This window comes from Mobula birostris, chromosome 12, assembly GCF_030028105.1.
Source record: "Mobula birostris isolate sMobBir1 chromosome 12, sMobBir1.hap1, whole genome shotgun sequence".
Taxonomy (NCBI): Eukaryota; Metazoa; Chordata; class Chondrichthyes; order Myliobatiformes; family Myliobatidae; genus Mobula; species Mobula birostris.
Window position 1 is genome coordinate 82936948 of NC_092381.1, and position 61832 is coordinate 82998779.

At 40.6% G+C, this 61832-nt stretch overlaps 1 protein-coding gene across 1 annotated transcript; it reads right to left on the reverse strand.

Moving 5' to 3' along the window:
* Nucleotides 1-47794: 47794 nt before the first annotated feature.
* On the reverse strand, nt 47795-59874 carry fam78bb (family with sequence similarity 78 member Bb). The gene is made up of 2 exons (XM_072274745.1): nt 58923-59874; nt 47795-48698 (listed from the first exon to the last, which is right to left on the reverse strand). The coding sequence occupies exons 1-2, from the start codon at nt 59183-59185 to the stop codon at nt 48176-48178; spliced, it is 786 nt and encodes a 261-aa protein (XP_072130846.1). The 5' UTR covers nt 59186-59874; the 3' UTR covers nt 47795-48175.
* Between the last annotated feature and the right edge of the window lie 1958 nt (nt 59875-61832).

A 61832-nucleotide genomic window follows, 5' to 3' on the forward strand; every position in this document is an offset into this window, starting at 1 on the left:
AAAACTTTTGCCTGTCCATCCCTGATGAGGGTTTCTAAAGAGAAAAAGTTTGAAGACTAGCTTTACTTATCACCTGTACATCAAAACATACAGAGAAATGCATTATTTAGATTAGATCAATGCATTGATTAGATCAGCGAGGACTGTACTGGGTGCAGCCACAAGTGTCGCCGCACTTTCAGCACCAACATTAGCATGCTCACAATATACAATTTACTAACCCGAACTGTCTGTCTTTGGAAAGTGTTAGGAAGCTGGACCACCTGGAGGAAATCCATGCAATCACGGGGAGAATGAACAAGCTCTTTACAGACAGCAGTGGGAATTGAATCCAAGTGCTGGTTGTGCTAACTGCTATACCACTGCGCCATTCCGTACATCACCATGCTGCCCCATTCAGGATCCCATTCCCAATTAAGCCAAAGCTAGATAAAGCATTGGCCTTGTGTGGTACACTTACGTGTTATGGTCCTTAAAAGAGCCACTGCGGAATGACAATGGCAGGGTATCTTTGTTGAAACATGGAAGTGAATCGAGAAGGAGAGGGTGTACAAAGCCCAGATGGCCACTGCACGGCTCGCTGATTTTCAGGAGCCGAGGCAACACAGCTCTTTTGGCAGCTGCTCTTCGGCTAACCTCTTCAGGAGTACCCCAGGAGTGATGCCTGGTTTCTAGCGCCAAGTAAATATCTTGGCCAGTAGGTTAACCTGACAAAATGAGAGAGGGAGTTCAGAAAGAAAAAATGAAATGACCTTGGCTTTCTCAATCCTTTTCATTTTATTGTTTATTGATTTGTTGAGCACAACTCATGCTGTGTGTAAATTCTTAGGCTGTGCAATCACAGCAAAGAGCTGGTAACCTTGATTTGTTCCTAAGATCTATTATAATGGTCAAGTGGCTCCATATATCACAAGTGTCTTTGAATGCATGCTTGTAAAAGGGCATTCCTTACTTACTGGATGAGCACGATAGCGCTGCAGAATTGGCTGTCTGATTTAATATTGAAAATGACATGCCATTCTCCAAAACGCCTTTTTAAATGCTTAGGTACAAGAGTTCCCTTATTCTGTTTAAAATGAACAATTCATAAGTTGTCAGATTTAAATGGAAAAATACTTACCATCAAATGATTTGAAATGGAAAATCTCTGCGCTTAAGCAGATTCTTCGCCATCATCCTTCCTCGGAAATATGTCAACAGTGCTTCTTCCTCACTGGAAGTCCTGGAACTCCCTATCCACCAGCATTATAGGAACACTTACACTAGTAGAACTGCAATGGTGAAGATGGTGGCTTATCACCACCTTCTCAAGGGTGGTTACAGACTACCAATGAATGCTGGCTTAGGGGTGCACGGGTGCCAGGCAATAAACAAATAAATCATTGTTCTCCGGTGATCCTGCTGTATAAAAAGATATTTTGAGCTCAGTAGAATGGATGCTTCTACAAGGATGAACTTGGACCAGTAGAGACTTAAAAGGAAAAATTGGTAGACTCTCTGTTGTGCTAATCATACAGCAGGCTGCAGTAAACCCATAATCCTTTTATGGGATAGACATGGTCAATTGAATTTCTGTTTGTAAGGTACAGTAACCGAAAAATGGATGCAAAACAGTCAGAGGATTTTACACAGAGAGTGATAAGTATGTGGAACGTACTGCCAGGCTTGCTGATAGAGGTGCTTACATTAGGAAGATTTAAGAGACTTTTAGATAGGTACATGGATGAAAGAAAAATAGAGGTTTACGAGGGAGGGAAGCATTAGGTTTATCTTGGAGTAGGTTAAGAAGTCAGCACAATATTGTGGCCGAGGAGCCTGTATTGCGCTATACTGTTGCTCTATGTTTATTTATTATTTATTATTATGTATCAGTTTTTGAAGCTGAATTTTTGCATAAATGAAAGAGCACATTTCAATCCACTTGGAAACTTGCTTTGTACACAATGTATTTAATATTAAAAATTTCAATCAGAAAACATTCCCCTTCACCCCACTCCCCCTTTGTCTTAGCAAGAAAATTTTTTTCCCCTTCATTTCCTGAGAGAATTGACATGCTGGGGTCAGTTCATCATCTCTTGCATCTCACCCATGAAACAGCCTTTGTAGCTCGGGCACTCTATTACAACTAAAATTTCTCTCGTCCTCACTACCTGGTTAAAACTGCAAATCTTGCTGTTTTATTTCTTCTTATCCTATTGTCATTGAATCTATTTGTGGTACTCCACCTGAGTTCACTTAGGCAAATGACCAAATTTAGACCAGAGAGATCTCCTACCATATTACAACCTACATCCACTCAAGGTTAGGACTACGTCATTGCTGTGCTTGGGCTGAGGACAAGGATAACTACTGGCTGTCATGTGCACTGGTTGTGTATTTGTCTCACTTCTCTCTGGACCATAGTGCTGTCTGTGTGGTGTTTGCAAATTCTCTCTGTAACTTGTGTGTTTCCTTTGGATATTCAGATTTCCTCCCACATACCAAAGATTCCTGTTAATTATTGAGAAAGTAAGGAGGCATGGGATCCAAGGGGACATTGCTTTGTGGATCCAGAATTGGCCTGCCCACAGAAGGCAAAGAGTGGTTGTAGACGGGTCATATTCTGCATGGTGGTCAGTCACCAGTGGTGTGCCTCAGGGATCTGTTCTGGGATCCCTACTCTTTGTGATTTTTATAAATGACCTGGATGAAGAAGTAGAGGGATGGGTTAGTAAATTTGCTGATGACACAAAGGTTGGGGGTGTAGTGGATAGTGTGGAGGGCTGCCAGAGGTTACAGAGGGGCATTGATAGGATGCAAAACTGGGCTGAAAGTGGCAGATGGCATCCAACCCAGATAAGTGTGATGTGGTTCATTTTGGTAGGGCAAATATGATAGCAGAATATAGCATTAATAGCAAGACTCTTGGCAGTGTGGAGGATCAGAGGGATCTTGGAGGCTGAGTCCATAGGACACTCAAAGCTGCTACGCAGGTTGACTCTGTGGTTAAGAAAGCATACGGTGCATTGGCCTTCATCAATTGTGGGATTGAGTTTAGGAGTCGAGAGGTAACATTACAGCTATATGGGACCCTGGTCAGACCCCACTTGGGGTACTGTGCTCAGTTCTAGTCATCTCACTGCAGGAAGGATGTGGAAACCATAGAAAAGGTGCAGAGGAGACTTACAAGGATGTTGCCTGGATTGGGGAGCATGCCTTATGAGAATAGGTTAAGTGAACTCGGCCTTTTCTCCTTGGAGTGATGGAGGATGAGAGGTGACCTGATAGAGGTGTACAAGGTAATGAGAGGCATTGATCATGTGGATAGTCAGAGGCTTTTTCCCAGGGCTGAAATGGCTAACACGAGAGGGCATTGTTTTAAGGTGCTTGGAAGTTGGTACAGAGGAGATGTCAGGGGTAAGTTCTTTAAGCAGAGAGTGGTGAGTGCGTGGAAAGGGCTGCCGGCGACGGTGGTGGAGGCAGATACAATAGGGTCTTTTAAGAGACTCCTGGACAGGTACATGGAGTTTAGAAAAATAGAGGGTTATGGGTAACCCTAGGAAATTTCTAAGATAAGGACATGTTCGGCACAACTTTGTGAACTGAAAGGCCTGTATTGTGCTGTAGGTTTTCTATGTTTCTAATTATAAATTTCCCCAAATGTAACTAATCAGTGAGGTGTTAATAGACATATTTGAGATCATAAGGCACAGTGATATGTAGAGAGATGGGATTATTGAGTTTGCTCTGGGAGTCAGCATGGATACAATGAGCCAACTGGTCTCCGAAATCAAAAACAAACATAAAAATATGAATTACTACATTAAGATTAGATCAGGAGCAGATACTGCATAACACTCTAGTCATCAAGTTCGTATGTCAGTTGTGCTAAATGGTCAGTGAGCCAGTCTCCAAAACATTACTGTACTCAGCAGAAATTTCATGGTATCAGTTTACATATCAGCTTTTGAAAATCATTGTCATATCACATGGTCTCAGAAGTTACAATACTTAATTTAATGTAGAACTGAACCATTTTAGTTTTGGGAAGGGTCTTGTATGGTCAGAGGTGAAGCATTGGTCTGAGTGGAACTTTTGATTTTGTGTATGTTCTTGCACCTACATCCCATTGCTGGGGTCTGAGGATGTAACTGGCATGCACACTTCAGCGCAGTAGCATCAGAACCTCTTCCTTTTGGGTCTGATGTTGAATCGAGGCCCATCCTGCCTTTCTAGTCGTATGCAAAGTGTTCCATTCCACTATCTGAGCGGAACTCTAGTTTCAGTCCGTGAATCGGAATGATTTCCTCCTGCACTCAGTCCGATTAACAGATTGATAGAGCCTACAGACTGTAATGTCAATAGGCTGCATAGTGCTGATGGGGCAAAAGCAAATTACGGAGGTGCAGCTGACAACAGAACTACCCTTTTTTGAAAGCAGTTCTCTCTCAGCCAACAGCAGCGTCCAAGGCAACAATATATTAAATCACATCACATGACACACCCAGTCCTTATGCTTAATTTAGAGGAAAAATTCAATATTTTGTTCTCTTGCTACTTGTCATGCCTCCATACGCCTTCCATCCATCTACCTGTCCAAATTTCTCTTAAATCTTGAAACCAAGCCCACATCCACCACTTCAACTGGAAGCTCGTTCCACACTCTCACCATCCTCTGACTCGCTGAGTGGAGAAACTCCCTCTCATGTTCCCCGTAAACATCGAAACATAGAAACATAGGAAATAGGTGCAGGAGTAGTCCATTCGGCCCTTCGAGCCTGCACCGCCATTCAGTATGATCATGGCTGATCATCCAACTCAGAACCCTGTACCTGCCTTCTCTCCATACCCCCTGATCCCTTTAGCCACAAGGGCCATATCTAACTCCCTCTTAAATATAGCCAATGAACTGGCCTGAACTGTTTCCTGTGGCAGAGAATTCCACAGATTCACCACTCTCTGTGTGAAGAAGTTTTTCCTAATCTCAGTCCTAAAAGGCTTCCCCTTTATCCTCAAACTGTGATCCCTCGTTCTGGACTTCCCCAACATCGGAAACAATCTTCCTGCATCTAGCCTGTCCATCCCTTTAGGATTTTATACGTTTCAATCAGATCCCCCCTCAATCTTCTAAATTCCAACGAGTATAAGCCTAGTTCATCCAGTCTTTCATCATATGAAAGTCCTGCCATCCCAGGAATCAATCTGGTGAACCTTCTTTGTACTCCCTCTATGGCAGGGGTGACTTTCCTCAGATTAGGGGACCAAAACTGCACACAATACTCTAGGTGTGGTCTCACCAAGGCCTTGTACAACTGCAGTAGTACCTCCCTGCTCCTGTACTCAAATCCTCTTGCTATAAATGCCAGCATACCATTCGCCTTTTTCACCGCCTGCTGTACCTGCATGCCCACTTTCAATGACTGGTGTATAATGACACCCAGGTCTCGTTGCACCTCCCCTTTTCCTAATTGGTCACCATTCAGATAATAATCTGTTTTCCTGTTTTTGCCACCAAAGTAGATAACTTCACATTTATCCACATTAAATTGCATCTGCCATGAATTTGCCCACTCACCTAACCTATCCAAGTCACCCTGCATCCTCTTAGCATCCTCCTCACAGCTAACACTGCCGCCCAGCTTCGTGTCATCCACAAACTTGGAGATGCTGCATTTAATTCCCTCATCCAAGTCATTAATATATATTGTAAACAACTGGGATCCCAGCACTGAGCCTTGCAGTACCCCACTAGTCACTGCCTGCCATTCTGAAAAGGTCCCGTTTATTCCCACTCTTTGCTTCCTGTCTGCTAACCAATTCTCTATCCACATCAATACCTTACCCCCAATACCGTGTGCTTTAAGTTTGCACACTAATCTCCTGTGTGGGACTTTGTCAAAAGTCTTTTGAAAATCCAAATATACCACGTCCACTGGTTCTCCCCTATCCACTCTACTAGTTACATCCTCAAATAATTCTATGAGATTCGTCAAACATGATTTTCCTTTCACAAATCCATGCTGACTTTGTCCGATGATTTCACCGCTTTCCAAATGTGCTGTTATCACATCTTTGATAACTGACTCTAGCAGTTTCCCCACCACCGATGTTAGGCTAACCGATCTATAATTCCCTGGTTTCTCTCTCCCTCCTTTTTTAAAAAGTGGGGTTACATTAACCACCCTCCAATCCTCAGAAATTAGTCCAGAATCTAAAGAGTTTTGAAAAATTATCACTAATGTATCCACTATTTCTTGGGCTACTTCCTTAAGCACTCTGGGATGCAGACCATCTGGCCCTGGGGATTTATCTGCCTTCAATCCCTTCAATTTACCTAACACCACTTCCCTACTAACATGTATTTCGCTCAGTTCCTCCATCTCACTGGACCCTCTGTCCCCTACTATTTCCAGAAGATTATTTATGTTCTCCTTAGTGAAGACAGAACCAAAGTAATTATTCAATTGGTCTGCCATGTCCTTGCTCCCCATAATCAATTCACCTGTTTCTGTCTGTAGGGGACCTACATTTGTCTTAACCAATCTTTTTCTTTTCACATATCTATAAAAGCTTTTACAGTCAGTTTTTATGTTCCCTGCCAATTTTCTCTCATAATCTTTTTTCCCCTTCCTAACTAAGCCCTTTGTCCTCCTCTGCTGAACTCTGAATTTCTCCCAGTCCTCAGGTGAGCCACTTTTTCTGGCTAATTTGTATGCTTCTTCTTTGGAATTGATACTATCCCTAATTTCCCTTGTCAGCCACAGGTGCACTACCTTCCTTGATTTATTCATTTGCCAAACTGGGATGAACAATTGTTGTAGTTCATCCATGCGATCTTTAAATGCTTGCCATTGCATATCCACTGTCAACCCTTTAAGTGTCATTTGCCAGTCTATCTTAGCTAATTCATGTCTCATACCTTCAAAGTTACCCTTCTTTAAATTCAGAACCTTTGTTTCTGAATTAACTATGTCACTCTCCATCTTAATGAAGAATTCCACCATATTATGATCACTCTTGCCCAAGGGGCCTCTCACGACAAGATTGCTAATGAACCCTTCCTCATTGCTCAAAACCCAGTCCAGAATAGCCCGCTCTCTAGTTGGTTCCTCGACATGTTGGTTCAAAAAACCATCCCACATACATTCCAAGAAATTCTCTTCCTCAGCACCCTTACCAATTTGGTTCACCCAATCTACATGTAGATTGAAGTCACCCATTATAACTGCTGTTACTTTATTGCACACATTTCTAATTTCCTGTTTAATACCATCCCCAACCTCACTACTACTGTTAGGTGGCCTGTACACAACTCCCACCAGTGTTTTCTGTCCCTTAGTGTTATGCAGCTCTACCCATATCGATTCCACATCCTCCCGGCTTATGTCCTTCCTTTCTATTGCGTTAATCTCCTCTCTAACCAGCAACGCCACCCCACTTCCTTTTCTTTCATGTCTATCCCTCCTGAATATTGAATATCCCTGAATGTTGAGCTCCCATCTTTGGTCACCCTGGAGCCATGTCTCTGTGATCCCAACTATATCACATTCATTAATAACAATCTGCACTTTTAATTCATCCACCTTGTTGCAAAAGCTCCTTGCATTGACACTCAAAGCCTTCAGGGGCCCTTTTTGATGCTTGCCCTGGATTTGTTGGCCTGCCACTTTTACTTTTCACCTTACTACTTTTTGCTTCTACCCTCATTTTACACCCCTCTGTCTCTCTGCACTGGTTCCCATCCCCCTGTTGTGAACTAACCTCCTCTCGCCTAGCCTCTTTAATTTGATTCCCACCCCCAACCATTCTAGTTTAAAGTCACCTCAGTAGCCCTCGCTAATCATTTCACCCTCCACCCTTAACCCACGACCTCTAGTCTAGTATCTCCCAACATCAGTGGAAAAAAGTCTGCTTGCATACCCTTCTATTGACACCCCTCATAATTTTATATATCTCTATCAAATCTCCCCTCAATCTTCTACACTCTAGGGAATAAAGTCATAATCTACTCAATCTTTCCATACAACTTAGGTGCTCAAGTCCTGGCAACATGCTTGTAAAATTTCTCTGCACTCTTTCAATCTTATTGACATCTTTGCTGTAGGTAGGTGACCAAAGCTGTACACAGTACACCAACTTAGGCCTCACCAACATCTTATACAACTTCACCATCCCAACTCCTGTACTTGATACTTTGATTAATGAAGGCCAATGTGCCAAAAGCTCTCTTTAAAAACTATCTATCTGTGATGCCACTTTCAAGAAATTATGGATCTGCATTCTCAGATCCCTATGTTCTATCTCACTCCTCAGTGCCCCACTATGTAAATCCTACCCTGGTTGGTCCTGACAGAGTGCAACATCTCATAGTTGTCTGCATTAAATTCCATCTGCCATTTTTAAGCCCATTTTTCCAGCTGGTCCAGATCTCGTTACAAGCATTTGTAGTCTTCCTCACTGTCCACTATGCCCCCAATCTTGGCGTCACCTGAAAATTTGCTGATCCCGTTTACCACATTCTCAGCCATTGATATAGATGACAAACAACAATGGACCCAGCATTGATCCCGACTCACTAATAGTCACAGGCCTCCAGTCAGAGAGGCAACCCTCTACAACTACTCTCTGGCTTCTCCCATGAAGCCGATGTCTAATCTAATTTACTACTCCATCCTGAATGCCTAGTGACTGAATGTTCTTGACCAACCTCCCATGCGGGACCTTGTCAAAGTCCTTGCTTAAGTCCATGTAGACAACATCCACTGCATTGCCTTCATCAATTTTCCTGGTAGCTTCTTCAAAAAAACTCCATAAGATTGGTTAGACACAACCTATCATGCACAAAGCCATGTTGACTATTTCTAATCAGTCCCTGTCTATCCAAATGCTTATATATCTGATTGCTTGGAATATTTTCCAATAACTTATCCACTATTGATGTCAGACTCACCAGCCTATAATCTCCTGGCTTATTCTTATAAATTTCCTAAACAATGGAACAACATTAGCCATCCACTAATCCTTCAGCACCTCACTCATGGCTAAGGACATTTTAAATATCTCTGCTAGAACCCCTGCAATCTGTGAACACCTTGTCAGGCCCTGGGAATTTGTCCACCCTAATTTGCTTGAAGACATCCTCCTCTGTAATCTGTAGATGGTCCATGTCCTCACTGATGCTTTGCCTCATTTCTATAGACCCTGTGTCCATACCCCCAGTAAATACAGATGCAAAAAATCCAGTTAAGATCTCCCCCATCTCTTTTGGCTCCATGCATAGATGACCACTGACCTTCCAGAGGATGTTGTCCCTTGCTATCCTTTCATTCTTATTACTGTATATGTGTGTAAACCCTTGAGATTATACTTTATCTTTTCTGCCAGAGTAAACTTATGCCTTCTTTTCACCCTCCCAATTTCCTTCTTACATTTCACTTGCATTTCTTAAACTCCTCAAGTACCTGAACACATTTGACAAATTCTAGCCCCGTTACGGTATTGGGGTCCTACTCAATATGTGGAAAGTTAAAATCACCTACTATGTTTCTTGCAACAGTCTGCAATCTCTCTTCAAATTTGTTCCTTTAAATTCTACGGACTGTTAGGTAATGTATAATATAATTACATTAAGATAGTCATCCCTTTCTTATTCCTCAGTTCTCTCCTTATAGCTCAGTAGACGAGCTCTCCAGTCTGTCCTCTCTGAGCACTGCCATGACATTTTCCCTGACTAGTAATGTCAGCCCCTCCCCTTTCAGTCCCTCTGGCTCTATCATGTGTAAAACATCAGAACCCTGGAGCATTGAGCTGCCAGTCCTGCCCCTTCTGCAACTAAGTCTCACTAATGGCTACAATATCATAATTCCATGTGTTGATCCATGCCCTGAGCTCATCTGCCTTTCCTACAATACTCCTTGAATTGAAATATACGTAACTCAGATCATTAATCCCACCATGTTCAACCGTTCGTTTCCTGACTTTGTATGTAGGCTTAACAACATCTTTCCCCACAACTACTCCACTATCTGATCCAGCACTCTGGTTCCCATCACCCTGCAACTCTAGTTTAAACCCCACTTCATGCAGCACCAGCAAACCTTCCCTCTAGGATATTGGTCCACCTCTAGTTCAAGTGCAAACCATCCCTTCTGTACAGGTCCCACCTTCCCTGGAAGAGAGCCCAATGATTCAAAAGTCTAAAGCCTTCTCTCCTGTACCACCTCCTTAGCCATGTGTTAAACTGTATGATCTTCCTATTTGAGGCCTCACTAGCATGTGACACAGGTAGCAATCCTTAGATCACAGCCCTGGAGGTTCTGTCCTTTAACTTGACAGCAAATTCCCTGAACTCACTTTTCAGGATCTTATCACCCTTCCTACCCATGTCATTGGTACTGACATGGACCATGACCTCTAGCTCCTCACCCTCCCATTTAAGGATGCTGTGGACTCGATCTGAGATGTCCCTGACCCTGGCACACAAGACGCAACAAACTATCCTGGAATCTTGTTCTCTTCCACAGAACCTCCTGTCTGTTCTCCTAACCTTTGAATCCCCATTGCTACAGCTCACCTCTTCCCACCCCCCTCCCCTCTGAGCCGTAGAGTCAGACTCAGTGCCAGAGAACTGACAACTGCGTCTGTCCTCTGCTAGGTCATTTTCACACACCCCCAACAGTATCCAAAGCATTACCAAAACCTGTTGTTGAGGGGAACATCGACAGGTATGCTCTGCGCTGGCTGCCTACCCCCTTTTCCCCTCCTGTCAGCCTCCCAGTTATCTGTGTCCTGCTCCCTGGGTGTAACTACCTCCCTGTATGTCCTGCCGATCAGCTCCTCAGCTTCCCAAATGATCCGGAGTTCATCCAATCCCAGCTCCAATTCCTTAACACCTGAATCTCTCAAGTTGAGAGTCAAGGTAATAATGCTAATGCAAATTCAATAAGTATACTTAATTAACTGTGAAACATTTTGCAACACTTCAGAAAGAACCAAATAAATTGCAAGTTGTTTATTTGTTTCCAAGCAGGTTGCACGTTCACTTTGACATCTGTGTTGATGTGAGACAGGATTGCTAGATTTGTAAAGCAAGTGAAGCCCTGAAGTTTTGAATTATACAAGAACACTCTGACACTTCAATTACTGACAATCATTAAAAATAAATACATTTTATTTTGTACAAAATAAAATGGAATTACGGTCACCTTAATTTTCTGAAGCAGGCAGATGGTGTACCATTAAAAAAATCCACTGCTTCCAATATTCTCTATTAAACTCAATCACTTGATAAAGATTTAAAATAGACAGAGATCCAGACATCAATAAGGCAGACAGCCATTACATCAGTGTGGTTACAAGTGCTGAGTGCGCTTATTTACTGTAGATGTCAGCAGTTAGTTAACCAGGGGACTGGTTATTGTTCTAAAATCAAAACTTTATAAAGCTGCGAAGGTGCATTGATTTGGATTTTTTTTTGTTTGAGAGAAAACAGAAACGTTCTCTGGTTTGAGCTACATTTCAAGATATCTTCTCTGCAATTTCTAAAAATGCACAAAACCCACAGTATCTTGAAAGTTGGCCCTTCTCCAAATACAACATATTGTCATTGTTGACTGCTATTATGGGCAGTTGTCATTGTGAATGTGAAATGAAGAAATAACCTTCATAAAGAAAATGGACACATCATTTGCAGAATTTTGAAGCTGAACTATGCAGATCATGCTACATGTACAAAATGGTTGTATGGCTTGTCAGGATAGACATGGAGTTGCTATTTCCCCTGGATGTCGTGTCTAGAAACAGAAACCACAATCTTAAGATAAGAGGTCAACCAGTTACGAGAAGGAATATGAGAGGAAGTTTCTTTATCCAGGGGTTGGTGAGTCGTGCAGGTAGATCGAATGCTATAGAGGCCAGAGATCAACGGCTTCTGAATAACTATGGAATTAGGCATACAAATATTAGTCCATGAAAGTGATGCTGAGGTAAAAGATATGCCTTGATCTTACCTAATGGCAGAGCCAAATGGTCTTTTTCTGCTTCTATTTGTTATGGTTTTATATATTCGTTTGCTATTGAACTGAAATGCTAAATGGGCAACATGGTTCTACATGAAACCTATTGGACCATTTGAGAGAGTCAAAGTATTTCTGAAATTCTTAGTCACTTGAAGTTCTTGAACTTAAGTTATTCTGCTGATTTCCAATTAGACAGACTCATAGAGTAGCGCAGCATAGAATCAGGCCCTTTGGCCCAACTCATCCATGTCAAGCACAGCAACCTCCTTGCTAGTCCCAATTGCCCACTTTCAACCCATAACGCTCCAAACCTCTCACATCCATGTACCCATCCAAATGCTTCTTAAATGTTGCAATTGCACCCACCCAGATAACTTTCTCTGGCAGTTCATTCCTCTGTGTAAAGAACTTACCTCTCAGGTCCCTTTTAATCTCTCCCCTCTTACCTTGTATCGGTGCCATCCTGTTTTGAACTTCTCAACACCAGGGAAAAGACTGCAACCACTCACTTTATCCATACCCCTCATGATTTCATAAACTTCAATGAAGTCCATAAGACCATAAGGTATAGGAGCAGAAGTAGGCCATTCAGCCCATCGAGTCTGCTCTGCCATTCAATCATGGGCTGATCCAATTCTTCCAGTCATCCCCACTCCTCTGCTTTCATCCCATACACTTTGATGCCCTGGCTAATCAAGAACCTATCTATCTTTGCCTTAAATACACCCAATGACTTGGCCCCCACAGCTGCTCCAACAAATTCCACAGATTTACCACCCTCTGACTAAAGTAATTTCTCTGCATCTTAGTTCTACATGGACGTCCTTCAATCCTGAAGTCATGCCCTCTTGTCCTAGAATCCCCTACCATTCTCCTGCATTCCAGCGAATAAAGATCCTATATGGTCAACTTCTCCCTAGAAGTCGGGCCTTCTAATCCAGGCAGCATCCTCCTTTGTAACCCCCTCCAGCATGACAATGTATTTCCTACAAAAGGGTGACCAACATTGTACACAGTAATCCAAGTATGGCCTCACCAAAAACTGCAACATAATGTCTCTACTCCTAAACTCAGTGAACTGACCAATGGAGAACAGTATACTAAACGACTTATTCACCACCATGTCTAAATTTGTGACTGCTTTCAGAGAAATGTGCACTTAAACCCCAGGATCGTTTGCTTCAAAATAGTTATCAATGTCCTGACATGCAATGTTTTTGCATCAGTCTTCACTGTGGAAGACACTAGCAGTATGCTGGAAGTTACAAAGTCAGGGGTCATGAAGTGTGTGAAGTTACCACAACTAGAAAGAAGTTCTTGGGAAACTGAAAGGTCACCTGGATCAGATGGTGTACACCCCAGAGTTCTTAAAGAGGTAGCTGAAGAGACTGTGGAGGCATCTTTCAAGAAGCACTAGATTCTGGAATGGTTCTGGAAGACTGGAAAATTGCAAAAGTCACTCCACTCTTCAAGAAGAGATAGAGGCAAAAGAAAGGAAATTATAGGCCAGTTAGTCTGACCTCAGTGGTTGGGAAGATGCTGGAGTCAATTATTAAAGATGAGGTCTCTGGGTATTTGGAGGCACCTGATAAAACAGGCCATAGTCTGCATAGTCTTCTCAAGGGAAAATCTTGCCTGACAAGTCTGTTGGAATTCTTTGAAGAAATAACAAACAGGACAAAGGAGAATTGGTTGATGTTGTGTACTTGGATTTTCAGAGGTACCACACATGAGGCTGCATAACAAGCTACGAGCCCATGGTATTCCAGGAAAGTCTCTAGAATGGATAAAGCAGTGACTGATTGGCAGGAGGCAAAGAGTGGGAATAAAGGGAGCCTCTTCTGGCTGGCTGCCGGAGACTAGTGGTGTTCCATAGGGGTCTGTGTTGGGACCGATTCATTTCATGTTATATATGTCAATGATTTCGATGATGGATTTGATGGCTTTGTTGCAAAGTTTGAAGACAATATGAAGATAGGTGGAGGGGCAGGTAGTCTTGAGGAAATAGAGAGGCTACAGAAGGACTTAGACAGATTAGGAGAATTGCCAATGAAATGGCAGGTGGAATACAGTATTGGGAAGTGTATGTCATGCACTTTGGTAAAAGAAATGAAAAAGCTGACTATTTTCTAAATGGAGAGAAAATACGAAAAACTGAGGTGCAAAGGGACTGGGGAGTCCTTGTACAGGATTCCCTAAAGGTTAACTTGCAGGATGAGTCTGTGGTGAGGAAGGCAAATGCAATGTTAGCATTCATTTCAAGAGGACTAGAATATAAAAGTAAGGATATAATGTTGAGACATTCTAAAGCACTGGTGAGCAGTTCTGGGACCCTTATCTTAGAAAGGATGAGTTGAAACTGGAGAGAGCTCAAAGGAGGTTTCTGAAAATGATTCCAGGATTGGATGGCCCGTCATATGGAGCTTTTGATGGCTCTGGGGCTGTATTCACTGGAATTCAAAAGAACGAGGAGTGAAAGGTCTTGATGGAGTAGATGTGGAGTGGACGTTTCCTATGGTAGGAGAGTCTAGGACCAGAAGACACGGCCTCAGAATGGAGGGACGTCCTTTCAGAACAGAGATGTGGAAGAATTTCTTTAGCCAGAGCATGGTGAATCGCAAAGGGGTTCAACATGTGCAAAGGATTTAACAACAACTTCAGGCATAAATCTATCACTTTTACATTGGTATTGGTCGTCTTCTTCTTAAGTCCATCACCCCTTCTAGGACGTAGGCCACCAACAGCAGCTTGCCAGTCGTCTGTTCTGGGCCTGTCTTTCAGTCTTCCAAAGTGTAACCCATCAAAGATCCTTCCTCCCCCAGGGATGTGATCGTTGGACTTCTGTTGCTGTTTTTATAGCTTTGAGTTTTGACAGAATGGGGTTACTAGCCCAATGCCCAACCCTCCTCCTTTCGCAGCCAGGCTAGGGACCATCCATGGCAGAGTTATCGATATTGGTATGATATATTATTATCACATATACAAAGATACAGTGGAACATGTCTTGCATACTGTTTATACAGGTCAAATCATTATACAGTGCATTGAGCTAGAATATGGTAAAACAATAACAATGAAAAATAAAGTGTAAAAGCTACCAAAAAAGTGCAATAAAGGTAAACAATAAAGTACAATATTATAATAATGTAGGTTGTAAGTACAAAAGCTGTTTTTCAGAGATTGATAAGAGTGGGGTAGGAGCTGTCCATGAGCTTGGTGGTACGTGCTTTCAGGATTTTGTATCTTCTACCCAGTGGGAGAGGGGTGAAGAAAAAGTGTTGATGGTGGGTAGGGTCTTTTACTGGGGGAGTGAGGAGTACAGAGTCCATGGAGGGGAGGCTGGTTTGGTTCCTGTGACATGCTGAGGCAAATCCACAACCATCTGCACTTCCTTGTGATTGTGTGCAGGGCAGTTGCCATACCAAGCCGTTATGCATCCAGACAAAATGTTTTCTATGGCGCATCGATAAAAATTGGTAAGTGTCAACTGGGACATGTTAAATTTATTTGGCCTCTTCAGAAAGTTGAGATACTTCTTGGTCTTTCTTGGTCATGACATCAACATGTTTGGACCAAGACAGGCTAACGGTGATGTTCAGTCCCAGGAACAGGAGAGGGTGAGATGAGTACTGTACACCGTTAACATGTATGAACGGGATTTCTGCATAATTCCAGTAAAGTCCCAACAGGGCAGCAGAGTCAGTGCTGATAAATCCCTAGGCCGTATAGAAACCTGCATTTAATCCTCAAAACAAAAGCAATAATTGCAAAATATCATTACAGGGCCCAGGTGTGACAATTGTCATTCTACCAACTGAACAGAGTGTGATAGAAATGAAATGACGAGCTGGTTCTAAGATAAATGTTGGAACGTGGGAAACAGAAAAATGCAATAAAGTCACAGACACAGAGAGTTAGCCTGGAAACAGTCAGTTGTGTTTACTGACATGGACAAATACTTGTATGCACAGGTGCAATGAAAAACCTATTTGTTGCAACATCATAGGCACATAACATCTGATACACACCATTCACAAGTCAAACATAAGTTGTAATAATAATAAATGCTTTATTGATCCCGAGTGAGAAATTCTTTTGTTACTGCAGCAACAGTTAAAAACACACTTAGCTGTGTGCAGACTTAACTAATATAAAGTACAGAATATTAATATACACTATAATAATAATGATCAAATGTGCAATAATTTGCAATAATAATTTACAAAATAATAAAACAGAGACTATTGTACTATGATGTGAGTTCTCCTGTCACGGTTGAACTGTTGGATATGTTTATTGCATTATATTACATAAATTATACAAGAAAGAACACAATTAGAATTGAAAACACAACAAAGTGCTCAAAGTAGTCAAAATGTTGCTGTACTGGGGCAGTGAGCAGGTTTAGTTCAAAAACCAAATGGCTGAAGAGAAGGAGCTGTCGTTGAACCAGGCTGTGTGGAACCTCATCCTGCCCAAAGGTAGCTCAGAGAAGATGACATGGCCCAGTGGGGCCAGTCCACCACATATACACTGACCATCATGCCTATTTGTACTAGTCCTACTTGGCGGCATTAGTTCTATATCTCACTATGCCCTTCTCATTAAAGTGTCTAGACAGATGCCTTTTAAATATTGTCGCTGTTTCTGTCTCCAACTCTGCCTCTAGCAGATCATTCAAAATACCAATTACTCTTCATGTGTAAAATTTACCCCTCAGATCTCTTTAAACTTCCTCCCTCTCACCTCAAACCTATGCCCTTTAGTTTCAGACACCCTTACCGTGGAAAATACACTGACTCTTTATTGTTTCTCTGCCTATATACACATATTTTATGTAGCTCTATAATTTCATCTCTCAACCTTCTTTAAAGGAAAACTGTCACAGCCTATCCAATCTCTCCTTATAATTCAAGTCCTCCAAACAGGGCAACATTCCTTGGAATCTTTTCTGCGCCCTCTCCATCTTAATCACGTCTTTCCTGTGGTGTGGCAGCCAGAAATGCACACAATACTCCAAATGTAGCTTTTCATGGCTTTTCAAAGATGCAAGGCATCCTTGGACATTGTTAATCTGGAACGCTGCGTTCAATTTGCTGATTTATTGGATGAGAGCAGAGCGAATGGAGGGGGAGCTACTGGCCTTGCTTGTAGTGAAGACTAGGCCTGAAGCCCTATTGCTGCCTGAAGTGAGGGGACGAAGCCATTGGCACTTCATTGGGACAATGGGGAGCAGCGTCACTGCTCTTCCAGGGTTTCGCTCAGCAGAAGACAAGCTCTGTTGTGGCCGACTGAAGATTTTTTTCTTGGCTGCACTCTATGACCTCGGGGCCTCAAGCTTGCTTTTCAGCCACCGGGGGAAGAGACATCCGAGCAGACGCGCTCTACCAGGGGCAACGTACCACAGTTTTGGTGACTGCAGATTTCAAATGGACTGAGGGGTCTGGACTATGTACATATATAATTGTCTGGTTGTATTTTTACTAACATTCTATATGTGTGAGGACTGGGCCTCAACGCCATGATATCGCCTAGCGGGCATTGGGTCCAGTTGACAGTGGGCTGGAGGGTCTGAACTAAATACATGCATATTTTGCATTGTTGTATTTTACTGATACTCCATATGGGTTTGTTGACTTGTATGTGTGAGGGCTGGGTATCAAGACACGATGTCGCGGGGGAGATGTGTGCGCTTACTATGTGTGACTGTTGGTAATGTGTCTTTGCACCTTGACCCCGTAGTAATGTTGTCTGTGTTTGGCTGTATTCACGAGTATTTGTATATGATTAAGACCATAAACCATAAGACAAAGGAGCAGAAGTCGGCCATTCGGCCCATCGAGTCTGCTCCGCCATTTTATCATGAGCTGATCCATTCTCCCATTTAGTCCCACTCCCCCGCCTTCTCACCATAACCCTTGATGCCCTGGCTACTCAGATACCTGACAATCTCTGCCTTAAATACACCCAATGACTTGGCCTCCACTGCTGCCCATGGCAACAAATTCCACAGATTCACTGCCCTCTGGCTAAAAAATTTCTTCGCATCTCTGTTCTGAATGGGCAGCCTTCAGTCCTTAAGTCATGCCCTCTCGTACTAAACTCCCCCACCATGGGAAACAAGTTTGCCACATCCACTCTGTCCATGCCTTTTAACATTCGAAATGTTTCTATGACAATTGAATTGAATTAATCAATGTTTTGAATAAATACAACGTGACGTCCTAACCACTGTACTCAGTGCCTCGGTCATTGAAAACAAGTTTACCATACACCTTCTTCACTGTCCTGTTTACCTGTGTTGCTACTTTCAAGGAAATACGTAGTGAAAGTCCTTGCGATGAACTTTGGTTTTAACAGAGCATCGTTACTGGTCTGAATGTGAAGGGGAAAGATCCTGTTTCAGCAAGCTGCACCATCAATGTTTCAATCAATCTTTGTCAGCTGAGTGTGCAGGTCAGAGGGGAATGCTATTAAAGAAGTTTCATGCATCTGAACTCATGAATGGATGTATTTCAAAAAAAACGGTATTAAACATTTGCTGCTACATTACATGTGACTGTATTGTAAATTCTCACAAAAGCAATCACAGCTTCTCCAGTGGTTGGTTTGTTAAAATAGTTGTCTAAAAATCAGTGATTTAACATCACTATTTTGCTTATCATACCTTCAATTTCAATGAAAACTGAAACATAATAAGGACGCATAATAAATTTCACAAAGATTGTGATTTTCCATCTGGGTCTTCCTCTAGGGACTGTTTCTTTTTATGCTGTATATCAATGGTTTAGAAGATGGAATAGATGGCTTTGTTGCCAAGTTTGCAGATGATACAAAGATTAGTGGAGAGGCAGCTAGTGTTGAAGAAACAGGAAGGCTACAGAAGGACTTAGACAGATTAGGAGAATGGGCAAGAAAATGGCAAATGAAATACAATGTTGGAAAATCCATGGTCATGCGCTTTTGTAAAAGAAATAAATGTGCAGACTATTTTCTAAAGGGGGAGAAAATCCAAAAATATGAGATGCAAAGGGACTTGAGAGTCCTTGTGCAGAACACCCCGAAAGTTAACTTGCAGGTTGAGTGGGTGGTGAGGAAGGCAAATTCATTTCAAGTTGTCTAGAATACAAGAGCAAGGATGTGATGCTGAGGCTGTATAAGGCACTGGTGAGGCCTCACCTTGACTATTGTGACAGTTTTGGGCTCCTCAACTAAGAAAAGATGAGCTGGCATTGGAGAATATCCAGAGGAGGTTCACAAGGATGGTTCTGGGAATGAAAGGGTTATCATACAAGGAATGTTTAATAGTTTTGGGTCTGTACTCGCTGGAATGGGAGAGGGGGGGATCTCGCTGGAACCTTTTGAATATTGAAAGGCCTAGACAGAGTAGATGTGGAAAAGATGTTTCCCATGTTGGGAGAGTCTTGAACAAGAGGGCTCAGCTCCAGGATAAAGGGGCATCCATTTAAAACCGAGATGCAGAGAAAATTTCTTTAGTCAGAGGGTGATGATCTTGTGGAATTTATTACCACAGGCAGCTGAGAGGGGAAAAAGGTGGAGCTTGATAGGTTCTTGATTGGACACGGCATCAAAGGTTACAGGGAGAAGGCAGGGGAGTGAGGTTGAGGAGAGGAAAAAATAATCAGCTATGATTGAATGGTAGAAAAGACTCAATGGGCCAAATAGCCTAATTCTACTCCTATGTCTTCTGGTCTTCTGTTGTCTGACTCATGGTTTTGCAGAGCAACCTGGGCATGTACCGTAGTGCCAAAAGCCTGCCGGAGTGCTGTCATCATAGGTGTGGGCCTTTTGGCTTTGGACCATTCATGCACAAGCAGGCTTTTGTGGCACTTATCATGATCAAAAGAACTCTGCCCGTTCTGTAAGCACCTGTCTTATCATTGATCCCTGTCAACCAAGCATTGCCTTCATTTTCTAAGCAGCCCTCACCCTGACTCCTCTATCAATCCTAGCCTCAATCCCTCTGCCTACAGAAAGTTTCAACCACCCCAATTTCCAATTAGCTCCAACTCCTATATATAAACCATATAACCATATAACAATTACAGCACGGAAACAGGCCATCTCAGCCCTTCTAGTCCATGCCGAGCACTTACTCTCACCTAGTCCCATCTACCTGCACTCAGCCCATAACCCTCCATTCCTTTCCTGTCCATATACCTATACAATTTTTTTAAAATGACAAAATCAAACCTGCCTCTACCACTTCTACTGGAAGCTCGTTCCACACAGCGACCACTCTCTGAGTAAAGAAGTTCCCTCTCGTGTTACCCCTAAACTTTTGCTCCTTAACTCTCAACTCATGTCCTCTTGTTTGAATCTCCCCTACTCTCAATGGAAAAGCCTATCCACGTCAACTCTATCTATCCCCCTCATAATTTTAAATACCTCTATCAAGTCCCCTCTCAACCTTCTGCGCTCCAAGGAATAAAGACCTAACTTGTTCGACCTTTCTCTGTAACTTAGGTGCTGAAACCCAGGTAATATTCTAGTAAATCTCCTCTGTACTCTCTCTATTTTGTTGATATCTTTCCTATAGTTCAGTGACCAAAACTGTACACAATACTCCAAATTTGGCCTCACCAATGCCTTGTACAATTTCAACATTACATCCCAACTCCTATACTCAATGCTCAGATTTATAAAGGCCAGCATACCAAAAGCTTTCTTCACCACCCTATCCACATCAGATTCCACCTTCAGGGAACTACGCACCATTATTCCTAGATCACTCCGTTCTACTGCATTCCTCAATGCCTTACCATTTACCATGTATGTCCTATTTTGATTAGCCCTAACAAAATGTAGCACCTCGATCTCTCTATCTTTCATTCCTCACAATCCCACTATTCCTATATTAGCTTACCCTCTCTACATACCAATCGGCTTTCTGATCCACCAACACTTCTCCAGTCCCTAGATCAAGCCACCACCTCTTCATGTGACAAGCTGCAGCCTAAATAGCTCCTCCAACGCTTAGTCCATGAATGTTGAACTCATGAAAGAAGAGCCTTCTTTCATGCAAGCCTACATATTAGAGTCAACTTTTTGGGAATTATGTCCAATTGAATTTCTGAATGGCTAGCCAGCAAACAAAACTTTTGCTGGTCCACTGTGAAGTTAATCACCCAAATCAAACACCTTCCATTTTCTAAGTAATTATATTTTAGCACATGTATGGGACATAAAATCGAATTTGGTAATGATTTCTATATGTTACAGACTCTAATATATTAGGAGTGGTATTGAAAATCTATAAAAGAATAAACAATCTGCCAGAGGAACTCAACGGGTCAAGCAGTATCTGTGAGAGGAAAGGAACTGTCGTGGTTTCAGGTCAAGATCCTACAACATAGATGCTGCTTGATGTATGGAATTGTTCCAGAGATTAGATGAGAAAATCTGCAGATGCTGGAAATCCAAGCAGAACTCAGCAGGCCAGGCAGCATCTATGGAAAAGAGTAAACGGTCGATGTTTCGGGCTGAGAACCTTCATTAGGTCTGGAAAAAAATTATGAGGTTAGAGCAAAAAGGTGGGGGGAAGGGAGGAAGGTGTTAGGTGATAGGTGAGACTGGAAAAGGGAGAGGGTTGAAGTAAAGAGCTGGGAAGCTCATAGATGAAAGAGATAAAGGGTTGGAGAAGGGGGAATCTGATAGGAGAGGGTAGAAGACTATGGAAGAAAGGGAAGGAGGAGGAGCACCAGAGGGAGGTGATGAGCAGGTGAGGAGATGAGGTGAGGGAGGGAAAGGGGAATAGGAATGGTGAGGGTGGGTGAGGCAATTATGGAAGTTTGAGAAATCAATGTTCATGCCATCAGTTTGGTGACTACCCAGGCGGAATATAACGCGTTGCACCTCCCATCTGAATGTGGCTTCGTCGCGACAGTAGAGGGGGCCATGGACTGGCATGGCAGAATGGGAATAGGAAGTAGAGATCTCACCTTTTCTGCCAGACAGAGTGTAGATGTTCGGCGAAGCGGTCTCCCAATCTGTGTAGGGTCTCACCGATATACAGGAAGCCACAATGGGAGCACTGGACACAGTATATGACCCCAACGAACTCACAGGTGAAGTATCGCTTCACCTTGAAGGACTGATTGGGGCCCTGAATGGTAGTGAGGGAAGAGCTGTAGGGGCAGGTGTAGCACTTGTTCCACTTGCTAGGTTAAGCGGCAGGAGGGAGATCAGTGGGGAGGGATGGATGGACAAGGGATTCATGTAGGAAGTGATCCCTGCGGAAAGCAGAAAGTGGGGGTGAGGGGAAAAAATCACTTGGCGGTGGGTTCCCATTGAAAATGGCAGAAGTTATGGAGATTTATGTGCTAAATGCAGAGCCTACTGGGTAGAAGGTGAGGACAAGCGGAGCCCTATCCCTGGTAGGGTGGCGGCAGGATAGTGTGAAGGCAGGCATGCACAAAGTGGAAGAGATGAGGGTGAGGGCAGCATTGATGCTGGAGGAAGGAAAGCCCCTTTCTTTGAAGAAGGAGGACATCTCATTAGTACTGGAATGAAAAGCTTCATCCTGAGAGTAGATGCAGTGAAAATGGAGGAACTGAGAGACGGGGGTGGCATTTTTACAAACAACAGTCTGTTGCTCCAGATTATAGATTGCATTGAATTTTAAAATCTCATTATTGTTGTACAAAGAATGCATTGTGTTTAACTATTGGCCATTAGTGTGGACTTCTTACTGCCCACTACACAGCTCACGTCTAGGACAGCAATGAAGGTTCTCTATCTCTGGAGGTGTTCAGGGCTTCCTTCATTGTGTCAAAGGCTTCCATTAGGTTTTCACTACTGTCAGTCATGCAAGTCCTGCACGGAGACTCAGGGGTACCGTCGCACTCAGATGTAGAAGGATTCTTCATTGCTGTTTCTGTAACAATTTTTTTTACCAGTCAGGCTTGTTAGCCCTAAGCTGAACCCTCAAACCTAGAGGACTGGTGGATCACTCTTAGTCTGTCCTCTGCCCTTTGACCTCACATAAAGCCCTGACTTCTGCCAACGTAGCTCTCTGGGTCATTGAGGCATGCAACCTTCCAAACCACGACGAGGTTTTAGTCCTTTTGGAGGGTTAGTGTGGCCTACTTGCCTTTATTTGATATCCATTGGTAAATTACAGCTTGCTGCCCATGTTATAATCCTATACATGGTTATTGTTGAAGACCATTTTCCTGTGCAGATGCCAGTGTGTGAAGCAACATGTTGAATACCTGGGTAGACTGCAGCGAAATGTACGAAGCATGAGCTCTGCAGGAAGCAATGTTCCAAAAGCTGCTAAAATGTCAAGCTGAATAGCAGGGGAAGAAACGAATAAAATCATTTCTGCCCCATGTATCTGGAGGTAACGTGCCTTGCTCTTACACAGCATTAGTCATTTGCTGTGCATGCAATGAATTAGTTGTAATCTCGGTGGAAGGGATAATTAGTATCTCAATTTACTGCCAAACCCAAATTAAGCTATTTCTGTAACTTTCTCGACAAGAACATAATAAATAACCAGTTAGAGCACCATTCTTATCGGCTGATTTTAATTCAATCCACCTATCAAACTCTACACTGCTATGCATTTTAGAAACTAAGAGAGATAAAAAAAAGCTCCGGTCAACACATTGTATGGCGGATGTGATAGCAGTAGAGGGGGTGTAGAGGGCATTCAATTGGATATTACCTGGGATGGAGTGTTTTGGTCATAAGGAGAGATTGGATGGGCTGAGTTGATTTCCTCTTGAGTGGAGGAAGCTGGTGAGGTAATATTATAGAGATGTACAAAATTATGAGGCGAATCCAGAGGGTAGATCATAAGAATTGTGTTTTCATCCAGGTGTTTCTAAAATAATAGGGCATATATGTTGTTATATTTTGTCACTTCAAAGCATTAAACTTATTCAAAGAAAGACAGCGGAGTCTGAGAATGTGGGCGTAATTTCCCCTTTACTTTAAGTGAGGCAGGCATGCATCACGTGGTAACGTGATGACATATGCAATTCATGTAGCTTTACATATAACCCAATTAATTATTTAAATGAACAAGAATGATTAATTAACATATATATATATACATACAAGATTACTCAAATATTATTGAAATATTAAATACACAACACTCCTCCCTGCTTAGCTATAACCTCCAGCTCAATGTAAAATGTATCTCAACTATGTACACAGTATATTATATAATACAACTACTATATACAGACATGCAAACAGTCTCAATCAGGCCTAAAGATTTAATCGCTGTGGAGGATTTCTTACTCCTGCTGGATAATGTCTTTCCTGATGAGGGAGGTCACTCTGCTTGGCAGGTGAGACTTGTGGTTGTGAAACAAACTGAGGTTCTGGGGCCTCCTCCATGGTGGTTTGAGGAGTTGACTCTGAGACTGTAGGAATTGGCTCTGACATCAGTAGCCACCTTCCTTCTCCTTCCATTTACTTCTAGTTTGTGCATTTTGATTGTAGGAAGGTCCATTTAGTTCACTGGAATATTCTCTTATTAATCTTTCTGTTGCTCCCTTTATGAATTGATTTCTCCTCATTGTTTCTACATCCACAACATCATCTGTCAAATCCTTTGTTTTCGTTTCCCTATTGACTCCTTTCTATTTTGCCTTCCATTCATCCAACTGGGCTTGGTCATTGCATCTACTTTTCAAGTAGCATCTTGTCTCCCACTTGAAATTCATGCAATAACCTTAATGCACGTAGAGTAGATTCTGGTTCGTTATACTCACAAAAGACATGTGCTTGCAATTTTCCTGAAGCTCCTTGAACTACCTTCCAGCTTAAACCATGCCACATTTCACAAGTAACTGCCTGCTAAGCACATCAGAAGCTTTACTTTTCTTTACTTTACTTTATTGTCGCCAAACAATTGATACTAGAGCCTACAATCATCACAGCGATATTTGATTCTACATTTCGCGCTCCCTGGATTACAAATCGATAGTAAGTATTAAAAATTTAAACTATAAATCATAAATAGTAAATAGAAAAGGGGAAGTAACGCAGTGCAAAAGGACAGAGGCAGGTCCAGATATTTGGAGGGTACGGCCCAGATCCGGGTCAGGATCCGTTCAGCGGTCTTATCACAGTTGGAAAGAAGCTGTTCCCAAACCTGTCCGTACGAGTCTTCAAGCTCCTGAGCCTTCTCCCCAAGGGAAAAGGGACGAAAAGTGTGTTGGCTGGGTGAGTCATGTCCTTGATTATCCTGGCAGCACTGCTTCGATAGTGTGCGGTGTAAAGTGAGTCCAAGGACGGAAGATTGGTTTGTGTGATGTGCTGGGCTGTGTTCACGATCTTCTGCAGCTTCTTCCGGTCTTGGACAGGACAACTTCTATACCAGGTTGTGATGCACCCTAGAAGAATGCTTTCTACGGTGCACCTATAAAAATTAGTGAGGGTTTTAGAGGACAGGCCAAATTTCCTTAGCTTTCTCAGGAAGTAAAGGCACTGGTGGGCCTTCTTGGCAGCGGACTCTGCTTGGTTGGGCCAAGTCAGGTCATTTGTGATATTGACCCCGAGGAACTTAAAGCTTTTGACCTGTTCCACTTGCACACCACCGATGTAAATTGGGTCATGCGGTCCGCTACTCCTTCTGAAGTCAACAACCAATTCCTTTGTTTTGCTGACATTGAGGGATAGGTTATTGACTTTGCACCATGCCACCACGTTCTTAATTTCCTCTCTGTACTCAAACTCATCATTACCCGAGATACGGCCTACAATTGTTGTGTCATCAGCAAACTTATGTATTGAGTTTGATGGAAACTTGGCTGCACAATCATGGGTGTACAGTGAGTACAGCAGGGGGCTGAGTACACAGCCTTGTGGGTCACCGGTGCTCAGAGTGATTGTAGAGGAGAACTTGTCCCCTATTCTTACAGCCTGGGTCCTTTCTCATCTATGTTGCCAACAGAAACTATTGTAGTCGGACCACTGCTTTCATCACTTTCGTAATTCCTCTGAGCAGCATGGTCCTTCTTTGGTCCAATGTACTTTCCAACCAGCGGCACAGAGGTTGGCACCTACACCTGATTGCCTTCTGTTAGGCAATAGTTCATGGTGTTCGGGATGGAGAAAGTTTTGGCATCATTCAGTAGTATCTCTTTCCATTTGTTTCCAGATGGCTCCATTGCAGGGGATGTGGCATGCAAGTTGTGGATGGATCTCCAATCGAATTGTAGTTGTCTCAGCCAATCACTGCCCCACAATGCAGGCCTTTCTGTTTTTACTACATACAAACTCAATGTGGCCTTTTAGTTGTTGTATTTCACTGTTATGAATGTCATTCCCACAGGAGTTATCTTTTCTCCATTTTAAGTTCTTATCTGGATATCTGGAAGCTTCACTTTAGTATCTTTGAAATGGCTTTTAGTCTCATTTTGTGGAATGACTGAAACAGTTGAACCAGTGTCGAATTCCATTTTAATTAATTTGATGTTAACTTCTGGCAGAAGTCATATTGCTTGTCTATTACTAATTTGCACATTGTAAATACATTGTAAATCTCAAGGCTACGCAATCCTGAATCATTTTTATCATTATCAGATTTTTCATCAATACTGTGCAGATTTGTGCTCTTTTTGAAACTGCAACTTGACTTGTTAGCTTTTTCTCTTCCCTGAGCAGTCCATTTATTTTTGTCTGCCCAACATGCTCGCTGTACGTGTTTTACTTTGTTGCATTTTCTGCAAGTTTTGCCTTTAAATATGTATTGGTCTGGTGTATGTGAGCCCCTGCCACAACTGTAACACAATTTGCTTGCCCAGACAGGTTTCTTTTTAGACGATGCAATTCTGATCACACTAACTTTTATTCCTGACTGCAACTCAATTGCGTTTCTGTCTGCTGTTTCCATTAAAACAGTTACTTCTAGTAAACTGTGCTATCAGTTAGGACCCATTTTTGAATGCTTTCTTTTCAGATTCCACAAACTAAACAATTTCTTACTGTATCATTAAGCCCATTACAAATTGCCAATGCTCAAGGTTGGCAATTCAGCCACATACACTGAAATGGACTCCCCTTGTTTTTTATTCCACTTACGAAACCTAAAGTATTCTGCAATCAACAATGTCTTTGGTTCTAAATGTTCCTGCATCACTTTGAAAATGTCAGGAAAGCTCATTCCAGCTGGTTTGGTTGGAGCAGTCAAACTTTGAAGCAAACTGTATGCCTTTAAATCCAATGCACTCAGCAAAATTAGAACTCGCTTCTCATTGATTATTTCATTTGCTTCAAAATACTGATCCAATAACTCAGTATTCATGAGCCAATTGCCTGGTGTGTAATCAAAGCAGCTATTTCTGCCTTTATTGATGATTATTATCACCCAGTACTCATTCTTTATGAAAACTGAATTCTTCCATTTACAGCCTTTTTTATAAACTCGATCATGTCTTTCCTTCTGAAGACCTACTCTGTATGTGCTGGGCTGCATTTATTTTCACTCACTGCGATTTTTGTTAGTTCGAACGTCTTGCTGCACTTCAACAGGTCAACAACTATATCAGGTTTGCTTTAAAAATACCTCGTTGTTAATGTTATTTTTTGTAATTTCAAAGCATTAAACTTATTCAGAGAAAGACACGGGAGTCCAAAATGCAGGTGTAACTTCATCTTTACTTCAAGCGAGGCATGCACGTATCACGTGGCAGCGTGATGACGTACGTAATTCACATAGTTTTACATAGAGTCAGTAAGATTTATCTAAATGAACAAGAATGCTTAATCACCCATTATATACAGAAGATTACTCGAATATTATTGGAATATTAAAAATGCAACAGGTATATGCTGAGAGGTCATAGATTTAAGGGGATCTGTGGGGGAGGGGGAGATATTTTCCATGGAGAGTAACTGTTATTCAGAAAGCACTGATTGAGGTGGTGGTGGAGGCAGGTACTCCCGCATTTGAAAAGCATCTAGATGAGGACTTAAACCACCAAAGCATTGAAAGGCATGGACCAAATTTGGATAAATGGGACAAATACAAATATTAATATTGGCTAAGTGTACATGGTGGGACAAATGGCCTACTTCTCAATGATTCTATGAAGTGCAAGAGTTTGTAAATCACTGATTAGATGACAGTGAGAATACTACAACCATTCCTGAGCAAAGTACCAGGATGTCATAGGTATGGAGAATGGAGGGATGATAGGTCCAGGAGTAGGCCACCAGGCCTCCTATGGCTGCCCATACACCATCCCCTTCCTCTTTCCAATAGCTGATCTATGATCATAGCTGATCTTTCCCAACCATCAATTCCTCTTCTGTGTGTTGCTTTGGATTTTCAGCATGTTTGTAACTCCCCTTCTAGGCCAGACCTCAAATCCCCAAGCCTTCTTCTCCTTCAATATCCCCAGTTATTTAGCTTCCACAATCCCACGAGGTAGAGAATTCCAGAGGTTCACATATCTAGGGGATATTATCTATACGGAGAGAATGGAAAAGTACAAGCACTTGATACCAAGTTAAAAATCAGAAATTGAGATAGTCATTCGAGATGTGAAAATCATAAAGGGTCAAGGAGAATCTATTTACAATGGTGGAAAGCTTGGTAACCATAGGGCAGGATTTGGATGGATAGTTGGGCAATCATGCCAAGTCAGCAAGGTGGTAGTGAGATTAAAGACTAATATGATAACAGTCCCAATGAAGGGTGTCAGCCCAGAACGTCGACTGTTTACTCTTTTCCACAGATGCTGCCTGACCTGCTGAGTTCCTCCAGCATTTTGTGTGTATTATTTTGATTTCTAACCTCTGCAGATTTTCTCTTGTTTGAGATTAAACACTAACTTTTACTACTACCCTGCAAAGTCTTTTCCAGGGATGCCCACCTTGAAGAACTTTTTCAGAGAAGTAGGAATGCCTCCTTAGCACCCCATGAACATGTGAGTTCAACTCTCCACTATCCACATCCAGTCATATTCTCTACCTGACACCATGCTAGTATCCTAGGCTATTCTGCTTGCTGTATGGAGTGACCTCCAGGCTATCTGACATTATATCAGTCAGTGGAAAGCAGCATCATTCTCCTGTGGGGTACAATGCTCACCAGGAACACGCAGCAGGTACAGACCTAAGCTGAGACTTCTGGCACCAGGAACAGGCAGACATTTCAACTACTATTCTGCGCTGAGAGTTAAAGGGCTACTATTTGCAGGAAAAAGCATGACAGTACCATGCATTTAAAGCCCCAATGGGAAAAGAAAACTTAGATATTTACAGGGTAAATATAATATGCATTAAACAATAGCAAACAAGTTTTATTCAGACATGTGAGAACAAAACTTACAGTAGTCCAACTAGCAGAGTTTCTACTTTATAACTCTAATGACTGGGTACAATGCTGAGCTCCTGCACTGCCTGCGTGGAGTTTGCATGCTTCCTCTGCGACCATATGGGCTTCCTCCATTCGCTCTGATTTCATCCCACATCTCAAAGACATGCAGGCTGGTTAATCAACTGGCCATTGTAAATCACCCCGGGTGCATAGGTACAAAGTGGAATCTGAGGAGAACTGATAAGCACGTGGGAAGATTAGCAATTAGTGGGGCAAGGGGCTGGAATTGTGGGGAAGAGTCTGTGAACTGACATACTCAATGGATTAAATACCTTTCTTCAATAATGTAAGGAAATATTAATATGAATTATAGACTTTGGACCATACACTTCCAGTGCCTTGTAGGAGTACTCGAAACCTACATTTTTATGGAGAGATGTCTGAGCTGAGAAGAGAGTTACGATTATGCGTGGACTGTGATTTGCTTTCCGAATTTGAGTCTTCTGGATGCATTTGTATTCAGGTGTTTTCCTGCCTGTTGCAAGTGAAATTCAACTTCCATGATCCTTTTATAAGATGATGCTCTTAATTTGAAATGCTGCTGAGATCACATTAACAAGAGGTCTTTCTCTATTGTGAAACAGCAAACTGTTGCCTGGAAATAAATTGTCAGTATCTGCAAATCTTCCCCTTGAATATAAATGAAGCTTTACATCAAGTTTAAAGAACATTTTAAAAAATGTCGTGATATCAGAAAAATGTAATAGAACATTTTCTGACCGATTTATCAATAGCTTGTAACTTAGAAAACCTGTCAGCCGACAAAGCACGACTCTCCAGTCCTCTATCTTTCCTGCCCACCTAGCTTCACCTATCACCTTCTGGCTGTTCTCCATCTCCTCTCCACACTTTCTTATTCTGGTGTCTTCTCTCTTCCCTTCCAATCCTGAAGAAGGGTCTCGGCCTGAAACATCGACTGTTTATTCACTTCCAGTGATGCTGCCAGACCCGCTAATTTCCCTCAGTATTTTATGTGTGTTGTTTTGGACTTCTGGCGTCTGCAGTCTTTCTTGTGTTTACTCTACCTGGTAGAATTTCACCCGGTAGCCTTTCATTAGACATAAGCTATCAAGCTCACACCTTTTACTGACTTCAAAAAGTAAGTTATTTAGCATGGTTAACATATTTTTAAAGAAGAGTTTCATACCATGCCATGAAAAGCAACAACTTATTCAAAAAATGTCTTACATGAAGAGATAGAGGAGTGGTTGAGAGGTTTAATCAAGGAATTCCAGGGCTTTCAAGAGGATGGAGCAATGAAATTCAGGGATTTGCAGAAGGCCACAACTGGACATAACTGTTATTTTACAAACTACAAACATACTATTACAATGGACAAAAGATGTAAACTGGGTTAAATGTGTTGAAAATGTTCCAATATCAAAGCAAGGCATCACCAAAACTACCTGAAATTACCTTACCTTAGCGATTCAAAGCAATCCAGTCCCAAATACCGTAAAGCCACTTCTGAAAATTGGAAATGTTGTGAGATTTAGCCAAGCTTTCAAATAACACCAATTCCCTTTAAGTCTGTAAGCAAATCACTGAAAGTAACTAGATACACTGCCTGGGATAATCCTTCATGTGAACGTACTGCTTTTCTCCGGAATTCCCAGGATTAACAATTCCCATGTCACCTGCATCTCTGTCTTTCCTAGTTTTGTTTCAGAACTGAAAAATTGACTGTTTCGCCCCCACAGATGCCATCTGACCCACTGAGTTTTCCAGCAGGTTGACTTTGGTCCTGCTTCACTTACCTGTCATGTGCTGGATCAGTGTAGTTCTAGACAAAATACTTGTGTCACCCTGAAACAGCTGCAGGCAAATGTGTGCTCCACCAGACTGAGTGATAGATACTAAAATGCAGCCAGACTAAATTCCAAATTGAAGAGCAACCATAGATACACACCACCTACTTCAAAATTGCAGCATACACTCAACGCCACTTTATTAGGTACACCTGTACACCTGCTCATTAATGCAAATATCTAAACAACCAATCAAGTGGCAGCAATTCAATCCATAAAATCATGCAGACAATAGTCAAGAGGTTCTGTTGTTGTTCAGACCAAACACCAGAATGTGGAAAAAACGTGATCTAAATTACTTTGACGGTGCACTGATTGCTGGTGCCAGACAGGGTGGTTTGAGTATCTCAGAAACTGCTGATCTCCTGGAGTTTTCACACATAACAGTCTCCAGAGTTTACAGAGAATGGTGTAAAAAAAAAAAAAAATCCAGTGAGCAGCAGTTCTGTGGGCGAAAAGACTTGTTAATGAGTGACGTCAGAGTAGAATGGCCAGACTGGGTCAAGATGACAGGAAGGCGACTCAAACTCAAACCTCAACTCAAATAAAGACGTTACAACAGACATGTACGGAAGAGTATTTCTGAAAACACAACATGCAGACCTTGAAGTGGATGGACTACAGCAGCAGAAAATCATGAATGTACGCTCAATGGCCACTTTATTAGGTACAGATTTTCTAACCAGAATTACATTAAAATGAAACAATTTTTTTCATGGACATATGTTTTACTGCATTGTAAAGCACAATTTTAGGTAAGGAAGTCGGTGAAGTGAGAGACTGGAAGTAAGCTACTTTGTCATTTAAGTGTTGGTAATGAATTGCATTGGCTGAAAGAAAATGGGCATTTGAAAAGGATTAAGGGGAGATAATCTTGGAATTAGTCTTTTTGCATGGTTTTGAATCATTTCACAAGATCACAAAATAACCTCAGATGAGGGAACCTTTTTGATTTACTTTAGATGATTAACCAGAACAATCCAAAACACAGCAGTCAATTATGTCTACAGGTTGACTTTTCTGAGTGACATGTTAGAACTTAAACAAAGTTTTTCCAAAATATTAATTCTGTGTATGATACCAGAGGACATCATTGAAGTAAAAGGGGATTTGTAATTTAAAATCAATTATTTATATAACTAAGCGAGCAAATGAAACAAAATCAATGAATTGCCTTTAGACTTCATGTTTTCTTCAATGGGTAGCCGCCATTTGGGAAAATAATTTCCTAAGCAAAATAAAGTTAATTAAGGTTGTGTAAGATTTTAATGCCATGAAATGGAAATCTTAGAAGTTGGGTTAGTTACAGTTCCTCACCGCCACTGATTCAGCTTGCCCCTACATTGGCACAAACTGAAGCCTCAGTCAACTTTACTTTGCTACAAGTCCTTACCGTTTAGTTTAACTTAATCATCTATGGTGAATAACTGCAGTAGGCTAATACACCGTTATTTTTCCCATTTCCCCTGATTGTAATATCAGGTTATTTCCCTATACAAATAAATCTTGTCTGACCTTGGGCGAAGCTGGATTCTGACACTACCATCATTATAGCAACTCCACAATCCATCATTTTCTAACTTTATGCTTCCTACTTTGTTCACCAATCTCTGCCCACAAAAAACCTACTGAAAATATTTGCTGACTTTCAATTATTTTTTTCATTTTAATATCTTTTTTTTTGCAGATTTACCAGGATTTCTCCTATCTATGACTCTGTAGTGAAAATCAACTGCACATTTGCACACAGAATAGAAAGGACCCTTGCTGGACCTGATCTCACCCATGTCCATCTTCCAAGGTTTCTGCTTAATCTATATTAATATTACAGGATTTAAAGACTGCTGTATATTGAAGTTGTATAACCAATACCTCCAGGATAATGAAAATTCACATGCATTTTAACATTACACCACCACCTAACTCAGATGATATCAGTGAATTGGCAGGTTAGCCTGAAGCTTATCGACCAACCATGTAGTGAAGTAGATAATCCAGAATTTGGCCATTTGTGCACCTTCAGCAATCCAGATCCCATGCTCAGGAAATCTCTTCTGAACATTCTAACCTTCTCGCTTATGACTTTTATTAAGATCCTTCTCCATTAACTCCCCTTAAAATCTCCTTTTATGACTAAGCAGTCTCATCTGTTTACATATATATACAACATGCAAAATCCAGACTTTTTGTTCTCCCTGTTTTACTACTCCATCTGCCTTTGGTGCTTTTTCATCTGCAGTTTGTTCATTACAAATAATATTGGGCAAGTCATTCTAATAAAATAAATGTGTTAAAGCATCCCCACAGTATCAGAAATAAATGAAGGGAAAGAAAACAATGATTTAAATATAGGGCCATTTTCACTGTCAATTTATGCTGAAGGAAATTGTTGAAGGCCTGGACAATCATCTGCTTTTTTTGTTTGGATGTCGAGCTAGATTTGCTGCTAATCTTTAGAAAATCAAGTGATAGACCCTCTCCTTTCCTGGATGCTTCTTTAATATCATTTCTGAATGCAAACAGAACATATGGAGGCAACAATCTTTTCTATTGAATAAACTATATTTGCCATAGATCAATATTCCGCATCTTCAAAATTAAGGTGGTTTCTGCTTAAGGAACCTTTGGCACAAGTGAAATAAGCCTTCTAGTGAGTTTGATGGACCAGACACCCTGCCTCTGTTTACTTGTTCAATATAAGGAGTTAAACATCAATTTTAATGTCTTGGCTAACATTTGTTTATCAACCAATATTTATATTTTTCTATTATTTCTAACCAATTAAAAATAATACAATTGCTTTTTTAGCTCTAAAACACACTTAATGTAGGGGAAGATTCATTCTGTTATGTTGACTGTAATGAGAACCCCTCACCAACAGATGTTTAGATTTCATTGAGGGCTCATAATGCACTGATTTACTTTAACATAAGTGCACATTGTCATGAATAATATCTTGCTCAAACCTTCTTTGCTATGTATGAAGACTAAACCCTTGTGCAGCATAACTGCTCAACGGCAGTAGCTCTTTGTTAATAAAGTCCATGTAGTCAGAAGGCTTAATGAGTTCAGAGAATAAAACCCATCTCCAATGATTACATTAAATCTCCTTTAACTGGAGAGCAATTGCTTTTCTGCTAAGAAGCATTGCCACAGTTTATTTTCACTGAATGGCAGGAGACCAGGCTGATCATGTGGCCATTTTTATTTTAGGTAAGGAACTAGACTCATGGGTAGTCTTTAGAATATCAGGCATTATCCAGGTCATCAGAGCTGTGAGAAAGCCGAACCATCTTCAGTACTTTGCTAATTCATCCAATAATGGTTCTACAACCCATGCCTAAAGATCGGCACTGAAAATTCCCACCTGGGATACATTCTGATGCTTTGTTAATTGCAGTATATCTTCCAAATGTTGCTCAATGTATACTCAAGTAACTACTTTATTAGGTACCTCCTAAACCTAATAAAGTGGTCACTAAGTGTACGTTCATCGTCTTCTGCTGCTGTAGCCCATCCACTTCAAGATTCAGTGTGTTATGCATTCAAAGATGCTCTTATGCACACCACTGTCAGAGCACGTGGTTATCTGAGTTACTGTCATCTTCCTGTCAGCTTGAACCGGTCTGGCCATTCTCCTCTGAACTCTTGCGTTAACAATGTGTTCTCACCCACAAAACTGCCACTCACTGGATGATTTTTCCATTCTTTGTAAACTCTGGGGACTGCAGTGCATTAAAATCCCAGATCAGCAGTTTCTGAGATACTCAAACCACACTGGTTGGCACCAACAATCATTGCACAGGAGAGTCACTTCAATCACATTGCTTCGCCATTCTGATGTCTGGTCTGAGCAACAATTGAACATCTTGAGCATGCCTGCATGTTTTTTATGTATTGAATTGCTGAAACTTGATTGGCTGATTAGATATTTGCATTAACGAGCATGCGTACAGATGGTCACAGAGTATATGTTCAATAGTTGAGGGAGGAATTAGATGGTAACCAGGGAGAGGTTGTCCTGTCCATTTTCGATCAGGGGTCCCTCCTCATCACCTGTTCATCATTATGTTGCCTCCTCTGGCAGATCTGTCTGAAGACTGCAATGGAGGAGTCCAGCATGTTGCCTATAATGATCCATTTAGCATGATTCATCAGACTTGTTTAAGTGGTCTGTCATACAGTTCTTACACTTAAACCTCCAGTCCGCTCGATGTTTATGAGGAAGACTTTGCAAGGTCAACTGGGGAATGAATGTGACTTTACCACATCCAGTTTTAGTGCTTGGGTCAATGCCATCCAGTTTATCCTTTCTCTTTTTTAATACGTACAACAGCTACGGTATATCTGAGTAGCTTGCTAGATGATGTAAGAATCATTGCTTTGGTGAATCTAGAGTTCCAAAAAAGTCCAAGTGAATAAGGATGAGATATTTCCTCTCCTGAATAGTGTAGTAAATCTGATGGGCTTTTACGTTATTCAAATAATGTGGGCATTGTTGCTAATGATTCACTTGCTTCTTTATGTAACAAGAAAATCATATTATTATCTGAATTTAAATTTTACAACTGCCATGATAAGATTTGAACTTAGATCTACTGATTTGTTAACCAAAGCTCAGGATGGAAAATCCAGCAACTTTGCCACTGTTCCATAACAGATAGCTGAACCTAACTGATCTAATAATTTCTTGGGTTATTCTTTGTATAACTGGCTATGTTCAAATTGGCTGCCAGCAATATGATACAGAATACACTTCCAATGTATTTAATTGATTGTCCAGTGAGTGGGAATGTGCTGAGGTCCCAAAAGGTACTATGGAAGCGCAAGTCTTTAGGACTCATACTTTTTATCCTGTACTTGCATTATCAGTTATAGAAATGACTCGATAGATCAGAGAGGTGCTAACTGGCTGATATGTTAGCCAGTGATGTTGGCCCAAAAGGAAAACTTGATCATCAGGGATTCTCTGTTTTAAACAAAATGTAAAGCATGCTTGTTCTCATTGGTCAGGGAACTGAGTATAAGAACAAGGAAGTCGCGTTGTCTCTACATAAAACTTAACGGCTATACTTGGGAGTATTGTGTGCAATTCTGATCACCCCCATTACAGGAAAGATGTGGAGGCTCTGGAAAGTGTGCAGAAGAGGTTTTCCGGAATGCTACCTGCATTAAAGTATGGGCTACAAGGAGAGGTTGGACAGACTTGGATTACTTTCTCTGGAGCATCGGAGGATGAGAAAAGACCTGACAGAAATCTATAAGGTTACAAGAGACAATGATAAGGTGAACAGAATTTTTCTCCTGGTTAGGAATATCAAATACCAAGTTGAGAGGAGGAATGATTAAAGTAGATGCGCAAACCATTTTTTTTTTCTTTCACAAAGCATCATAGGTTGGTGGTGGAAGCAGATAGGCATTAAGAGGCTATTTAGACAGGTGCACGAATGTGCTAGGAATTGGAGGATATGGATCAAGAACAAGCAGAATAGTTTTACTTTAATTCAGCATTGTGTTTGGCACGGACGTTGTGGGCCAATAGGGCCTGTGCTATACTTTTCTCTGTTCCAACCACTTCTCTTTACAAGGCTTACTTACTGCCAAAGTTGCATGGTAGTGTAGCAGTTAGCACGGTGCTATTACAGCTTGGAGCATCGGAGTTCAGAGTTCAACCCCGGTGCACTCTGTAAATCCTCCCTGTGGAACATGTGGCCTTTTTTACCAGGTATTTCAGTTTCCTTCCAGTTAAAAGATGTCCCGTGATCAGGTAAGGGTTAAACCATTGTTGTCAGGGGTTGCTGGGCGATCAGGCTCGAAAGGCCAGAAGGGCCTATTCTGAACTGTATTTCTAAACATATAAATAAATAAATTACATAGAGTGCCTCATCAACACAACTCGTAATTAACCCCAAGCTGGCAGTGAGTGGGATTTTCCTGATCTAATCCGTCATGTATAATTGGAGTCTCACTCACACCACTTGCTGCTCTGGAGATCTAAATCCCTGTGGAAGGTTTGCTTGCCAGGAAGGTCTGCAATAGACTGCAGTTGTGCTGATCAAGGTTACTCCAAGGAAACTCTGTCACCAACCGGGAAACACATTAGGACAAACTCCAACTACTGCTGAATGATCATCATCCCGGTGAAAGACGCATATTCATCTGCCTGAAACTTGAATCCCATCCATTGTAAAGAGCCATCCACAAGCAAATGCTATCAGTGGGCTCGTTTTAAAGTGTAGTTGTATGTGCTGTGGGGAAACACAGAGCTCTGTGGGGAAGTTTAGTCTAGGGAACGTTGCCACTGGATTCGAAGGGGCTGGGTTCTGCATAAAAGCCTCTGAAATATTTTGTGGGTGCTTAGCTTAATGAGAAACATGAGTGGGATTGATGCATTGTAAGAAAATGTTTCCAATTAAATAGACAGTTAGAGTAGTAGAGCAAAGGAACAGGGCTTTGGCCCATGATGTTGTGCCAAACCATCGAGGCTAGTAACTAAAACTATTCCCTTCTGCCCACACAATGACCATATCTCTTCATTCCCTACACATCAATCTAGTCTCTTTAACATCTCTGTTGTACCTTCCTCAACTACCACCCCTGTCAGCACATTCCAGACACCCATCACTCTCCATGTAAAAAAAACATACCCAGCACGTCGTCTTTGGTCTTACACCACACCCCTTAAATCAATGCCCTCCAATATTAGATATTTTGGCCCAGGAAAAAAATACCAGCTGCCTCTCACAATCTTATAAATTGATGATATGCAATGCAGAAAAAGACATGTAATAATTGCATTTACTGCAAATACTGTAGTGTATACTGAATTAATTATGTTTTGAATTTGAAGAAGACATAATGTCCCTCACATTCATAGATGAATTGATTGTTCCAATCTCATTTGAACAAGAAACTAACCTGGGACAGTGTGGTCATTGGAGAGCCCCGGTGGACACAAACTGTGATATTGGAAAATTAACTACACTGGAATGCAAATGAAAGCCTCCTCATTGGGGATTGGAGGGGACTGCAATATAAATCATTCAGAAGAAGCCTGCACTGCAACCTGGAGGTGAGCCAGTGGATGGAACAAGACACCTGCTTGTGATTGTTAACTCTTTAGTAATAGTATCCAATCCACTGAGGTTTAGAACTAGGCTGATCAAATACTGAGATGCTACCCCAAACCATTAAAAGGGCATTGTCGAATATTGATTCTTCATATTAAGAAATGCTTAAGTACTTTAGGCACCTTACCGGTAAATGGTAGCAAAGATCTGAAAAGAAAGAACCAGAAGATAATTTCCCAGTCTTGAAACATTGAATCATAAATGGTAAAAAGCATAAACATGAACTTAAAGAGAATATATTGTGGCAGCAAATGGGTATAATCTGGGCACTGAAAGAGAAAGTAACAAATGCAAACCATTGATTAAATTGACCAATAATTTGGAAGTTGCCTTAAAGATAGAACATTGTCAGATTCCATTATAAATAAGATGCGAGGAAGCTAATAAGGATCAGCATAAAAAGTTGAGCAAATTAATCTGCTTCTATGATGTAAATTCTATATAATTCAACAGTGTACACTCAATGCCTTGAAAACCATTTCAATGTATTCTCTTGAAAGTGCTGGCTGTTGGATCTCTTCCTGCAAGGACAGTAATGGGTTGTTTGGGGTCCATTTTAGAGGAAGGTTCACATGGCCTGCACAGAAACTGTACTCCTGGGTTTCTGCTGGAGTTACTTCTGGTATCTATGGTAATGTTCACGGATCAGAATATTGCTCTGCTCTTTTGCAGCTTTTATTCAGAGAATATAATTGTATTCTCTTTAAAGCAAGGCACACTTACTGATAATGAACTTCAAAGGAACAAAAAAGATGGATTTGAATCAGTATTCTCAGCCACCTGAGCCCAAGAACTGGAATCAACTGATTGAAAAGGTTTCTCCTAATCTCAGGCCACATCACCAACCATTTAGCCAATTAAAATGGGAAGTCTAGAATCTTCATTTTAAGGAAGAAATCTCTCATCCTGCATTACTAAGCCCTCTAAAAATGTTATACTTCGACGAAGGCACCTCTCGTCCCTCCAAGCACCTCCTGGCTAATTTGAAAGGGCTTATTGCAATTCATCTATTCCTCTGCGAGAACTCAAGAATGAAACACATTCTGGAAACGGAATTTCACCCACAAACAGGGCAGTAAATGACTGTTGCATGTTGACCTCATGACCTATGGCCGGACTCTTTAAAAACTAGGATACTGTGGTTGCCACAGAGAAGGAAAAATTAGAGGAGCATGCGGGGAAATAAATCCTAATTGCATCTGGCCACACCCTCCTCCCACAGCCACACATGGCTTTCCTCATCATGTCTGAAACCAGTACTGCAAAGCTTGCAGTGTTCAGAAGCTCTGATCTCTTAGGTTAAAACCTATTGCAGTCATGGACAAGAAAGCACTGTCTGCTGCTGATGCACATCAGTGACAGACTCAGCGGAGAAGCTATACATCTAATTGGAACAGCTTAATTGATTTATGATTGATGATTTCATGGCTGACTCGCTCCTCCTTAGACTGAGTGAAAAACGCAAGTCATGGGTTGCACACTGTGCATCAATTCGAGTCCTTATTCAGGAAGTCAGTATCGCCATGTTAATGATGCCATCACTTATGTGAGTGATAATCAGGAAATGACATCCACTCTGAAGCATTTTCTCACCCTGCGGTGATTGGTCCGATTTCCCAGTGGAAGTCAACCTCAGCGTGAAATAGAATCTGTTACTTTACAGCAGGCACAGAGTAATTCTCGTGCATATTTTGCACAGAGATCACAAACTGAGTTGGCTCCTATTTTAAAGATTGTGCCTTGATAGGACTTCCCAGAGTATTTTTTGTTTGCCCTTAAATGCGTACACAGAAATGGTGAAGTGTGGGTAACCTGCTCCTGTGCCCCGCTGTTGCACTGGAGCCCTATTTTATAAAACATAGAATTTCTTGTAAAAGAGCAATGAGAATTGAATGCAATTCCCCAGATGTGGCCTAACCAGACCTTTATAAAGTTGCAACATAACTTCATTACTTTTGAACTCAATAAAGGCAAGCATGCCGTATGCCTCCTTGCTACCCTATCAACCTGTACAGACACTTCCAGGGAGCTGTGGGCTTGGACCCCAACCCCAGAGTTATCTGTCTAAAGCAACACTGTTAAGGGTCTTGCCATTTTCCGTGAAATACTGTACCTCCCAAAGTGCGTCACCCAATACAAATTTTCCATTGACCTTCTTGACCATGTGTGCATTTTAAATGTGTAATCCATTGCTTCCCCTTTTTTCTGCATGTTGAATACATTTTTAATGCTGTACACCTATATAATTGATTATGGGTTAATTGATGTGGGAGCTCTATTTCCGAGAAGGAGATCTGAGCACTGCAGTACTGTATATCATTGTCTTTTGTATTTTTATGGGAGAAATGGATCCTCAGCTTCCTCTTTCACAGACATCAACCTCAGTTTCATGAAGGGGCAGAGAGAGTGGATTTTCCCTTTAAGGAAGGGAAGGGAGGTGATCTTTTGCTGAATTGGGATGGTATTGTAGGGAGTTGCCAAGAGAAATCAGTGGTAAAAATGACAATTAAAGGAACTAGTATGGGTACAGAAAGAAAATCCCAAGCTTTGTTTGCTTGGTCAACATAAATGCTTTGGCTTAAATTCCACCTGGCAACTAAGCAATTTCCATTTCTGTGATACTCTCACTTTTCGTATCTGATACATATACACACACACACACGCACACACACACACACACACACAGTGGTGCACCTGGCATCAGTAGCTTACAGGCTTAGTATGATGAGTCCACGAAGGAGAAGTCATCCACTGAAGATTATGTTGAGATATATGTGCAAAAGCTGAGGCACATGGGGCGCCTAGCACTGCCACTAAACTTGTAAGAAATTTCAAGGGGCTTGTAGAGACCCCCTCTGACCCTTTGCAAGCATTTAACAGTCAGAATCCATCCTTCTCAGTTGGAAAGTGGTGGACATCTCCTCACTATCAGCCTTGGACACAATATCCCTAACCTCCAAAAACCAACACCCCCTCCCATGTAAAAGACAGTGCATCAGGTTATAGCTTCCATGTCAGCACATCCAAAGTCTGTACATTCAGTGAAGGATGAGCCCACTCCCATAGGATCATTTAAAAAGTGCCAACAGGAGTAGGCCAAACAGCCTTTGAACTGGTTCCATTGTTCCACTGTTCATCAAGATCAGTGCCGTCTTCCAGCACTGTCTCCATTTCCTTCAAGTCCAGAAATCTCTCAATGGCTGTTTTGAATGAAAACAATGACTGGGCTTCCACAGTGACTCAGACAGAGAAATCGTGATGTTCACTACTTTCTGAGAAACATCCTGGGAGGACCGTTTATTTGTTTTCCATCCAATCATCAACTTTCAATCCATATCCTTAACAGGGTGACACAGGGAGCTCCTGTCGTGATACTGCAATACTGTGTACTGATGGTTCAGCTCTCAGCAGCAGTGTGAACTGGCCGCTACTAGATTGCCAGTTCATCTGACACCCCATTCCAGGAGAAGACTAATGGATCCGTACAGCAGGAATGTGCTGCCCTCTCTCAGGCAGAAAGCAACACTATTTCCACCAAAAAGTTCATTCTCAGCTGGCCTGAACTACTGGCTCCCACACAAATACAGTGCAGTTATCCAATCTTTCTGTCACCCTCCATGGCCCTCTCCTGACCCCTCCTTAGCGAGAGAACATCCTTACACTAGGGTGACTGAAGCCACAGTAGAAACACTGTCACAAAGTCTTAGGACCAACAAAACTACTTAGAAAGCTATCACTATAAATTGGTACAAAGGAGAATAATTAACAATTTTATTGTGGAATGTATAAGTCTATATAAAAAATTATTATTTTTTGAAAACATTAACCTCCTGATACATTGCTATGAGTAGAAGTGTTGTTCTACTTATATTCTTGGGGGATAGGGTCAGTGGATTTCTGCTCTTCCTTCCCAATCCTTTGGGATCTCAGGCATGCTCAGATTGCCTGTAGCTCCTGTTTGTGCAGCACTGTGAAACCATGGTTGGCAGAGAAATAAAATCTGGAGAAATGACAACACTCAGCAGATGTTCCTCTGACTCCACTTCATAGCCTCTGCCAGCCTCTGCCAGCCTCCACACATAGGTGCCATTCTGTCCACGACAAAGCTAAAAGTTTCTGTTTAAATCATTGGGTGCTAGTCATGAAGAACGGTGAAAGAGTAGCTCCCTCTTGGTAGCCCAAGCCATGTCCAAATGTGATATGGGTTCAGCAGAGGGGATACAGAGGATTGAGTCATCCATGTACGTTCTACAAAGTGATAAACACACAGAAATTCTACCAAGAACTCCATGTATCATATAAACCAGGTTTATCAGGTTAAGATGTACAATCATAGAGCACATAAACACTTTACATTACAAGATAGAAGTGTTTTAGTTATATGTTCTAGTTTTAATTTATTTTTTTCACCAGAATAGCCATAAGTATAACATCTTCAGCATACTGAAAGATACGAGACCCAAATCAGTATGTACTCATAGCCAGTGATAAAGTTATACAAAAATATCACCAATTAATGCAAAAACACAGACGAGAATACTTAGGCGGATCTTAAAAGATTCAAAAGGTTTCAGAAGTATTACACAAAGAGTATTTTCTTTCCGACATTTCTACAATTAAGATCTCTGAAAATGTTGCAGCATCACAACTCTCAGGCAATAGCTTTGAAACCACCTTTTATCTGCGTCTGAAGCATGAGGCTGTAAAATTGATGTTAATCTGTTCACTGAGCTGTTGAAACTGTTTGTAATTGTGAAGATCACTATATCCAAGATGCATGGTTCCAAAACTGCATGCAGCTTATGGGCATGTAGCTTCTTACAATTGCAAGGATGCCTATTTTGCAATTTAAGATAATCTGGAGATCTATGTGAAATATAATTGGATGAAAAGTGAGCTGCCAGTTAATTGATTTATTCAGAGGACAGCTGGCGGCTAAAGTGAACTCCAGTCTGTCTCAACACTCAGGGGATGGGGCGGGAGGTGCGGTTTGGGGAGGATTCAGTGCAGATGGTTCAGAGGGAAAAATATTCTTGCTGAAGGTAATTAAGGGAACTAAAAGAAAGGCAAGTTTGATTATCTTAATCCAGCTCCCAAAGGCACCCATCAATCTAAAATGGGATTCATTTGAGAAACTTCATTCAGAACCAGAAACAGGTTTATTATTACTGACATATGCCATGAAATTTGGTGCTTTGCAGCAGCAGTACAGTGCAATACGTAAAAAAAACACTAAGTTGCAATAAGAGAATATATGCTGTAAAAAATAATAATTTAGATTAGATTCAACTTTATTGTCATTGTGCCAAGTACAGATACAAAGCCAATGAAATGCATTTAGCATCTGACCAGAAATGCAAAGAATAGTGTTATTTACAAAATAACTGCGAATAAAAAGTGCTACAGCACACAAATATAAAAGTACTGAGACAGTACAATATGGATGCAATACTGCTTAGCCCTGTGATGAGAGGTTCAGAATTGTCACAGCCTCAGGGAAGAAGCTCTTCCTGTGCCTGCTGGTGCAGGAGCAGAGGCTCCTGTAGGGCCTACCGGATGACGCAAAAATGGAGAAAAATAGTCAGGTGGTGTTCGTGTGTTCATGGACCGTTCAGAAATCTGATGGCAGAGGGGCAGAAGCTGTTCCTAAGACATTGAGTGTTGGTCCTCAGGTTCAAGTACCTCCTCCTTGATGACAGGAATGTGAAGAAGGCATATCCCAAATGGAAAGGGTCAAAGAGCCATTTACAATAATTGCTTAATAAATGGATAATATTATGCTTCAAAATTTGTAGAGTCTTTATGACAGTGCTGGTTATTAAGCTGATGGCTAAATATCTGAATTTTGGTATCCAATGCAAAACCTGTTTTTCTTTTGAATTAAATTAATCTTTTTATTGATGTTTTTAACATTTGAGTATAAAATGTGCATACTGCTTTAATTACAATTTTTTTTCTAATTCTCTGCCAAATTTTCTTCCACCTCTGTTTTCTAGACAATCTCATTTTGATTGGATACAGACCCATTTCAGTAACTCACCCTCTCAATCCTTCTCAATATTATTTGGGATAAGAGAGAAATTTCTTCCATTTTGTCCCCTTAATAATTTGAGAGACATGGAGGCCAAATGCAGTATCTGCATCACTGATAGTGTTAATATTTGAAGATTAGAATGAGTGAGAGATTTAGTAAGTTTTAATAGTTGTTAAGAGCAATTCTGTGTTCTAGGGAGTTTTAAACATACTACACAGTTCTAGTGGCTCTTACACAGAAGTATCAGACAGAACTTAACAATAACTCGAAGGAGGTATTGGGATAAATAGTCGAAAGCTTAATCAAAAGGCAGCACTGTGCCAGAACAACTGCTACCACACAGTTCCTGTAAACTGGGTTTGATCCTGACTTTGTGCTGTCTGTGTGAAGTTTGCATATTGTTTGTGTAACAATGTGGATTTCCCCCAGGTAGTGTGGTTTCTTTCTACATCCCAAGGATGTTTGATCTGCTACTGTAAAATTCCCCATTATTGTAGGTACATGGCAAAAGAATCAAAAGGGAAAACATACTGTAATAGGTTACAGAGAGGTAAGTGGTTCAGTGGGACTGAAAGCCATTCTCTGGAGTCAAGTAGCCATAGTTTGGTAATAGGCCCTTTGACCCAATGAGTCCATGCTGACTATCAACCACGCATTTACATTCATTCAAAACAAATCCCATTTTATGTTCTGTAAATTCCCATCAATGTACGTGCCCCCCCCACCCCTGATTCTACCACTCACCTGCACATTAAGGGCAAGTTACAGTAGCCAATTAACCTACTAATACCCTTATCTTTGGGATGTTGGAGGAAACCAGAGTACTGGAGGAACTCCAGGCAGAAGGTGCGGATACGGCATAGACATAGGAGCGAACGTCGGGATTGAACCCGGGTCACTGGAGCCATGAGGCAGCTGCACCACTGGACCTCACCCCGAGCACTCAAGATCAAGGGAGAGGGAGGTATGCACGATGGCCCCGAGTTGGATGAGTGCAGCTTGCTGGAGCTCTGTAGAAAATGCATATTCTTTGAGAAATAAGCCATTGAACATGAATAGGAATAAATGAATGTTAAAATCTGTCTGTCAAAAGAAAGAAAAAGTTTGCCCAATATGAATACATGTGATGATCATTACACCTGCTCTATGATTATTATACTGTAACATAGCAGAGGGAGTATGTTAGTCATGAGCAGAAATCCCATTGTGGACTGGCATTAATATAAATATAATTCTCAATCCTGTTTACTTTTACTGTGATACATTTAGAATGCCCACTCTATGTATTTCTTAATTTTGTCACGTCACATCAGTTGTAATGCTTCCATAGGTCACAGAAAGTCATAGTTAGCCTGGACGTTCTATAAAAGGAGATAATACAGCCTGGACGCTATATTAAACTGCCACTATCAGAAACGCAACATTTTGTCAATGGAAGTCCATTCTGCTAAAACATTATCTTTGCCCTTCCCCTTTGTTCAATATGTCAGTGTTTCCAGCCTTTTAATGTCAGTCTTTATTACAGTAAATGTAATTTACTCTAGATACATTGTTCTGGAAGTGCACGGAAACAGAATGTATATGCCATTCTTGAATGATGTCAATAATTGCCTGGGAGAGCACAAAATAAAGTTCTCTCCCACCTAAATAATTAAACAAAATCTGACCCAATCATGAGTTTTATTGGGACATTTGTGATGCCTGAAGCCCAGAATCCCTTTGATTTGAAGTGCATTGAAACTCCTCCCAGATGTATATTCGTAATATACGGGGATTGCATATAATTTTAGATCATACAAATATAAATATCTCCACACGAAAAAAACACTTATAAAGAAAAATATCTCTTTGAACTTAGAAAAAGAATTGAATTTTTATTCCATTGTTTTCCAGCAATGAAAGTGACATGTCATATTCCAGTATAAATGAACAAAATCAAAGTGCAAATTTCTCAGTTTCAGAAATGCATGCAATCCACCAACCAACAGCTTGTCACCCTTCAACGTTCAAGTAACAAATTAGTAAGCCAAACATCTGCCAGACATCTGTGCTCTAAGGAGAGCCAGGTATGCTACAGATCTCATTGTATATAAGGCACACAGCAGAGCCAAGTTCAGCAACACAACAAATCAGTTCATTTTTCCCCGGGTATTACAGCATCCTCCCAGTCAAGTTCAACATCATGGTCTCAAGTTGCAATTAATCAAAAAAGCTCATTTTAAAAATGTGACATAAAAGTGCAATATAAATAAAACACAATTTGCATAACATTCAGATGTTTAGTACAATTTGACGATATTCTCATGGAAAATTAAAAATGAAATTTTTAATATAATGATCTTGATTCCTGAATTTAAGTTGAACCAATTACACAGCACAAAGGAAGGTCTTTTGGGCTCAAGGCGCTTGCTCTCTGAAAGAGCTACTAATTAGTGCCTCTCTCTTGTTCATTCTCCATTGCCTGGCATTGTTTTATATTTCATTTTAATTACACACTCAATTCATTTGGGATCTAACCAAAGCTGGGAAGCAGACTGAGATGGCAGGAGCTGGCTTTGACACATTGTCACTCTGCTCATCTAGGTCCCCACTTCATTCTTTTATGAATAGTTATTTATACATACAAACATAGAACAAATCCATTAATGTGCGTGTTTATGGCTACTTATTGTCCAGTCAGAATACAGGCAACAACTTATCTTATTAACGTGTGGTTGAACAACCAGCATCATTACATGTACTACAAGTGATTTATCATCAGACCACTGTTATTTCTTCAAAAGTGCCAAAGTTACAGTGAGGGACCATCTTAAATAACTATCTTTATACAAACATCTGACGAAGGATTTGGATGTTAGAAGATCAAAAAAATAGTACATTTTCTGAAAACTCTTAAGTCTTCCCAAGTTAAATTGGAAATCTTCAGAACAATTGCATAATCTGGCAGAAATCCTATAAGCAAACAACTGCATTCAGTAATGTGCCGGCATATGCAAAAGCAGCCTTGTTATTTGCGCCGAGGTAAAAGGAGTGGATGTTGTGATGATTTCTTCGGTTAAGATTCCCAAGACCTATGGTACAGTTTGTTAAGATCCCGGTCACATTGGCACCTAATGCTTGAAAAACATTCACAGCAAAATAAATGCAGAACACCAAATAGGAGCTTTTTTCAGTCTTATTTCTTCAAAGTTTCAATGCTGACCCCAAAAAAAATCCAAAGAAAAATGTTGCAATGTTAAAATAAAATTCAATTGACTATAATTCTTGTGATAAAGGCTTGAAATTCCTCAAAACACACAGATTTGAATGGACATAGATATTCCAAACCACTAATTTCCTTAATAGGAAGTGCATGCAGAAAGATTATCAATCAATTCATTGAACTGTACTTAAGTACAAGAGGAGGAAGCATCTTCCAACTGAAGTCGGCACGTGGAGCAACACAAGCTAGCCCCAACCCAATTCCTTTGTGATTATAAAATATTGTAACCTTCTCTTCTCAATTTCAGCACCACGGTCAGTTCATCTGGACTGAGAACTTTGCCTTATCGAAACGAACACGCGCATACAAACACACAGGCGCGCGCGCGCACACACACACACAAACTAAATGTAACCACAAATGGATGTACAATGGAATGACTTCTGTAAACAGCCAAGCAAGATCCCGTGATATACAACTGAACCAAGATTTCATTCCTTTCCTCTAAAAAGTGCATAACTTACATATCAAAATAATTAAAATCCAACCTTGTTCATTTGTTGCTGCTGGATGAAATAGGAGATGTATAAAAAATTAGGTCCTTCTAAGATTTCTTGAAGAGCTGCAGCCTGCATTATTATTTTGGAGGTATGACAACTAGAGGTATACCACGTTTAGGTCTCCACATTAAAACCTGGGCATCGTTTGCATTGGGCTTCACCAAGGCATTTGGAGGTATGGGCTCCATCCTAGCTAATATCCGAGGCTGTTCCTGCTGTGTCCTTCCGACAAGCTTTGCACGGTATCCTAATGGGTTTGTGGGGTCAACCTCTATGTCAACACGCATTCTCCATTTGATTGTCTGAAGTATAATCTTTTCTTTGCTGACCGTGTTCATGGCTACCAGCCAAGTGGTAAAACTTTGGTCTCTTTTAATCCTGGTTAGTTGTGACACATTGCTTTCACTCACAGGAACCGCCCATGTCACACTTGGGTAAAAATTATCATTCATACTGACTGAGAACCGGGACACCCTGTTTATAGGGCCAACCAGTGTCACTGTTTCTGTCGTATTGCCGTACCATGGATAGCTCACTCCATCAGAATCACTGATAGCTTTAACCCTGCCTTCTCGCAGGTCAGGAAGTTCCCAGCTGGACCTGGATAAAGATAAGTTTAAGTGAGCATTATTTGTAAACAAGAGGCATTCACTCAACAAGAATTTTCTCAGACCAATGTAATCGACCAAATGTAAAGTCAACATTTTAAATGATATAAACAGTCTAAACATAATTGGTTATTATGGCAGAAAGTTTGGATATTGCAGGACTGAATTCAGTGGACAATTGCTTTTACTGGAATAATGAGATGGAATTCAAAGGAGAGTTATATTTAGACTGTAGATAAGATGCAGATCATCGAGATCCACTGCCAGGGGTATATTGATTCTTCACAATTAATTAATTTCCAATAGATGTTTGGAAACTAGGAGAATTCAGGCATATGGGTATAAGGTGAGAAAGTGGAGCTGAAGAAGATCAATGACATCTTGTCAAATGGCTGGGAAGCATTGAAGAAATGTGGCCTTCAACTATGGGAAGTAAATAGTTGATGCTTCGGGTGAGACCCTTCATCAAGAGCCTCGGTCTGAAACTTTATTCCAATTCATGGATGCCGCCTGACCTGCTGAGTTTCTCCTGCATTCTGTGTGTGTTGCTCAACATTTCCAGCATCAGCAGAATCTCTTGTGTTTACATTTTAACTATAATAATCCTGCCAAGTGATTATACTGATTCATACAGATTAATTCAGTTGAAACTAAGAAAAGACAATTGATGAATTAACAGAAAATGTTGGAAGTATCTGTGGAGAGAAAAAAAAGAATTCTCACATGAGGTGAGTGACCATTTTCAAAGCTCTTTCAATCTGAAATAGCAACTGTTTTTTCTCTGCAGATACTATTAGACCTACTGAGTTTTCCCAACATTTGTCTATCAGATAATAGCTTCCCAGGTATTATTGCTCATATGTTGTTGCAGTTAGGGAATCAAATTGTGTTTCTTGATCAGAATTCTCAATTTTACTTTTAAAAATGCTGAGTAGCAAGGCAAGTTTTTTAATAACAGTACCACCGACAGATGAAAAATGTATAATTTATTATCTTGTCCATCAATAAATATTATTTGCAGCAGTCCTTGTTCTACTCCATGAAGAAGATAACTTGAATGCAAATATAAATTAATTCCACCAGTCAACTGTTGCATCTAAACTGCCTAAGGAATGTTCATCATATTTTCCCAGCTCTGTGCTCTTTTTCAGCTCAGAAACCTTCCTGAGTATCTGTGAGCTCCAATTATTGCTTCTAGGATATCCTTTAATTCCTTTTATCCCATGTTGAATGCTCTACTTTTCTCTATCTGAATGGTTAACTTTATGTGGTTTGTTACGCAGATATTTCCACCATTCCCCACTTTTTTTCCTTAAGAGATTCTGTACACTCTGCCCCTCGACCCACTGGGCATTTTACACATTGTCTCCTCCTTTGGCTTTATGTTCATTTGTATATTTTTATAGTTCTGTGAAGTGTCTTGAAACTCATTAAGGATGTTAACTGAAAATTGTTGTGGTGGCAATGTAGCTCACTGTAGGCTATAGTTTGAAAAGGGCCTTACTTTGGAGTATGGTGGAGTAAATCAGTTTGTCAGGTCTCTTCATATTAGTATTTCATCAGCAAGAATATTCCAAATAATATGTTTTAGAGAAACAAACAGAAAACATGCAAATATAATCAGACTCTGCTTTGTTTAAATAGAAATTATATGAGAGAAATGCCAGTGGTTTAAAAAATTCCCAATCTGTCAACGATAGATTCAATGTCAACTTTCTGTAATGCATCTACCTTGAAGAACAAAGGCAATAGATGCATGAAAAAGCCACTACTTGCAAACGCCTCTACAAATCACGCAAGTGTTGACTTGATCATTAGTGGATCTAAACTTGGGATCTCTCACCAGCAACAGTGTGGGAGTATATCCTTTACACAGACTGCAGAGACTCAAGATGGTGATTAAGTCTTTTCAAGCAAAGCCGACCTGAAGCAAATGGACGATGATTGAAGCTCTTAACCATCATCTGGTCCAAGGTGTTCCCAACCTGGGGTTCACTGACCCTTTGCTTAATGGTATTGATCCAGGGCATAAAAAAGGTTGGAAATTCCTGATCTAGATCAAAAAATATTGAACACTATCTGATAGACTCATCCCTTTCCTGTACTGACCAAGAAATACTTTGTAGTTTACAAGTAAAATTGCAAAATTACTGTCATAAAAATACAGTGGGCCAAAGGCCCTGTATTGTGCTGTAGGTTTTCTATATTTTTTTCTAAAATACAAACCTAAAACCATAGTAAGATTTGCATAAAGTATGTTTAGGAATCAAAATAAATATTATATTTTTAGAATATTTAAGATTTTGAAGCAAAGTGCCCTTGGGAAAATATTTGAGATGACATCATTATTCAATTTAATATATTTGATAGGATTGTTTCGTACAGCAAACTAGCCCACAGGAGCTTCACACTTTTAATTATTTTAACTATCCAGTTTCAGCTATAGTAAATGTAAGACCGTAAAAGCACTCTATAGTTACCAATTGTTGCATTACATTAACAGCTGGGATGTGAAGCAGAGCAAATATGGAAAATGGAGCGGTATTTTATGGCATGTTTTAGCTGCCTTGACTGAGAACAGGCAATTCTGAAGCTATATTACTGGCAGTATTTATTCTGCTTGAATCTGTGCTAATAAGCAATGCCAAACTGAAGATTGTACAATTCGACAGTATTAGCATTCTGTTGAATTAGAAGGCTCACTTCCAATGATAGCAATTTATAAAGATTCTTTAAGGTAGGAACACTTCCTATATTGTTTCAAATGAGAACATTAAACAAACTGGCACCAAGCCATAGTGGAAAACATGAAAACAACTAAATGCTGCATGGCCAATGGCTTCTAGCTACACTTTAAAGATGAAGGTTGAGGAAGGGAGTTTTAGGATGAATTTCCAGAACTTAAGAACTTGTAGTTCAAACCACAAACATCATTGGTGAAGAACCTACATGTGCAGAAGTTCAAAATGTATAGATTTATAAGAGTCATGCAACTGTATAAAATTATCAAATGTATGGGGGTGATTTCAGTAGCAGATGATAAATGTATCTCTTAATCAGAAATCTTTGCAAAATGTATATATCTGACCATTGTAAACTTTATAAAAGTGAAAAGAATGGCACAAATGATTAGAAAACATGTTTTTTCAAAGAAAGATATGAAAGCATATAAGGCTATACAGTCACTATGGAAGGAAGGCAAATTGTAAGAGTATTGTATAATTTTGGCCCTCTGAATAGATATGTTCCTCAGACTGCAGCATATTTGAGGATTTGATATCTAAGGACAGTAGTCTCTGATTGTAAACAGCACTGTTTTGCAGTCATGAATTTTAATAGATTTTGAAATCCACATGGACCATGAGCAGAAGTGCGAACTCCTGCACCCAGATTTCTGCAGTTAGCTCCAACTGGGTCTCAGTCATGATACTGGGCAGATGGGCAATGTGGAGAGAATAACTGGGGAGACATGGCTGATCAGGAAAGCACTGAAATCTGGCATATATTCATGGAGCTGAATTAACATAAGACATATGAGAAGGTGATAGGAGAGAAGTAAATTCCAATCAGTTCTGTCTCACGTGGGTATCTCTAAAATTGGTAGCCGCCCCCAGAATATTGCAACATACAAAGGCTAGTCACCTCTCACAAAAAAGGAAGGTGATTTCTTCTCTAGGAAAATCCTCCATTCACATCGGAACAATAACATATCATTTCCTCATCACTGCAGTTAGTGCATGGCACAGAAAGAAATAATAAAGCCTGGAGAAAACATATCAGAATATAAACTGTGACTTACAAATTAAGTATATAGAGTTACAACATTAGGCTGCTATGGGGTTTTACTGCTCTTGAAGTATAAAGAAATGACAGCATTCCCCCAATTTGACGTAAAGGCTGTGGAAGACTCTCTGGCAGTAGAAAATAAGTATACACCCATTGAACACAGTAATTGCCAAGCTTCTCCTTCTCTCCCCACTTCAATGTATTATTGATTTTAAGAGAAAATGACCAGGTAGATATTGACATCTTATGTCAACTAACAGCAATAAAATGGAAGGGAAAAATGGTCGCATGCTGTTTGAGCATTGAAGTACGTCGCGATAATAGCATAATATCTTACTATACTTTTTAAGGTGGAGATGAAGAAGGGGATTTAATACAGATTTTGCTACAATAAACATATCTGAACACATAAGGTTCAGTATGATAAATACCTATTTGGAGAAGTTAAATTATAACAGAAGCTCTCCTATGCTGTCCTTTCACAAGTTGAATCAATGCAAGAAACAGAACAGTTCCCAAATTTAGGTACTTTAGATGCAATTACATCTCTACACTTTCTGTTCCTTCAATAAGACACTTTATTTGATTAAAGGCACTTTTTATTGATGCAGTGAAAACATTTTCATGGGGCCTTTCAACTTGACCTCCATTTCCTCTCTGCTAAAAACCATAAGTTCAGCAAAACCACGAGTAAGCCTTAACTCCAATGAATGTTTGAATAAATCACTGTGCAATAAAAACTGCCGTCTTGATATAGTGAGGTTGCTCCTTGGAGCATCTGATTTGCAGGGACTTTGATTGGGTTGTCAGATGAAGGAATTCCATCTGTCTGTTGTGAAGGCCAGTGGTGATGATGCGTCTGTGAACAAATCTCCGTTGTACAAGAGGTGAAACATGCTGACACTGATACGAAAATGCTTCACCGCTGCATGAAGTATGTCACTTTAGTAACTTGATCCTTCCTGGAAGATTCACGGGTGGTGGGAGAAGTGGCAAAGGCGAGAGGAAAGGGGCATAATGACACCAAATGGACTGCTAACCTCGCTGGCATGGTAGCATGTTAAAGTGACGTTTGTTGTACGGGATCTGACTTGGGTCCTTATTCATTCATCTAACATTATCCCACTGAGGAGCCAACCTGAGACACCAGCAATAAACTGCGTCACCCAGCATCCTCATGCACAATGCTCTCCAGGTGGATATTTTCACTTTTCAAAAAAAAAGTATCAGTAATTGACAGCACTGGCCAAATAAGACCCTAAGACCATAGGACATGGGTTCAGAATTATGTCCTTCAGCCCACCAAATCACGGCTGATTTAGTTTCCTTTTCAACTCTATTTTTCTGCCTTCCCTGCATTGTTATGACTGTGATCTAGGACACTGAAGCTGGTGATAAGAGGGTCTTCATTGAACAAATGTTTAATTTAAGCACATGCTTTCTGACATTGATTGAATGATGCGTAATCTTTCCAAGGCTCTGTCAATTCTTCTTTGTAATTGCATTAGGTAGCTGTAGAATGTTATTGGCACTAATGGCCAGGAGAAGGTTTCCATTGTGAATCGCAGAGAAGCGGGTGGAAGGGATTCACCTGAATCAGATTTAATATCACTGGCATATGTTGTGAAATTTGTCATTTTGCGGCAGCAGTGTGCACTGCAATATATAATAATAAAAACTAACATTTAGAATAAATATATAAGAGGGAAAAATAGTGAGGTAGTGTTCGTTAGTTCATTGTCAATTCAGAAATCTAATTGCAGAGTGAAAGGAGCTGATCCTGAAATATTGGGTGTGTGTAACAGGCTCCTGTACCTCCTCCTTGATGGTAGCAATGTGAAGAGGGCATGTCCTGCATGATGGGAGCCCATAAAGACGGATGCTGATTTTTGAAGGTGTCCTCGATGCTGGGGAGGCTAGGGCCCATGATGGAACTGGCTGAGTTTACAACTTCCAGCAGCTTTTTCTGATCCTGTGCATTGGTTTCTCCAAACTGATACAACCAGTTAGCATACTCTCCATTGTACATCTGTTGAAATTTGCGAGAGCATTGGTGACATACCAATTCTTCTGAAGCCTCTAATGAAATATAGTCTCTGTCCAACCTTCTTTGTAATTGCATCAATATGTTGGGCCCAGGATAGATCTTCAGAGATGTTGACACCCGGGAACTTGAAGCTGCTCATCTATTCCACTTCTACTCCCTCGATGAGGATTGCTGAGTGTTCCCTAGAATCCTCTTTCCTGAAGTCCAGAATTAATTTCTTGGTCTTACTGATGTTGAATACAAGGTTATTGTTTCAACACCACTCAACCAGCTGAACAATCTTGCTCCTATTTGTCACCATCTGAAATTCTGACAAATATAGTTGTGTCATTAGAAAATGCATTTGAGCTGTGATTATCCACACAGTCATGGGTGTAGAGAGAGTAGAGCAGTGGGCTAAACACACACTCCTGAAGTGCACCAGTATTGCTTGTTAGAGAGGAGGAGATGATATTTCCTACCCACACAGACTGTGCTCTCCCGATGAAGAAGTCAATGATCCAGTTGCAAAGGGAGATGCAGAGGCCCAGTTTTTGGAGCATATTCATTAGACCTGAGGGTACAATCATGTTGAATGCTGAGCTGTAGTCAGTAAGCAGCAGCCTGATGCAAGTATTACTATTGTTCAGGTGATCCAAAACCAAGTGGAGAGCCAGATAGATTGCATCTGCTATAGACCTACTGAGGAAATAGGCAAGTTGCAACAGGTCCAAGTCCTTGCTTAGGCAGGGGTTGATTCTAGCCATGACTAAGCTCTTAAAGGACTTTGTCACCATAGATGAGTGCCACATGGGTGATAATCATTGACGCAACTCACCCTGCTCTTCTTAAGCGCCGGTATGATTGTTGCTCCTTTGAAGCATGTGGGATTCTCCGACTGCTGCAGTGTCCTTGAACACTGCCACCAGATGGTTGGCACCGGTTTTCAGAGCCCTACCAGGCATACCATCAGCGCCTGATGCCTTGAAAGGGTTCTCCCACTTGAAAGATGTTCTGACGTTGGCCTCCAAGACAGAGATCACAAGGTCACCAGATGCAACAAAGATTCGCACAGGTGTAGTTTTATTCTCTATTTCAACTCAGACATATTGAGCTCCTCAGAGAGTGAAGCATCACAGTTGTTAGTGATGTTAGGTTCCACTTTGTAGGAAGCAGTGGCCTGCAAACCCTGCCAGAGCTGATGTGCATCGAATTCCATCTCTAACCCCAATTGGATTGTTTTCTCTCTCTTAAAATAGTCTTCCACCCGGACTTCTTGTATAGTCTGGTTCACTGGTCTTGAATGCCACAATCTAGTCTTCAGCAGACTTCATATCTCCTGGTGCATCTTATGGCTTTTGGTTTGGGTATATCCAGTACATTCTCGAAGGCACACATTCATTCATACAGGTGACTGGGATACCATACTCTCAATAAAGTGAAACAGTGCATGTTAACATTGCAGCTGCACCTGCCTCTTCGTAGGAAGCACAACAGTTCAGGGTGAATACATTGATGTTTAGCATTGATTAACTTATTTTTATTAAGGAAGTCTAATGCACCAAATGGTTTGTTGGTTGTTTCCTGTGTATTGATTCTTGATCCTGAAATATCGACCTACCAATCCTGAACGATCAGTTATTTTGTATCTTTTATGTTGTCAATGTAGAAGACCTACTGAATAGTATAATGCCCCTATACAGTATATTGAAAGAGGATAACAAAGAAACAAGCTTTTATTAAACTGGAAAATTCTGTGGGATATATTTGCTAAACTGAGTTTTCCCCTTCTGCACAAAATTGCTACAAGCTATTTTCAATCCATGTAAATAGAAAGTTAAATCCCAAGGGATGTCCATCCTTCCTTAAGAGGTAACTACAGAAACACATGTGGTTACAGACTGGTTATTACTAGACTTCGAACTGTAATGACACACTCTATCCAATAGATAATTTGCAAAAAAAGTCACAAACAACCAGTTGAATGACAGAATAAAAAGAAGTTAATTAAATCTTTCAACCATTGGAAGGGGTTTCATAAGGTCGTAGTTTTAGGGCGTTGCAGGGAAGTGAAGTGGTGAGGGAAGGGATGCTATCTACCAGACAAATGCTGGGAAACAAAAATGAGGAGGTGATAATGAGTTCATTTATAAAGGACATTATCCAATCTGTACAACAAATATCTTACATCTTACTATTTAAAGTTAATTGCTGCCCATTCTTCTGTATCTTTGAAAGCTTCTCTAGCTTTATAAACTCTTCCAGAATATTCATCCTCAGTTTCCCATCTCCTTAACTTTCATCATCTTGTCTCTCCTTCAGCTATGTCGGAAAAAATTCAATATCCATTCCCCAGACTTTTCTGCCTCTCCCTTGTTCAAAATATCTATTCGTGTGGCCGGGTAACCAGCTTGATAAAGACTCCAATGAATCCCAGGTGACGGGCTTGTTTCTTTAAAAGTCTCTATCTATATACATCATGAAGGCACAATGATTAAGGTCTTACTGGACTAAGACCTTAGATCATTGGTAGAGAAATATGCTGAAATCCCCACATCAAAGCTGGGCAATTTATTTTAAATAAATTTGGAATTTAAAATAAACATCCCGAAAACCGATCAACTTCACCTTGATGTATGAACGGAAATCTACATCCCTACCTGCTCAATGTGTGATCCCATGCCCAACAATGTAGCTGCCTAATCAGACTATTAGAGATGAACATTAAATGCCACATACCATGAACAAAAAAAAAACAAGCTGTTGACAGCTGTAATTTATTAACATTTGGGCCACTGAAGTAAATTGATCCAGTTGGTTGATCTCAACAACCCCATGCAATTAAGCATCTTTCATTTTCAGCTTCATTTGATTTGCTTTGTTGCTGAGAACAGATAGGTGCTTGGTAAGCATGAAGATGTGAAGGACAACACTTTAAGGAATCTTCCTCACAAGGACAATATGATGATATAAAACAACAGCAATCTATCTATATCATATAACTGTCTCTGCTATGTGAAGCACTTGGAATTGTTCCACGTTATGAGCCTGCTGAACTCCTGCTTATCATCCAGTTCCAAGTGGGATTTTCTGCACAAGATTCACTCACTAAAATCCCCTTTTCCCTATACAGTCTCCAGGTCTGCCCATACTTGATTATTTTCAGTAGGGAACCCTGCCAATATAGCTTGGTGACGCTATCTTTAAAGATATTTTCAAAGACATGAAACCCCACGTTCCAATAAAAAGAGAGCGCAAACTCTCTAAAGGGGCTTCTTTCCTTCAAATTTGTAATTTAGGGTAACGCTGGGCAAAATTAAAGTATAGTTAATAGATCTGAGTTTGAAATAGCAATTTTATAGGGTCTTGGAAGTGCATGGTGTAGTTGGTGAAAAGGTCTTTAAAAAAAGCAGAATACCTCAGGCATATGTAGTTATTACCTGTTTAGGTATAAAGGCAGAATTTTCAAGCTCCAGTTTTACTGTCTGTTTCCAAACAGACACAATCTGCGTTTCCAGTGTCTAACAAGCGAAATTCAATGGAAACCTAGCGCAAGTTATTTGCAGAGTGAAGAGCTGGCGTTTCATCACGATAAAAGAGACTGCAGAAGTTCGTCATACAATGTTCTACTTTTCCTGGAGTTTAAATATAAGGATGCATTTGATTTTATACCCATCTTAGGTGATTAATGATCAGTCGATCATTCCCGGCTTAAGTTTAACTTGAATCTCTGGAACTGATTTGAAATTATGAGAGGTTATTAATAAATCTATTTAAATATGCACATTGTCTTGTTTATTTAAACATAAACCTAATAGTTTGCGTGGTAGACATCTAATCCAATTGCAGTAACCGCCTCTCAGGACTGACTCCATTCCCTAGAAAGAAACGTGGGCAGGTGAGCAATGTTTAGTCTGAATGTGTCAGTCTGCACGGAAATTAACCGTTCCGTTGCTCCAAGCCACACACAGTAACACTTCGATCACTAAATGTAAACATAGATACGCATTTCGCGGCAAGAAAATAAACAACATGAACGACTTATCTGCCCTCTGGATGAAATTAATGTAAACCCGGCACAGAAAACCACATTTTCACTATTCCCGCATCATGCTGTCGAAGAATTACACACAGTCCTCAGTCTTCCACAGTAATTCAGCTTATTAAATCTATAACACCACAGCCCTATTGAACAATTAACACAACAGCCGCGCAAGTTTACTTAAAATAAAATGAGGCAACACGTAAATTCTGTACACTAAAATCCATTTACCGGCGGTGGTGTTTTCTGTTTTGAAATGGTCATTTTGCGACCCCACTGTGACTCTTATGATGGTAACACGGCACATTGCAGAACTGAACGGCGGTGCATTTCATATACTATACCATGTTAAATTCCCTTACATTCCGAGGTCGCTGTAAGTGTTGAAAAATTCCATTTGGTTGCAAGCTTGAATCCATCCAACCACCCATGTTTCATTCCTAGGGATGGGAGGCATCACCACCCGAGCGGACGCCTTGAAGTATGGTGTCTTGTACCGTAAAACAATAGGGGAATTTTCTTCTATTATAGTTGGGCATTGATCAATCGTTGCAGAAACGTCATACACCACAATATTCTCTCGCCGTATTCTTGATTTACAAGTTATACTCTGAATGCAGCCCATCGTTCCAGGGTTAAGCTATATGAAGAGATTTATATATAGTTTATAAAAAGCAAAAGGTTGGGAAATAGAGGCTGGGCAATATTCAGCACTGGCACGAGCCGATCTTGCCGGACGCGGTAATTTAGACACTGTCGTTTGTCTTCGGATTTGATTTTCTGTTTGAATTCGTCATTCGTTCCAGGCTAGTCCCTTTTTAAAATTTTTTCCTCCTCCTTATTGTCATGTCACAAACGGCAGGAAGCAGGAGGAAGACGAGGCAGCATATTGGCAAAAAGATAAGAGGAACGAGAGGATATGCTGGCTTTCCGTTGAAATATAGTAGCACTGGGAGCAGAGGAAGCGGGCTGTAGCCACTGGTTCCAGCATAGTCTGCATTTGTTTTTGAACCACATGGAATAACGCAGTCTTTCTCCTGTCCTCATAGATAGCGGCTAAGAAACTCTGGGGTCCAGACCTTCGTTGAAACAGAAATGAATCGATCGCCAGACATCAGAAATATAAACCCATTCTTTTCTTTTTCTTGCAATTATGCACGGCAGATTTACCCGGCTACTGGAAGCTCCCTTCATTGTCTGCTCTTACCGCAGGCTGTCCATTGCTGTGTTGCCGAAGATGAATGCGATCAGTTGCGAAAATAAATGCTTTTTTTGTTTTGCTTCTCCTGGGACTCAATAGGCTGGTGATCCCAGTAAAGCAGGGATCAAGAGAATGGTTTCCCACTGGATCAGGATTCCCAGGGATTACGCTATAGAGCGGCGCCCCCTTATGCACGACCAGTTCCTCGTTCGCGTTAGGAAAGAATCGCATCGTTCCTGTATAATCAAATCGGTAATTATATGTTGCTCCGATATTCATATACTAAATTAAACTTTTCCGGCCATTGGATTAATTGCAACGGATTGCTGTTTTCTGCCGGCTTGACCCGATAAGTAAAAACGGTTTCCTTTAGTCCAAAATAACCATAGGACGAGAATATATTTAAATGTAATCTCTCACGCACCTCCATGGCAGAGATAAAACAACTGTATTTATCTGGGAGGGAATTCACTTTGGATAAGAAATAAATAGGCAAACTCCGACCTGATGTTAGGTGTGCCGAAACTGCTAACCGTTCTGATGACACCCCTATATTTCCAGCATATACTCTACATTATATACTGCTGGAAATATACTCTCTTGATGAAATAATCTGCACGGCACCCAGAATAATTTGCCATTAGATCATCTTTTTTTTGTAAATTCCACAAAAAAATCAACAAACAACCAATCCAAATTCATGAAATGCTGTAATATTTAACAGGTCCGGCAGGAACTGTGAAGGAGCAAACCAATTTAGCCTTTCAGTATGATAATGTTAAGTCTTCCTTTCTCCAAAGATGCTCCTCCGCCTTTTGAGTTTTTTCAAGTTTTACTTCAGATTTTTATTACCCGCAATTTTTTTTGTTTTGCTTTTCTGAACGTTTGTAAAGAAAATGAAAAATGGGTCCGTAAACTTTTTGAGAGGTAATAAAATCAGGACCATTTATCACTGCCTATTGTAGCATTGTGTTTTAGATATTCCTAGCGCATGATACTCTTGTAAAAATGTTTGATGACTTCTATCTACCAAAAAAAAGACTGAATCTTCTTTCGGATATCAATTGTGGCTCAGTGGTAACATTCAGGCCTCTGAGTTAGAAGGGTGTGTGCTTAGAGTGCTACTTAAAAGACAATCTAAACTGACAATGCAGCACCCAGAGAGATGAGATCACTAATAGAGGCCCTAGAAGACCCTGTTGACAATACTGAAAGAACAGCAGGATACCCCTTGGCTAATATGTATCTCTGAACCAAAATCAATGTATAAATTCAATGTGCTACATTTGCTGTATTACAATATGAATGAAATAATGCGTTATTTAATCCTGTATAACATTTCAGTTATGTTGGCAGCATCAGGAGCACATTGTCTTACAAACAACCTACCCATCTGTTACTTTATGTTTCTTCTGCTCATCAGTGTTCCCACTCTAGCCCCATCAGTCATCTCAAACCCTGTAAAACTGGATTAGAAGCAAGCCATTCTCTTTCCCCAGGGGTTGCCTAAGTAGGAAGGAAGGTTCAGTAAAATCAAAGCTGTGATCCTAACTTAATGTTCTTAAATACCTCAGGTTGGCAAAAATCTCTCTTTTCAGATTTATTGCTTTTAATTAAGTTAGTAATTGCCACTTCTTAGGGAAGAGAACTTTACCCACTCTGTACACGAAGTATTTCCTAATTTGTCGTTTAAGTGGCCTGACTCTGATATTATCATCATGAGGACTAAGGGACTAATGGTGGAACACAATTCAATTATATTATAAATTCCTTTAAAATTCCTAACAGCATTAACAAATTTTCAGTACAGTGGCTATAGCACAAAGAATGCTGGTTTATTTAACCTAAACATTGGGCCCCAAGTAAATTTCTGATAAATATGGTTTGCACTTGATCCAAGGGTAATGTGCAACTTCTTGGCTGCAGTGGTGAGAAATGTGTGCAGTACTTCAAATATAGTATAAACAAATGGTTGTACAGCTTTTTATACTCTAGACTTCTTGTTATAATGGCTTTCATTCTGTTAACCTTTTTAATTACCTTTTGTACCTGGCTGTCATATTTTAGAAAT

Excerpts from the sequence above, each read along its gene's own strand:
- fam78bb (XM_072274745.1), bottom strand. The coding sequence starts at position 59,185 with ATGGGCTGCATTCAGAGTATAACTTGTAAATCAAGAATACGGCGAGAG. Across the intron at positions 48,699-58,922 it reads ACTTACAGCGACCTCGGAAT|GTCCAGCTGGGAACTTCCTG; the intron begins GTAAGGGAATTT and ends ATCTTTATCCAG.